This window comes from Dipodomys merriami, unplaced genomic scaffold (assembly GCF_024711535.1).
Source record: "Dipodomys merriami isolate MVZ:Mamm:240054 unplaced genomic scaffold, mDipMer1.0.p SCAF_15, whole genome shotgun sequence".
In the NCBI taxonomy this organism is placed as follows: domain Eukaryota; kingdom Metazoa; phylum Chordata; class Mammalia; order Rodentia; family Heteromyidae; genus Dipodomys; species Dipodomys merriami.
Genome location: NW_027202826.1, coordinates 30,448,342 through 30,520,430, shown reverse-complemented (window position 1 = coordinate 30,520,430; position 72,089 = coordinate 30,448,342). Strand labels below are relative to the sequence as shown.

The following is a 72,089-nucleotide window of genomic DNA, read 5'->3' as shown; positions in this document are numbered from 1 at the left end:
TGTTGCTAAATTTGGACCTCTGTATCTCAAGGTTAGTGACCTGCACATGTAAGCTTCTCCCTCAAGATCATTTTGAAAAACTGGTCACTAATTCTTGATCCCGTAACTTGGCCTATTAACATGTATATACACAACATGACACGAAGGGGAAAAATGCCCACAGTGTTGGGTGTTGTGTGAACATTCTCGAAATGGCTCCATGGTATATTCATCATGGGTCTGAGCTTATATTCATCTCCAGGATGGGTTAGCAGAACTCTGTATGTGTCTGTCATGTTATCACCAAGTGCAAGACCAGAGAAGCTGAGATACACTAGTCTACCTCTGGCTAGTCAGTGATGTGAGTTTCAAGTGGGCAGTACCAAAATTGTGATTTCATGAACAGTAATGCATGCCTATCTTCCTGGCTGAAAATTATTAACATGGCTAATGTCTACACCAACAATGAAAGGACATAAAAAAGACCTAGAGAAAGTGAGAAAAAAATTATTTTTATAAAGCCATTCTTAATCATTGTTACATGATTTTCTTCAATGGTGTTCACAAAGAGCAAAATGTATACATTATAATGGTTCTCTATTGAATACTTTCTTCTACAAGCATAAAGATACTTATAATCTACCTGTATCATCTCAAACCTTATGTACTGTAGCTGAAACTCAGGTGAATTTTCAGAGAGCACAGATGTTTGGGCTGCTTTATTGATGTTAATGATCAAATTTATGGGTAATGATGTAAGAAATGACTTTTTAGGTAATTATAGTGGTGGAATGTATGGGAAGAAAGAAAAACAGATTGAAAGGTGCAGATGGAGGATACTGAGATAAGAGAAGCATCTGCGTATCCACACCAATTTTCCTGTAAAGGTATTGGAGAAGGGCAGGAATGGGGGCATAAGCTGGCTATGCTGGCCTGGCAAATCATGGTTGGACTCCTTTGGGCCTTCACCTTTGGTTAGGAAGGGAATCTTTGATCCTTTCTCTCAAAAAGTTTACAAATTCTATATGATTTTGTCAGCCTTCCTTAAAAAAGGCAGTGCAGGGTGCTTGTTTGGCAAATATATAGCAGCACTTGTTTGTGTTGATAGTTGTATTGCCATGGCGATTTACAGTGATACAGTAAATGAGATCACTCATTAGGCATATTGGGCATGGGTGTTCAGGTGGGAAGATGAGAGGAGCTGAGGTGAGAAGACAAAGTAAACAGAACACACAGACATGTGTCTTTTCATTTCCCACATGCTTGATGTGTGAGGCCCCTCATGGTTCTTGGGTGATTGTGGTGCTGGTGATGCAGTGCTGTGGGCTCACAGTGAAGCTGCCTCCCTGGGTGATGCTGGCTGTGTCCTACCTTTAACACTGAGGTGACCACAAACACGGATTCCTGGTGCAGGTTCACTCGGGCTCCAGACATGAGTTTTTCTTTGAGGGTTCTGAAGGCTTTGACGCTGCCTGACTTTCTCAAGATGCCCTCGGTGAGCTGCCCCTCCTGACTGAGGAAGGAAATCATCTCCTGTGTGGAGGAGAGGAAAGAAAGCCTGGGTCCTCCATATCCACCAGCACAGAGCACCACCTCACACTTCTCTAAGTAAAATGTCTGAGTGTGCAAGGCTCCAGTGCTCAAGCTAGGCAACCTCATTAATAATTATGCTTATTTGTTGAAATATATTTTGTTGTTGTTCTTTTCTTGTAGGGTCAGACTCAGAAACATTGAACCACGCTGCAGTGAGTTGACCATTTTAGCTTTCATCTATGGTAACATATGCATTTTCAGATTTTTCCATTATTTTTCCAAATATGAGAATAGAACAATGGTGATCTTATCTGCTTCTTAAATTTTCTTTTTACAAAGTGAGACCAGGGCATTCTCTGCCCCATCCAAGGGAAAATTCCCATCATGTTGTCGTGATTGCGCAGATGAAGGACATTCATTCATCCAATCCTCAAACACACACTAAAGTAAATTAGGTTTTGTGGTGTGCACATATGCAAGTCCTGGAGCTTTGAACTTTTGGCTTGAGTGCTGTCACTGAACTTTGATGCCCTAAAACTTGAGCTAAATTCCACCTCTGGCTTTTGAGTTGTTTTTTAAGACAAGAGTCTCATGAACATTCCAGTCTGGGCTAGCTTTCCAGCAGAAGTCTCAGATCACACTCAATCTCTGATTTTTGAGAAGCTAGGCTTACAGGTCTAAGTCACTGTTGGATGGTTAATTTATCACAAACAGTGAAAACCTGCAGGCACCAGTGGGCTTTCTGATACTAGGAAAAAACGAAATACTATCTTGTCTAATATATGCAAATTACTAGACTGGGTATTGTCTGTGAAATGTCTGTTTATGCTACTGGAGACATTTGCAAGCTGGAAGAGTAAGCTGGGAGGAAGCATGAAGGAGGGAGACTCAGAACTTCACAGGCACAGAGCCTGGTACTGAAGGACTGCAGCAGGGTATGTGGCTCCTGGTGCACCAGTCCAACACTGAAGAGAATACTTACCTGTTAGGCTTGACTTAGGGAATTGTACATTGTGACATGTTTATATCTTGTAGCAATAGTAACAAAGCATACCCACCCACTGTCTGATGCTTTGCTGAATTGGTCCTGGGCTCCATGAGAACACTCATCTCCCTCCCCTCCACACTCAGGAGGTTCCTCTCCTCAGGAGGGCAGTAGACACCAAACTGGGACCTACCAGAAGAGGGGAGGGTAGTTTGCCATCCTTACAAGCAGCCTCCAGGGAAGCCCAAAAAGCAGTTTTCTCTTTGCAGATGAAGATTTCAGGGGTCTGTTCTCCTTGGCTGTGCTGGACCGCCGCCCAAAAAGCCAGTTGATGAAAGATCTTCCCCTTCCTTCTTTCTTCTGCTCTGACTCTAAAGAAGCAACCGTTTTCAAGGGATCACTTTAATTTCCTAGAACTTGAGCGTGTGTAATTATCCACAGTCTGTAATGACTTAATTCCCTTTACTATGGATAGAGTCTTTGCCCAAATCAGTAAACTGTTGGTTATGGCTAGGAGCCTGAGCACATTCAGTTTATCTTTCTCGTTAGTGTGGCCAGCTCTCTTGCACCTACAAAGTTCCTGAGCTGAAGTAGGGTTGTCAGGTGTATCTTTCCCTTCTGAAAGGGAGAACTACCATTCCAGTTGAGTTTTATAACCATTCACATTGAGAGTCATTCTCCACCTATTTGACTTTCTGAATGTGTTCCTCTGATCACTTCGTGCACCCTACCTGCCAAGTTAAAGACTAGGAGTTGTCTTGTTTTGTGTTTGTGGCTTAATTTTTTAAGATAATTTAATTGTGAAGATGTTGAACAGAGGGGTTACAATAACATTAGTAAGGTAATGAATGCATTTTCTGGTCATATTCTTTATTTTTTTTGGGGGGGGGCGGTTCCGGTCGTGTGCCTGAACTCTGGGCCTGGGCGCTGTCCCTCACCTCTTCAGCTCAAGGCTTGTGCTCTACCACTTGAGCCACAGCGCCACTCCCGGGTTTTGTTTTTTTTTTTTTTTTTTTTTTTTTTTGCTTGTGTAGGGCTGAGGAATCTGACCCAGGGCCTCATAAATGCAAGGCAAGCACTCTACCACTGAGCCACCTTCCCAGTCCTCTTTTGGACATATTCTTTCTATATGTATTTAATTATTGTAAACATACTATACAGAGGTGTTAGTTGCATGAGCAAGGAAGTGAGTCCATTTCTTGTCGAGAATTGTTAACCCCTCATCTGTTGCTCTCCAACTATCCCTTCCCTCCTATAACTCCTTCATTCATCTCTCCTCTAAATTTCATTTCCAACTTATCACCTTGTGAGTATCATTAGTGCAATGGGACAACCTATGTCCTTGTTTCAGTGTTTTATTATTTTCTTACCCCTCCCCAAATTAGATAAATTTATACAAGGTGCAAGGTATCAAAATCAAATGGATTGACCACAGCAGATATACCATAAGGGGAAGAGCATACAAGGGAAACAAAAATCTCATTGTACATTACAAACAACAACAACAACAAAGAAAGACCTCTTTGGTTCCTATCTTGGTGTTCATTTCCCTTAGCATCTTCTTATAGGATCACTATTTATAGAGTTTTGAGTTTCTGCTCATCTGACATTTACTGATTATTGCAAATGAGGGAAACTGGGTTTATCTTACACTGTCTCTGCTCCTTTGTACTAGAGCAGGGACATTCAAATCAAAATCTGGTTTGAACTGCAAAAGTACAAATGTTAGCCTGGCACTGGTTTTTCAAGGCTATAATCCTAGCTACTCAGGAGGCTAAGATCTGAGGATGGTAGCTAAAAGCCAGCCCAGGCAGGAAAGTAGGTGAGACTCTTTTCTCCAATAAACAACCAGAAAACCAGAAGTGGAACTGTTGGACAAGTGGTAGAGTGTTCCCGTTGAGTTGAAGAGCTGAGGGACAGCTCCCAGGCCCCGAGTTCAAGCCCCACAAATGACCAAAAAAAAAAAAAGAATGCAAATGTTTTCCTTAAGGTGATCCTATTCATATACTAATCTTCATTAAGGAAAAAATCTAATTCCAGCTTCCTGTATACATTCAAAGTCCTCCCACAGGCTACATAGTAAACTCCAGAGCCTGGTCCCTGTCATGAGCTTTCTCTTTAGGAGGAGCCCTCTACCTCTGAGCCATAGTTCTGTTTCCAGCTTTTTCATGGACATTTGGAGATGAGACTCTCAGGACTTTCCTTTACACATTGACATTATTTCGAGAAACTCAGGTCACAGACTCCTCAGTAGCTGGAATTACAGCTTGAACCATATGTACCCTGCTTCCATTTACTTAGATGTGTTCTTTATGCATGTCAAACGCTTTAAGACCACAGAGGTCCTCAATTGTACAGAAGATGGAGAACTTTGTAACTACATAGAAGTGAGGTGTGAGCATGGGAATGCCCCTGCAGGATGAGAAAGGACTCACTGTTAGGTTGCTGGCCCTGGGCCGGCTGCCTTGGCTTCAGAATGAACCAGCCTCCTGTGGCTGGATAGCACTGCTCCAGGATAGGATTCTGGGGAGTATGAACCCAGTGTCGCCTTGGTCCTCGTTGCTGGAATGCAGTCTCTCCAAACTGACTCATTTTAATCACATAGGGATTTTCATGCCCTATGGTGAGAATGTGCAGCAGGAAATTTCATCCGAATGGGAGCCCAGATTTTAACAATGAATTTACAATCTGCTTTCTACTTCTTGAACACAAACCCTCTTATTTTAATCAAGAATGCTCAATTTTATTTGTAATTCATAGAACTCATAATCTTATAGACCACCACAATTTGCCCCATGAAAGTCAGGATGTGATTGTGACTCTAACTAAGAATCACTATCCCACAAAACTGTGAAATTTGGGGTATTATGTAATCACTTAATCACAATAAAGAATTTGAAAAAAAAATACCTCAGGTTCATGAGGATGCTACTATTTTTAAAACAGAAAATAAGAAGTGTTGGTAGATTGTGTAAAATATGATACTCATATCTTAGTAGACATGTTACACAGTAGAACTGCTAAGAAAAACAGCAGTTCCTCAAAAGCTCAAAAGAGTTATTCTATAACCCAGCAATATTTACTATGCAAATACTCCAAAGAAGTGAAAGATTCATCATTCTGAAACTGATATAGCAGCATCATTTAAAAGCACATAATATGGCAGAAATCTAGGTTGTCTACAAGCAGATGAATGAATCAAGAAAATGTGTTCATATAATGGACAAGTATTTATCTATAAAAGTGATTGAAGCTCTAGTACTCGCTACAATATGAATAAACTTTAAAACCCCACATGGAGTTGAGCCCCGCCAAAGGGCATAAAGGCAGGGCTGCGGACCTGCTCAGCCTCTTCTATATCCTGTCCTGGGGCTTCTTCATGCCTTCCTAAGGCTGGAACTCAAGGCCTGGCTGCTGTTCCTAAGCATTTTTGATCAAGGTGAGCACTCTACCACATAATCCATAGCTCCATTCTGGCATTGTGATTGCAAACTGAAGGTTAGATCTCACAGATTTTCTTACAGTGAAGTGGCTTGGAGCTACAATCCTCAGATTTCAGCCACCTGAGCAGCTAGGGTTACAGGTGTGAGCCACTCTCTTCTGGCCCTAGTAAACAATGTTTAACACCCCCCCCATAAGACAAGAGATCAGATGCTGAACTTTTTTCTTCTAATAAAAAATGTGAGTAAAATACTTGCTACTAAGACATATGTAGCCATCTAGCATCTACTCAGAGGTCTGTTCTGCTAATTGCAAGTGCTAATGGACCTGAGATTTTAAAAACACTAAAAAAAGAATATATTTACTTTTAGTAATATTAAGATTGGAACTCAAAGAATCAGTATTTGAGATTTAGAAGTCCAATTTGACCCCATTGCCTCCCATTTGACATTTTCTCTGACATTTACCAATGAAGACAAAGGGAGCTTCTTCATGTTCAGAATGGAGCCACAATTGGTAGTCACTCTCAGAGCCCTGGGGGAAAGAAGGACTGAGTGTCACACAAAGCCTCTCAAAGTGCAGACAGGAAGGACACAGTGCCTTACACAGCTGTGCTTCTACAAGGGAAGCATGTGCTGTCTGTACACATGACTTTCCATTAAGGGGTGGACTCTTTGGAGTTTCATTGCTGATGTCAATAACCCTTATCTTACTCCCAGCTTCCAGGAGATTCCTTACATGGTGGATATGTGTTTTCTGACAGAGGATGGAGCCTGTACCCATAGGGTTCACAGTCTCTCACAAGGGACAAGGGAATGAGAAGCACATTCCTGTTCCTCACTGAAAAAATACACTGTAATGCAAGACACCTGTGTGGATTCACCATTCTCCACAACCTTTAGAGGATACTAAGACTCACTTTCTCTTCTCCTTCTGAGCTAAATTTCCTGATGAGAGTGTGAGGCACAACCAAGATTATGCCTGAGGAAAGGCAGACTTAGCAGGTGTAGTTAGCTTAGCAAGCCTCAGGCCTTCAGGAAAGGGCAGATTGAAGCCAGCTGCTTCCTTTCTTTCTATGAGCTCTATTGCAGAGATGTGATGTAGAGACTGTGACCAAGGACATAGGACAAAAGCAGAAAACAATTCTCCTGACAATTGCCTGACCATGCTGGAAATCACGCTTGGAACACCAAAAAAAACAAAAAAAAAAAAAAACTCATGAGAAGGTCTTTTGAATTATGTAAAATAACATGGAGGACCTAAACCAGAAATAAAGTTCACATTGTGTATAGGGTGATAGGTAGCAAAATCGCCTTTTATTCTTAAGTTGAAAGCCTCATATTTTCCTTATCATTTTTCACAGTTTGGAATCTCTAATTCTTTCTCTGTCTGTCTCTCTATGCCTCTTTCATACACACACACACACACACACACACACACAATCACACACACACAGACACACTCACACACACACCCCATGACGATGACGACAATGCACTCAAACACAATCAATTGAAATTGCATTGTTATTAAAAAGACCAATGAACTTTTTTAAGGCACACCTTAGAAACATTTTGGTATTAACTCTTCAAACAAGCATACCTTTGAGACCAAATCACCACCATTCTTTTTTCAGAGAAAGTGATAGGTATCACGTTGAATTTGTAGATAGCCTTGGGAAGTATTGCCATTTTCACGATGTTCATCTTTCCAATCCAGGAGCATGGGAGGTTTTGCCATTTTCTAAGTTCTGTTTGGATTTCCTTTTTCAAGATTTTAAAGTTTTCATCATAGAGGTCCTTCACTTCTTTGATTAAGTTAATTCCTAGGTATTTTATTTTTTGTGGGGCTATTACAAATGGAGTTGCTTTCCTAATTTCAGCCACAATTTTCTCATTGTTGGCATACAGAAAAGCCATTGATTTTGGGGGGTTAATTTTATACCCTGCTACTTTGCCAAAGTTTTTTTTTTTTTTTTTCTCAGTTGTGGGGCTTGAACTCTGGGCCTGGGCGCTGTCCCTCAGCTCTTCAGCTCAAGGCGAGCGCTCTACCACTTGAGCTACAGCGCCACTTACCGTTTTCTGGTGGTTTATTGGAGATAGGAGTCTTTCCTGCCCGGGCTGGCTTTGAACCGCGATCCTCAGATCTCAGCCTCCTGAGTAGCTAGGATTACAGGCGTGAGCCACCAGCGCCCGGCTTTTACTTTGCCAAAGTTTTGAATCAACTTGAGTAATTTGGGAGTGGAGTCTATGGGATTCTTTAAATACAAGATCATGTCATCTGCAGAGAGGAAGAGTTTTATTTCTTCTTTCCCTATTTGGATCCCCTTTATGTCTGCATCTTGTCTTATTGCTGTAGCTAGGCATTCTAATACTAGATTGAAGAGAAATGGAGAGAGTGGACATCCTTGTCTTGTTCCTGAGTTAAGAGGATATATCTTTAGTTTTTCACCATTAAGTATAATGCTGGCTGTAGGTTTGTCATATACAGCCTTTATTGTATTGAGGAATGCTCCTTGGATTCCTAATTTTTCCAGAACCTTCATCATAAAGGGGTGCAACCTCAGGAAAATGTGGTATACATACACAATGGAATTCTATGCCTCCATCAGAAAGAATGACATTTCCCCATTTGTAAGGAAATGGAAAAACTTGGAAAAAATTATATTAAGTGAAGTAAGCCAGGCCCAAAGAAACATAGGTCCCATGGTTTCCCTTATTTTCAATAACTAGTATATGTATGAGTCAAGCAGAAAAGGTCAGATAATGTGATGTTAAGAAAATGAACCCTTCGATACGTATTTTAATGGTTTTTTCTTTCATGCATTTGTTTCTAATGCATTTATAAGATTATCTCTTTGTTACTTTGTTTGTCCCTCCCCCACAGTATAATCCCTGCTTTCACTATATTTGATGTCAGTATAACTTGTGGAGGAGATGGGGAAAAACAAGTCATTTAAGGATACAGGTGGACCTGTTACAACAATGAGAATACAAGTTGTCATGTCGAAAACGAGCTTTACAACATTGGTGGGGTGGGGAGGATTGGGTGGGGGGTTGGGGGGAGGCTGGGAAGGGATGTGAAGGGTAAACAAAGGAGGAGGCTGCAATGCTTGATAAGAAATGTTCGCATTATCTTGCCCATGTAATTGTAACGCCTCTGTACAGTATGTTCACAAAAAATATTAAATTTAATTTTAAAAAAATGCTCAGGGACAGCACCCAGGCCCTGAGTTCAAGTCCTAGATCAATACATAAGCAACATAAAGAAGATTTCCTGTAACTTTTAAATTAATGTTGACTATCTTGTTTATTATTATATATTAATTGTACAAATGGGTCTAACTGAGATATTTCCATAAATACATATAATGTCCATTGATCAATTTTACATCCTCTATTATATTTTCTTAGCAACCCTACCTCTTTTTTAAAAATTCTTTATGGGTTTCATTATTTTATTTTGGTTGTTTCATTTTTAAGATAAGATTTTTTTTAAAAAAACTGCAATTTTAACACATAATTTTTTGTTTGTTTGTTTTGGGGGGGTCCCATCATGGAGCCTCAACTCTGGGATTGGACGCTGTCCCTCAGCTCTTCAGCTCAAGGCTAGCGCTCTACCACTTGAGCCACAGCACCACTTCCGGCTTTTTTCTTTTTGCTTATGTGGTGCTAAGGAATCGAACCCAGGGCCTCATGCATGCAAGGCAAGCACTCTACCACTGAGCCACCTTCCCAGCCCCCTCAACACATAATTTGTTGAAGCAATACTCTGATACAGAATAAGTTCTATAGACTTTTCACATATTTTCCTTTTTGGTATCAATAATTAGGAGACTCTTAAGAGTGGCAAAGTTTCTCACTGAAGCTGAATAATAAGCATAGATTATTACAAAATTTGTGGATGGGCACGCATAATAAGGGGAAGATTCTTGCCCTTGGAGGTAATCTAACATGGACCATGATGCTTGGTGATTTCTTTGTACATGGAGCTTAAACAACAGATTACCAGGCTGAAACTGAAGCTGGATGACTTTATGTTTTCTTCAAAGTTCTCCGGTAATTCACTCTTACTGACAGAATGTGTGTGGATGTAAAGGCATCAGGGACTCCCCACTCCTACAAATTGGAGGGCTCTGTTTGCTTTTTGGTTGTTTTTTTTTTAGTTGTTGTTGTTTGTGCTGGTCCTAGGCTTGAACTCAGAGCCTGGGTACTGTCCCTGATATTTTATATTTTGCTTAGGATTAGCGCTCTACCACTTGAGCCACATCTCCACTCCCAGCTGTTTTTGGTGTTCACTGGAGATAATAGTTTCAAAGACTTTGCTTCCAGAGAAAGCTCCAAACACATATCTCAGCCTTCTGCATAGCTAGAATGTCTGATTTGGGGAAGAGAAAGGGTATAACAAAATGGTGAAATAAGGACACAGGGTGACCCAATGCAACAATAATATTCATAAGACACTATGCTGAAAATGAACTTTACAACTTTGGGGAGGTAGGGGAGAAATGGGGGAGGGAGGAATAGTGGGAGAAAAACTAAGGAGTAGGTAACAATGTTCGACAAGAAATGTACTCATTACCTTACTTATGTAACTGTAGCCCCTCTGTATAGCACCTTCACAACAAAATAAAATACAATAAAATTTTTAAAAAAAGAGAAAGTGATTATACATTTTGAAAGAATGACAAAGAATCAGGTATACAGTAAAATTCAGTGAGAGTACCTAATCTCTGCCTTTCAACCATTGGGACTCATTGTTCCTAATAAAGAGAAAATTAATGCTACACTGCCTAAGTCAATACAGACATGTTTTTTTACCTGGTACATGGAAATTCAACTTTCTGATAGAGTATTATAAAAGCTTACTACAATAGAAATGATAGAATTACTATGCCTAATTCTCACACACTGTGTTTGTAATGGCCTGAAATATAACACTTACATTTAGAACTCTGTCTTAAAAATCATGTCACAAGGACTTTTCCTCCTCAGAAGGAAATCTACATTAAAACTATGCTGTCAATGTACTTCTTTATTTCCTATTGTTCTGAATATTCAATAAAATCCTGACTACTCTGGATTTCCTTGTCTCTCTGAATGAGAAATCATAACATTTTCTCAAGTACTCTGTCAAAATCAATTCTATCAACATTTATAGAGTCCTTTAAATACAAAAGCAAAGAACTATTTCATGTAAAACAGGAGTAATGCCACCTTCAGAGGCTCCTGCCAGTAAAGCTTAAGTTGCTCAGGACTCTGAAACCCACAGCACTGTTCTTCAAAGTTGGCCCAGCCAGGAAAACCCAAGTGACTACATTTGCAATGAACCATTCACAGTGTGCACCACTAGTAAGGAATGTAATAGAACACCAACTGATCAGACACAGCTACTAAGCATGAGGTCCAGGGTTCACACACATCTACTAGCAACACAATCAATTTTTTTTTAAATAGATGAAATTGGGGCAGACACAGAAGCCTCCATGTCCACAGGCTCATTGCAGATGCCGATCGGCACTGTCCAGAGCATTAGGGTAGCACATGCAAAGCCATCCTTACCATTCATATCCATGGGAATGTTTCAGGCATGTCTTCTGTTAAAAGATGCCACTAATTATGTGCTTACATGGACTTTCCAGTAATAATGAGAGGGAGGATGAGCAAGAAGAAAGCAAAAACAAAGTCCAGAGAAATACCTGAAATGATTGTGTTTGAATGCCAGTCCTGGGTCTGGAATGTAGAATGGGAGACTTTCCTTGAAATTTAGTGCTCCAGGCTAGAAGTACACTACTGGGGCCACAGCTCTACTTTTGGCTTTAGGGTGGTTAGTGATGGGCTAGCTTCCTGAGTAGGTAGGATTACAAGTATCAGCAACACCTCCCTGTTCTGAAACTTTCTTAAGCAGAGTCTGAAACTAGTTCATCATAGATAGACTTTGTATATACAACAGAAACATGTGGTGTTAGCAGGCTCAAAATTATATATCAAAAACTTCCTTGTGTTCAATTGCACTTGGCATGAGATTCAGAATGAGATTGTAGGAACCCGAGTACAGACTCATCTCTCATGTCTAGCTGCGTTCAGGTTCTCAAAGTTGAGTCTAGAGTAAAGGAAGAAAATATGACATCATTGTATCATTATCCAAAAATCAATGATAGTAGTGCACCAGTATACATGAGTGAACATAAATGAATCTCTATGCATCCCCATCAGGAAATTGGTTTTTAATTTAAAAAGAGCTTACAGATGACTTACTTTTATTCCAAGGGTCGAGAGTGACTTGCTGATAACATCCTTCACTGTATCTGAGTTTTTTGCTATTACAGTTATTGGCTATAAAGCACATTTGAAAAAAGGCATGTATTAAGAATTCAAACAGTATCATTGTATAGTTATTGCCAATTACTTTCTTAGTCTCTCAACAAATTACATTTCTGGTATTTAAAGGCCACACGTGGGTAGTGCACAAAGCATTGAGTAGCAATGTTTCTGCATTTATTCGTATATCATGAAGCCAGGAGAAAGCATTTCAGACACATGGAAACAAAGTGCACATAGGTCAAAGCTGCATGACAACTGAAGAAACACCAGAGAGTATGGAGAACAAAAGGTACTGAAAAACCATTAAAATACTGAGAGGAGAAAAACATTAAGGCCTAAAATTCAATGAAAATGTCTTTCAAGAAGCAAGGTCAAATAAGGGCCTTGTCAGGTAGGACATGGTACCACAGAGCTGCCCTGGACCCACAAGCATAGATATGGAGCCTTCCCACAGGCTGACTATCAAGCGAGAGACAGATACTCAGCTCTTCAGGAGAAATGACATGCACCTGCAATCTTTACTTCAGGAAACTTAGACCTCAGTAAAGCCCACTTTTATCATGTAGAGCTGACCTAACAGATTGTTCTCTAATCACTTTTGCTATTGGAGTGAGTCAGGCACAGACAAGTCTGTATTTTCCACTGAGAACCATGCAGCCTCCTTTCCCTCCAGCCATGAATATGGAACTTGAAAGAGATCAATCATTTTCAAGACATTTACTAGCATGCATTTACTAATGTTGTGTCCTTCAGCTTTCCCCTCTCAATACTATCTTGTGTATGTATATGGACACATGTGTATTTATATAATGAACATTTACCTATGTACATAAACACACAGTAGTGAAATTTAATAATATAAGTCACTATAGATCTAAACAATGCATTATTCTTCAGGAGTATTCATGTAGGCTGACACTGGTTTAGAACAATTATAGAGGAAAAAATTACATAAAACCTTAGGTTAAATGTTTCTTGCAGAGCTTCTGCAGGGCAAATGACATAGCTGGCAAGATCAATAGAAAGCCCACCGATTGGGAGAAGATCTTTACTAGCCATACAACGGACAAAGGTCTCATATCTAAAATATACTTGGAACTCAAAAAATTAAACCACCCAACAACAAATCCTCAAAGAAACAACTGCCCAATAAATAAGTGGGCGAAAGACTTAAAGAGAAGCTTCTCTGAAGAAGAAAGAAGGATGGCCAATAGACACATGAAGAAATGTTCAACATCCCTAGCCATAAAAGAAATGCAAATCAAAACAACATTGAGATATCACCTCACTCCAGTTAGAACAGCAAAAATCAAGAACTCTAATAACAACAGATGCTGGAGGGGATGTGGACAGAAAGGAACCTTACTTCATTGTTGGTGGGAATGTAAACTTGTTCAACCACTTTGGAAAGCAGTATGGAGGTTCCTCAAAAGACTTCACATAGATCTCCCCTATGATCCAGCAATCCCACTTTTGGGCATTTACCCAAATGTTTACAAACAAGACCACACTAAAGCTACCAGCACAACTATGTTTATTGCAGCATTATTTACCATAGCTAAGATATGGAACCAACCCAGATGCCCCTCAGTAGATGAATGGATCAAGAAAATGTGGTATATATACACAATGGAATTCTATGCCTCCATCAGAAAGAATGACATTTCCCCATTTGTTAGGAAATGGAAAGGTTTGGAAAAAATTATATTAAGTGAAGTAAGCCAGGCCCAAAGAAGCATAGGTCCCATGGTTTCCCTTATTTGCAATATCTAGTATAGGTATGAGTCAAGCGGAAAAGGCCAGATAATGTGATGTTAGGAAAATGAACCCTTAAATATGTATTTTAATGTTTTCGTTTCTTTCATGCATGTGTTTCTAATGCATTTATAAGATTATTTCTTTGTTGCTTTGTATGTCCCTCCCCCACAGTGTAACCCCCGCTTTCACTATATTTGATGTCAGTATATCATGTGGAGGAGATGGGGACAAACAAGTCGTTTAAGGATTCAGGTGGACCTGTTGCAACAATGAGAAGTACAAAATGTCATGTCAAAACCAGCTTTACAATTTCGGTGTGGGGGGGGGAGGGGGGTATAATTGGGTGGGGGGAGGGGGGTAAAATTGGGTGGGGGGAGGGGGGAGGCAGGGAAGGGAAGTGAAGGGTAAACAAAGGAGGAGGCTGCAATGCTTGGTAAGAAATGTATGCATTATCCTGCCCATGTAATTGTAGCCCCTCTGTACAGTATGTTCTCAAATAAAATACAATTTAAAAAAAAAAAAAAAAGAAAATTGGGGCAATAGAATCTGTATTGTCTGTATAATATTTGGTATTGTTCCTCTGTTTATGAATTCCACAAAAACAAATGAAAATAATGATAACCTCTCCAAATATAATTAAAAGAATAACATGAAAATTACTCTAATTTCAGGAAGACTACACTGATTGACTGTTAAAAATGACCTCCAGCCGGGCACCAGTGGCTCCTGTCTGTTATCCTAGCTACTTATGAGGTTGAGATCTAAGGATCAGGGTTCAAAAGTAGCCCAGGTAGGAAAGTCCACGAAACTTATCTCCAGTAAACCACCAAAACACTGGAAGTGGCGCTGTAGCTCAAGTGGTAGAGCACTAGCCTTGACCTGAAGAGCTAGGGACAGGCTCAGAATTCAAGGCCCAAGACCAACAACAACAACATTATAAATATAAATAGATAGATAGATAGATAGATAGATACATACATACATACATACATACATACATACATACATACATATACATATATATATACATATCACATTTTCTTTTTTTAATTTTTTAGTATCAAAATTACATACAGAGGGGTTACAATTACATGGGCAAGGTAATGAGTACATTTCTTATCAAGCATTGTTGCCTACTCCTTTCTTTCCCCTTCCCATCCCTTCCCATCTCCCACTCCATCCCACCCCACCCCCACTCCTGGCCAAAATTGTAAAGTTCGTTTTTTGACATAATGAACTGTACATCTCGTTGAAATGGCTCCATCTGTATCCCTATTTAAAGGCTTGGTTTTGCCCTTTCCCTCCACAAATTATACCAAAATCAAGTACAATGAAAGCAAGGGTTATACCGTGGGGGAGGGACATACAAAGCAACAAAGAAATCATCTTAAGTTAGAAATAATCACAAGAAAGAAAAAAATTTTGAATACTCATTTCACCTAACATCAACTTATCTGACCTTTTCTGCTTGTCTCACACATATACTAGTTACTGAAAATAAGGGAAACCATGGGACCTATGTTTCTTTGAGCTTGGCTTACTTCACTTAATATAATTTTCCAATTATTTCCATTTCCTAACAAATGTGGCAATGCCATTCTTTCTGATGGAGGCATAGAATTCCATTGTGTATGTATGTATACCACATTTTCTTGATCCATTCATCTACGGAGTTGCATGTGGGTTGGCTCCGTATCTTAGCTATGGTAAATAATGCTGCAATAAACATAGTTGTGCTTTAAGCTGGTAGCTTTAAGGAATTCTATGCCTCCATCAGAAAGAATGACATTGCCCCATTTGTTAGGAAATGGAAAGACTTGGAAGAAATTATATTAAGTGAAGTAATCCAGGTCCAAACAAACATAGGTCCCATGGTTTCTTTCCCTTATTTTCAATAACTAGTATATTTCTAAGACAGGCCGAAAAGGTCAAAAGCTATGTACATATGAACATATAAGATGATGCTAAATGAAATGAATCCCTAGGCAGGGACATAAGTGGTTTTTTCTTTCTTATTATTGTTTTTAACATACTTATAATGTACTATGTGATTTTTTTATTTCTTTTGTATATTCTTCCCCCATGATATATCCCATTTTCACTTTATTTGATTATGGTGCTCTGTATCTTATGTATACAATTTTCTAATTTGGAGAGGGGAAGAGATAAAACAAAATGCTTAAAAAGAGATACCCATGAAAAGGTCAGATAATGTGATGTTAGGAAAATGAACCCTTAGATCTGTATTTTAATGTTTTTTTTTCTTTCATGCTTTTTTTCTAATGCATTTATAAGATTATCTCTTTGTTGCTTTGTATGTCCCTCCCCCACAGTATAACCCCTGCTTTCACTATATTTGATGTCAGTATAAGTTGTGGAGGAGATGTGGAAAAACAAGTCATTTAAGGATACCGGTGGACCTGTTGCAACAATGAGAAGTACAAGTTGTCATGTGGAAAAAGAGCTTTACAAAGTTGGTGCGGGGGGGGGGGGGGGAGGCGGTGGGGATTGGGCAGGGGGAGGCTGGGAAGGGATGTGAAGGGTAAACAAAGGAGGAGGCTGCAATGCTTCATAAGAAATGTATGTATTAACCTGCCCATGTAATTGTAACCCCTCTGTACAGTGTGTTCACAAAAAAATAATAATTAAAAAAAAAGAGATACCCATTGTAACAATGAGATGTACAAGACACTATGTTAAAAATGAACTTTACAACTTCTGGGGGGTGGGAGGGAGGAGTTGGAGAGGTGGGGAGGGAAGGGTTGGAAGGGGAAGAACAAAGGAGGAGGTAACCATGCTTCATAGGAATGTACTCATTATGTTAATCATGTAACTGTTATCCCTCTGTACCACTGTTTTTACAATGAAAACCGTATTTTAAAAAAATGACCTTCTTTACAATAAAACTGATAATTTGTGTGTATTAAATATGAATATTTCTTCTAAATTTATACATGTTAACTAAAGTAAGTGAATAAAGTTTCATACTGTAAGGTAAACATGTATTTTATAAATGAAAGTCATGCATGTTGACATGAGAATACAACCTTTTAAATGAGCTTTCTTTTGTGTTTTTTCTTTTGCTTTTGTTAATGTTGGATATGGGGCCTGAATTCATGTCCTGGACTCTGTCTCTGAGATCTTTCTGCTCATGCCTAATGCTCTAGCACTTTAAGCCCGCAGCTATACTTCTGGATTTTGAGGGGTTAGTTGGAGATAAATAATCTCATGGGGACTTTTCTGCCAGGGCTGGCTTCCAACTGCAATCTCAGATCTCAGCCTCCTGAGTACCTAGGATGACAGGAGGTGTGAGCCACCAGGGCTGGCTGCTCGTGCTTTCTTAGTATAAAATCATAAGTAAATAAAATGGACTTAGTTTTTGTAGCTCATGGGGCTAAAACCCAGGATCAGGGCTCTGTACCTGAGCATTGTCATTCAAGTCTAACATCTGCCACTTGAGCCACAGCTCCACTTCAAGCTTTTTTCACTAGTCATTTGGAGGTAAGTGTTTCAAGGTCTTTCCTTCTCACACTACAATCCGCAGATTTTAAGCTTTTGAGTGGCCATGATTACAGGCATGAGCCCCTTTCAGGCAATAGGTATTCTATTTTCCAAAAAGTTTTATGTCAATTTTTAATACAATGATTACAAAATAGAATAATAATATAATAATAATAATAATAAATAATAACCCTAAGAAAGTTTCAGACATGAATATTAGAAATGGATTTTTAAAGACAGGAAGCTATGAAATAATGAGCAGAAAATTAAATTGTTTCAAATGGAAGATAATTGTTAAGAACATCTTGTACTGACACTAAGACTCATTGCTATCATGTTTATATTTGTAAATATGACATAAGTGAATCAAGCTCATCGCTCAGTATCTTCTTTTCCTATTCTTTTCCTCCCCTTGTTCCTAAAAGTTCCCTTACCATTGATAAATTATAAAATCTCCCACCTTTCCCGCCTGAGCAAGTAACTAGAAATTCCTCTTTATTCTACACAACACTTACAAAGTGATTGTTCTTGACCTCATTGATGCAGATCTGCAGAGGAATGCTGTTCTCATCTTCTTTCTCTTTTTCAAGGTTGATATACCTGATTCATTCAACCCAAAGTAGCACAATTATTAGCTGGTAACATATTTTTTTAAATCAGTCTTGTTAATATTTTTCTGATCTGTATTTCCAGGATCCTCAACATATGTTTTCATCAATGTAATAACATTGTTGGAAAATAGAATTTCAAAGAGAAGAGTGTCCAGGAATGTGACATTTGGGAAGGCTTCAGAATAAATGTTTCAAACTTCACCATGTAGATGGGAGAGCTGATGCCTGCTTAGGCAACTGAAAGGAACAGTGGCTTTGAGCTAGCTCAATGGAGCATGGAATATGGATGGCACCAAACCTGGGACTTCCTCCCAGAGTCTGTGTACGGTTGCTCTGTTCTAGTCTCTGACTCTCACACTGGAGCCACAGCTCCACTTCTGGCTTTTAAGTTAAGTGGAAATAAGAGGCTTTCAACTATCCTACACAGACTGGCTTCAGTCCTCTTATCTCAGCCTCCTGAGTAGGATGGGATTACAGGATTAAGCCACATGTGCAGGATGACCTGTATATACTTTCAGAAAATGTTAGCTGAAGTTCATCATTGAAGTGAAGGGAAATTTAGGGTGGATAATCCAAATGTCTTTAAAAATAAAGACTGTGTGATTTAGAATTGCACCCAGGGTAAATAACTTCCATGGAAATGGGGCAGAAAGAATTTAAGACATTGGTTTTCATGTATTCGTTCACAAATGACGTAATAATTAAATATAAACACTTTCTTAATATCTTTGCAGGAAACAGATCCATTTTTCCTTTTGTTCACAAGAACTGCAAATTAAAATGATAGCCAATGTTAAACTATATCTCATATACAAGATCTTTACAAGTCATTAAAGGTAAAAGTACTATCAAGTCATTGGTCTCCAAGCAAACACAGAATTGACGCTGCTCTTAATTGGGGTTTGATGGACTTGGGCTTATAAAGGTGATCTTACTGTGATGTAAGGCAAACTGCTGTAGGAGAGAAATGGATTTCGATGGAATCACTGCCACCAAGTAATGCAAGCCACCTGACCATAGGCCAGTGTACTTTCTATTTCCCCTTTGATAAAACTGATAGAGCTGGGTGTGCTCTTCCAACACTTGAACAATAGTCATTCAGATCAAGATATCCAGAGGAAATATGGCATTTAGATGGCATTTTCTCGATCCAGAAATAAATGTTATGCAGTTGCAAGGAAAAAAAAACAGGGAAAATGAAAAAGATTGGAATGTTTTACTTCCTAAGAGAATTTCCTGAACTCTATTGTTATATTTGAAATTAGAAAACTTACATTACATTAGTAGGAACAAAGCTCAAGGTTACTGAAACAGTCATTAGTAGTGATAGCTGATATGGCTAAGTGATTAATGAAGAATAACGCCTTTGCTATTTCTCTCCAGCTTTCAGGGTACAGTGGTCAGTCTTACTCGAAGGTGGCCTTGAAGTTCTCCAGGGGCCAGCCCAAAAGAAGGGACTTTCTGGAGTGATGACCACCCTTGTCCAAGTTGTCCCCACAGTCAGCCATCCACAGGGCACGCAGTTGGGACCACAGTTTTAATCTTAAAGCATTTCTTATACCTAAAAAGGGCAACAAACACCATCTCTCTTAGTTTACTTCTTAAGTGTGGCATGTTAACACCTACTCTCCCAAACTCTTCTCTTCTGTTTTATAATTTTAAACTCCTGATACAAGATGATCTATCACATTCTCAATCATGTTGTTTTATTTGGGTTTGTGTCATGGCCTTTATATATAGTGTAGCCTGGACCCTACCTCTGGTATCCCCATCTAAGTCTATGTGCTGGGACTACAGGATGGAGAGCATGCCTGGTGGTGACTGCATTCTCAACAGTTACACAACATAGGACCTTCATGAACACGGGAGAAATAAACAAGGAATCTGATCCTTTGAATGCACAATTGACAAAGCACTGTGATCTAAATGCTAAGACTATCTAAATGCCATTTGCTAGTGTAAATCTTTTTGTGCTGGTGTGACAGTGAGCGGTCCATACGTACTTGGCATTAGACACAAGTAATAAGTCAGTGAACAGGAAGAGGTGCTGCTTCTTCCTCTTGCATCCTTTTTGCATCTGCACCGGGGTGTGGATGAGCAGGGTTCTGCAGGGCTTCTCCAGGGACAAAGGTCTGTCCTCCTGACTTTTCTGCTCAGGATGATGGCTCTCCTGCTGCGCAGCAACACCACAGCACAGTCAGTGCTCCAGCATGGGATACAGCTTTATGCCCAACTTTAGTGGTGCACAATGCAACATTTCCTCAACTGACACTTGGGAACTAACATGCAAGGCACTTTGTGGCTCAAAAGCAAGCAGAAAAGTAGGTCATTCTTAAAATGGTTGCAGGCAGATATAGAAACAGAGCCCTAGACCTTCGCCACGTTAAGGGTGGGCAAAGGAATAGGCCAGAAGCTCAGTCTACTGTTAGAGGAGAGCAAGAGAGGGCCTAGTAAGGGAGCAGTGAGCTGGGTGAAATGAAAGAGCAAAGGAGACCTACCAAATTCATTTTTCTTTTTCATTTTTTGATAAGACTAGGGCTGGAACGCTGGGGCTAGTCTCTGTCTATAATTTATTTTGCCCAAGGCTATCACTCTCCACTTATGCCACAGCACCACTTCTGGCTTTCTGTGGGTAGAGTATTGGAGCTCTGAAATTTGTAGACTTTCTAGCCTGGGCTGGCTTTGAACCACAGTCTTCAGATCTAGCATCCTGAGTAGCTAGAATTACAGGCGTGAGTCACTATTGCCAAGCTGACCTAGCAAATTCTATATCTAAACACCCTCAGCATTGAAATGGATCAGGCAGAGGCAAGTCTGTACTTTCCTACAAGGACTATCCAGACTCCATCCTGCCTAAGAGATCAGCAGGATACTCCCTGTTTATTCTTAAAAACACTTACAGAGCCAGCCTTCTGGAAATCATTGGCAAAGGTCTGCAATGGAATGTACTTCTGAAGTTCCTTCTGTTTTTGAATGTTGCTATATCTGAGATATTGGATAATAATGCAAAAAACACAAGGAATTAGCTAGTAGTATGAATTATAGGATATTATTTGACAGAAAAAAGCATGAGATCCAGAATGCAAGCGATATTCCAAGGAAATGACATCTGGGAAGGAGGTCCATTATTTTTAAAAAATTACTCTGGGAAGGGGAGGACCAATAACTTCCTGTGTAGCAATACAAACACAATTGTTTAGAGAAATGTATTTGTATATGTAATTATATAGGTATATGGGTATATATATGTGTGTGTGTTTATATATATGTCTATATGTGTAAGTATGCTTATACATATATATGTATATATTTATACACACACACACACACACACACACACACACACACACTCTTACACATATTGCCAGTTGTGGAGCTTGAAACTTGGGCCTGAATATTGACTCTGAGCTTTTTAGCTCAAGGCCATCAAACTATCACTTGACACATATTTCCACTTTCACTTTATTGGGAATTTCTTGAAGATAAGAGTCTCAACAATCTTTCATGTCTGGGCTAGTTTGAAACTGCAATCCTCAGGTCTCAATCTCCTGAGTAGCCAGGGCAATAGTGTCAGGTCACCTACATATATTGTAGAAAATATTCACTCATGTCAATCAGCTGTAGCCCAGGAGACCTTAGGGCTTAAAACTAAATTTTCTTATGAGTAAAAAGTGCATTATATTTATAAGTGTAGACAGGCCACATAATTTCAGTTAATATGGGGAGAATCGATTGGGGACACTGTTTGCAGACTGGTATTCATTCACTAACAAATAAAAAATAAGTATGAACATTGGAAAATACCTTTGAAGTAAAGAGCACCATTTTTCTTTTAGCTCTGAAGAACTGTGATTTAAAAAGAGAGAAAATATTATACAACACTTCACATTCATGCTATGATTTTAATTCTATCCTTAAAGAGACTGGCAGTCCAGGAGTATCAATGTGAATGTGAGTGGAATAAGAACCTACTCATAACTGGGGTTTGATGGACTCTACCTTTTCCTGGTGATCTGACTGTGATGTGAATTAGACTTTAAGGTGGAAAAGAACTTGGACTGATATGGAGAAACTTATTTTCTAACGTGTGATGCAAGCCACCTGATCATAGGCCAGTCTCACAATGCCTTCCGTCCACAGTGATAAACACCAGACAGAGCAAATATGCTAGTCAACTATGAAAATGTTTTGCAAATTAAACCCTATGGAAGAAATTGGTCATTTTGACAGAATATTTTTAATCCAGCAAGACAGGATAAAATTTGGAAGAAAATTTTCAAATATTGCAAAGTTGCAAGGTTTCATTTCCTCATAGAAATTTCAGGACTGTAATATGCTGTGTTATTTCCTAGGAAGCTTACTTTTTATTACCCATCACACTAAGTCTTTAATGATGAATGCTAAGATTGCTACTTACTGTGCTTTGTACCATCAGCTTCTCTTGTTATATTTCTCTCCTCTGAAGGGATTGAAAGCAAGCATGGACCTCTTACTCACCCCTTATAACTTTTTATAACCTGGCACACATTGGCTTTAGAAACACACTAAAGTTTTACTTTCCAAGTATTTTCTAGGTGTTACAAACCACATCACTAAAAATATTATTGCTTTCATTTGGGGTGAAGTTATACTGTGTATGTGTATGTATTTACATTTGTGAAAACCAGGAATAGAAGTATTGGGGCGTGTGTCAATCCAATATTGTTTCTCTTTATGAACCATCAGATTTTTGCCATGTCTGCATATTTTTTAATTCCTTCATTAATAGCTCCTCTACTGAACAATTCTATGCTGTCCTGTAACATGCTTCATCAAGAGAGAGGCACCCATCTTCGATGGCCCCTAACCTGCCTACATATATACACATAATGTCTATTTCCTGAAGCCATGTTGAAGAATGCTCATAATAGTCATCTGCCAAAGACCAAGGAGGCTGGACAGTGCAGCAGCTTTAGAACTCATACAATTTGTGATGACTTAATTTTAATTGTTACTTAAAGATTAGTTTGTAGGAACCCCTCTTCTATTTCCTAATTTCACCAGCTTCTGTATCCTTTAGTTGCACTAAGCAATAAGAACTGAGAGCCTTCAGACAAATATGCCTTGGAGAAGACCTGCAGAGGTCAACACACACAATTCCAGCTTCCCAACCATTTTCGATCGTTTTTCAAGACAAATTCATCAAAGAATTAATAAGTGGACAATTTTGGAACTATTTTCCTTCTGTGTCTCAAACTTCTGAGAATGTGTGAGGTCTTGGCCATGAGGAAAGTTGAACAGCATGCATTCAGTACAAACAGATGTATAAAACAGCTGGAAATGAGGGGTGCAGTTTGACACAATGGATGAAACAATTTACACCTTCTTGGTGAATCTACAGCTTTAAACCTATCTACATTCTCTGTCTTCATGCAGGCCTAGGTATGTGTGCTAGAAAAACTAACTTGCAGTTTAACAGTAAACCTTCTTTCAGATTACCCATACATCAGATATGACACACTCTACTTACAAAGAAACAATATGCTAGAATGCTACAGAGTAATTGAAGTTCTTTGCTAATGATGATACATGTGTATATACATACATATAAATATATATATATATTTGGAATTAAAAACTTTCTCTATAAGGAATTACAAGGAGTGAAAAATTAATTTTTGAAACATACTTTCAGGATTCTCTAACACTTAGCTGAATGAATTCTATTAATGTGATGTATTATATAGGTAACACCTGGTCTTCCACAGTCAACATCCACTCTCCCCCAAGAAGATTCTGTAAACCCATTCAAAATCACTGGTCACAACCACTTCAATACTGAGCCATTTGAATATATTGGAATCTAAAAGTGTCTGGAGGTGTGTGTATAAAAGGTCATTATGAAGATCAAAAGTTGCAGATCAGCCTAGAAGACAATCAAATTGCAACATTGTTTCTTGTAATAAATTTTAGATGAAAGTAAGTTATATTTTCCATCGTTTCTGGAAACTTTGCGCATGGCTTTCTCATAGCATAACTACAATATTCACAGAGCATAGTTGTCAGTCTTACCAGAAAGTGAGCTTGTATTTCTCCTGGGGCCAACTCAAGACAAAGGATTTTCTGGAACACCCATCACCGTTTGCTGCTCTGTCCCCACATTCAGCCATAGACAGGATATGCAGTGGAATTGTATCTTTTATCTTAAAGCATTTCGTATATCTGAAAAGAGAATTACACACCATCACTCTTACTTTATTACTTCTTTTTAGCAGTGAATGCGTTTGAACTCAGGGTCTCATTACTATATCTGACCTTTGTTTATGAAGGCGAACCCGCTATCACTGGAGTCCTATCCCTGCTTCTGCATTTTTGGAGGGTAAATGTATGTACATCCATGCCAGACTGGATTTGACTCACACTCCTCAAGTTTCAGACTCCTGAGTAGCTGGGATTACAGTTGTGAGTATGCGGTCCTGGGGTTCTTTGGTGGATACTTACATGTTGGGAAGTGTCATTCAGCTAAATTGAAGTAATCTACTTTTGTCAAATTTAAATCAGATAAAAACTGTCACATCATTATTTCTTTGTTTGTTAAATATTTTTTTTTAGATAGGGCCTTTGTATGTTGTCTAGCCTAGGCTCTAACTCTGTATCCTCCTGCCTCAAACCCTTTGTGCTGGGAGAGACGGGGGATGGACCACAAGGCCATGTTGCTTTCTTCAGTCATCACTATGGTCTTGAGAAATCAGCAAGGAATCTAAACTTTTATGAAAAGAAATGAATAAAAATTCTAAGTTGCCTTAAGTTAAGGGTTATATAAAGTCCTTGCTGAGTGAAAAGCATTGCATGCTTTGCAGGAGAGCATGCAGTCCATACGTACTTGGTATTAGACACCAGCAACACATTACTGAAGAGGAAGAGGTGCCGCTTCTTCCTCCTCCAGCCTCTTCTCATTTGCACTGGGCTGTGGATGAGCAGGGTTCTGTCGTTGTCCTCCAGGGACACAGGTGTGTCCTGCTGAGCATCCTCCTCAGGAAGATGGCATTCCTGCTGCACACCAACACCACACACAGTCAGTGTAAACATATGTCCCAGAGTTTTATGCCAAATGGATGGGAACACATTGCCACAGGTGGTCTTCTCAATCCCAACCTGACTGTATTACTGATACCCAGGGGACTTTGTGCTTTGGATTTTAAAGCAAACAAAAAAGCTCTATCACTTTTTAAGATACAAGGAGGACAGATATAGAAACAGATCTTGGACCTTTTCTTCTCTAAGAAATGGAGAAAAGAACAAGGCAGGAAGCTAATGCAACTGTACCAGGAAAGGAAAAGAATCTGGCAAGGGAGCAGTGAGCCAGGAGAAATGTTAGGGCAAGGCTAAGCAGATGACCACAGCAAACTGACCAAACATCACTGCAAACATGAGAAGTGTTTTATAACATAATATGAATATCCACAAAGAAATAATTCCAAAGTAATAAAGTTCATTTTCGACATAACGACTTGTACTTCTTGCCCATGTAATGTACAGTATTTTCACAATAAAAAAAGAAATAATTCCAAATTGCTTTTCTACTAACACACTAACACTGCTTGGATGATTATTCCCACCTAATCAATATCTAATATTGGAGGAAGAGAAAATTGAGAAAGAACATCACAAAATATGTGAAACCATTAAGAATTCCTAAATGTGAGGAAGTGCTTAGGTTTGTTGGCTGCACTCTCTTGTCAGTAGAGCTGTGGCTCTGTAGTAATGGTCACTACATCAATAAATGGACACCTCTGCTCACTGGCTGAGGTTTGGGCAAGTCTCCTGCACACTGTCTCCCATGCCCTTTCTCTCCCATCTCCTCTGAGAATGTGAGGACAACGGGCTTCACCCCAAGCTCTGAACAGTGTCAGCAGGGGCCACTTTTTATGAACAGTGTTGAAGGTCAGAGTCAGTGCACAAGGTCAGGAGAAGGAAGACAGAACACGTTCCAGCGCCGCCCTCTACAGGAACCTCAAGACCAGTATTTTCACAGACTACCTTGTGCAGGGAATCCGCACATGGTGAGTGTGGGGATTGCAGTGAACACTTGTATTTGTCCATTGCATGGCTCTAGACAGCAGACATAGCTGCAAATCCAACAGAGACCGCAGTCAACTGCCTGGAATCTGAGCGCTGGTGGTTCCTCATTCTGTGATGTCATGGATCTAAGGCTCATGCCATAACTGCCAACCTAACATATCCTTGTATTTCCTGATTGGCTCTTTTCAACTTAATAATACAAACACATACACATATATGTTTGTGATTATCAGAACAAATACACCTACTATATACATTTTTGCATTTTCTTTGATATAGCCCTGAATCATAACCCAGAATATTCACTGAAATTTCAGTGCTCTAAATAGGCCTAAGGCCTGGATATTTAACAAAGAAAAAGAAAAGAGGTTTAATTGATAACTTCCAGGCTGAAATATCTTCTTCCTTTCTTATTAGCTCTTTTCAACTTCCTAATCTAATCCAATACATGTTTGCAATTGTTAGAACTGATACACATACTACATATAATTTTGTGTTTCCCTTTAATATAGCCCTGCATCGTAGCTCAGAATATTCATTGAAATTTCAGTGCGCTAAGTATGCCTGGGCCTGGATATTTAACACAGAATAGCTGTTTAATTCAAAATCATGAAGGAAGAATGTCCCAAATCATGGTATTCTGAAACTAGGCCTGTGGTCAGGGGCCTGGACTGGCTCATGTCTCAGAGACCAAGAGCACTGTGGAGAGAGCCTGTGCTGAGCCAGCCTGTGCTAGGCAGAGTGGGCAGGACAGGTGTTGCTCTTGTAATGCAATCCTCTCCAGAGAACTAACCAGAGCTCCAGAGATTTCTCTCATTCAGAGAGCAGCTTCCTTGTCAGTGGATGATATTTCCACATATTCTCCTTCCTAAAGACCCCAAAATCTCTCCCCACTGACTCTGGGACCAAGCTTTTATCAGGAATCCTCTTGGGTGAAACCAAACCCACACCAAAGCAGCAGATCCTCCATGCAGACACAGCAGATGCCAGGGTGATTCCACTGGAGACACACTGGTTATTTCCTCTTCACAGACACACCCACCACCTCTCCACACCTCCCACTATTACAACCCCTAGTCCATGCTCTTCTGATCTATGCTCTATAGTCTTATCTTTTGTAAACTGTTGTATGATCTGGACCATACAAGAGAATTCATTTTTACATTTTTCTTTCATTTTCTTAAGGGAATACTCATACTTATTATTGAAGGCATTTATCAGTTCATTTCTTTGAAGCAATTTAGTAATATCATTTAATACATTATTCCTTCTTTCCTTCCTTCCTTCCTACCTTCCTTCTTTCCTTTCTTTTGCTTACTTTTGTACATTATATATTTCTGTCTGTCTTTTTACTTTCTGTGTTTTTTCCCTTGGCACTCCTCTATTATACTCTGTGTGTTTCTCTTTGCTTCTTTCCTGCTGGCTTTCTTTATTTTCTTTTTACAACTCCTTTGACTTGGACTCATGGCCACAGTGATGTTCATGACCTTCTTTTGCTTAAGGGTAGCACTCTCACCACTTGATCCACAGCTCCACTTCAATCTCTTTTTTTGGGGGGGGAGGCTACTTTTTGTAGATCAGAGCCTCTTAGATTTACAGCCCAGCCCACTTCACATCATGATCCTCAAATCAGGCTCCCTTGACTACTTAAGCTTATATAACTCAGAGAGACACTGCCACAACTAATTTTTAAATTAGCTTTTTCAATGCTGAAAATGGTCTCATTCTGAGGTTTACATGCACTTGTATAATGTACTTTGGTCACATGCTTATTATTCTAAAACTTCTTCTCCACATTTGAGTAGTTTTCTTCATGCAAATTTCATTCATGGATAATTTTCTTCAAGAACAACCAATAGTTAGTTTAACCTTTTGCCCATCCTAGGACTTTTGTGTTGCCTCCACTTTGGCTTCCTGCAAATAAAGCAACTCAAACCATCTTCATCCAGCCAGGTGCAAAGCCCTCATTCCCACTCACCAGGCGCTCACAATCCTGGGACCTATGCTTCCTGTAGGGTGTAGATATTGGAGAAGCTCTGTACTGTGCAGAGTCATGGATAGAGTTACTATGTCTCAAGAAAAGCACATATGCAAACAAAACAACCTTGCTGGATTGGAGAAGTCAAAAGAAGCACCAGAGCTGTGAAAATCCTGAAGAAGTGAGTAGAAGCCAGACATTCAAGTCTCTCAGTTTCTTAAGATTTCAGTAAAGCTGTCAAAACAAAAACCAAAACCATGCAGTCTGTGGTCTCCAGAGACATCTTAGTTTTTACATTTTTTAAATAATAGATTTATTGGACAAATGATTGTAAATGACTGGGATATTTTCATACATGCATACAACCTCCCACAGACCAAGTATCACCTTCCTTTTTAGACACCCACTTTCCATTATATCTTTAACACTTAAGATACATTTTCAAATAAACTCTAGCATCTGCCTATGAGAGAATGTGTGATGATTGTCATTTCGTGTGTGGTACATTTCACTTTACACACTGCTGTGCACCTTACCAGAAATGACAGGGCTTCATTCTTCTAAATTGATCTGTATAGATGGTACAGGAAATTTAGTCTCATGAATTTAAATCAAATTTATAAATGAGGGGAGTAGAGTTTTGGAGAAAAAGAAGCAATGATTTTCAAAAATACCCAAGCAACATATGTATCTGCTGCTGGGAGGTCAAAGAAAGAATAGAGAGTTCTAGTTGTAGAGAATGAGGCAGGAAGATGGGTTTCAGAGTGAAGCCTGGCAATGTAGTTTTCTGACTACACAAGGTGAGGCATGCATTTGGTCTGCATGGTCCCATTGTGACTATGTATTGGCCAATTGGCTGGAGGAGGATCCTGGAATTGATTTGCTTCTGGTTCTGAATATTCCTCAATCCATGGGTAGTGATTTAAAGATAGGTATGTGAGAACCTTGCCTGCAACTGTGAACATATTTCTGAGTTCTTTCTCAGGAGATCTATGGGGAGATAGGTACAAGAAACCAGAGATCGAGAGAGGGAAGAGAAGGAGACAGACACAGGGACCAGAGACACAGAGACAGAGAGAGACAGACAAAGAGACAGTGAGAGAAAAAGAGAGATTCTGTTTTTTTCTTTTTTTTCTTTTGACAATCCTAGTGTTTAAAATCTGGGCCTGGGTTCAGTCCCTGAGCTGCTTTTATCAAAGCTAGTGCTCTACTACTTGAGCCATGGTGATGTTTTTGGGTTTTTGAGTATTATATTAGAGATAAGTGTCTCATGGATTTTCCTGCTGGGGTGGCTTTGAACCATGATCCTCAGATCTCAGCTTCCTGAGTAGGTAGGATTAAAGACATGAGCCACTGGATCCTGGAAAACTATGTCTTTATAAGACTTGGGTAATTTAAACTATACTGCCCAGTTCAATACCCTCAAAGTCAGACAAGTATTTTTTGTAATAAAAATGAATATACAAATATAGAAATGTAGATGAGAGACATAGTTAGATGAGAGACATAGAAATATATTCCGGTAAATATAAAATAGAAATTTAATGTCTTCATTGAAAGCCAGTTGATATATTTACATGTGTGGTATGTCTGTGTGTGTGTGTGTGTGTGTGTGTATGTGTGTGTGTGTGTGTGTGTGTGTGTGTGTGTGTGTGTGTTTGTGCTGGTTCTGAAAGTAGAACTCTGTTGGGTCTTTGTCCGTCCCACAAAAGACAGACCGGGTCTGAGGAAGGTTGCCCCTTCCCCAGCCTCCCTCAGGCCAGGAGATATTCAGACACAGCGGGGAGCCAAATCCACAGACTCCCCCTTTTTTTTGTTTTAATGGCAGACCCACCTCCCAGTTAGTTATCCTTTTCCCTCCTCTATAAAAGTTGTTTTAATAGGATTACATTGGTAAGGATAGCATTGGCTACACAGGGGGTTCCAGGCAAGTCTGGGGGAAGAGGGTGGAGGGAATTAGGGAGATGAGGAGGGAAGGGATTGTAGGGGGAAAAACAAAGGAGGGAGAAACAATGTTTGATAAGAAATGTACTCATTACCTTACTTATGTAACTGTAACCCCTCTGTACATTGTCTTTACAATAAAAAAAATACCAAAAAAGAACAAAGAGACTTAGGGATAGCACCCAGGCCCTGAATTCAAGACCCAGGATTAGCAAAATAAAATGGGGGAGGGAGAAGGGATGAATAGAGAGAGGAATGATGAACAAAACCAGTCATAACATTCAATTAAATATATACATAGGTGAAAATGCAACTAGAAAAATTGAGGGAAGGAGTTGGGAGAGAGGAGGGAGAACAGTGGAAGGGGTAATATTGATCAAGATTTGTTTTAATGGCAGACCTACCTCCCAGTTAGTTATCCTTTTCCCTCCTCTGTAAAAGTTGTTTTAACAGGATTACATTGGTAAGGATAGCATTGGCTATGCAGGGGGTTCGAGGCAAGTCTGGGAGTCGAGATTCGCCAGACTAGGATAGGGAGGGCCCTTGTGCATGATCTAAGAGCCCATCCCAGTTACCTCACATCCCCACCTAGCACAGTAATAAACATCAGTTGGACAAGATCTAAACTGGAAGCATAACAAAAGGTGGTTGTTTAACAATAAGTATGGATTCAATGCCGCTACACAAGCATTTAGCAAAAGAACAATTAAAGCAGGTAACATTAAAATAATTAACTCCTAAAAAATATTAAACAGTCCATAGCATGGGGATCAAAATGAAGGTCAGGCCACCAGGTCGAAGGGACAGCTTCTCTTGTGGTGCTACTGATGATTTCTGCATTGCCAGCGTTGATCACTGCCCAGGTAACCTGTTGAGGTTGATGCAGATTCCATAGGGCCATTCCCAGGATTGGGAGTCAAGGCAGCCAACAGCTGGAGTATTGCCATCTGCAATTGTTAGAGAACAAGAGCTTCTCAAGGGCTGGTTGCCCTTGGGGATGGTTAGTAATTGTCTTTCTAGCTTTTGTCTTTAAAACACAAGCCTTGGCCATGGCCGTTTTTCTTTCCTTGTTGGTTAGCTTATTCTTGAGCATCCTCCTGTATAGAGGAAAGGGGTAAAAACTTAAGGTTCCTGGCAGGGATCCAAATGGGAGCGGACTCCCCTATGGGGAAAACATATCCAAGTCCCCTGCCCATATTAACTAGGGGGTCATGTCCTCTCCATTGTTGTGTCAGGGGGTCCTTCCACCTGACTTTCACTTGGGGCTTAGGGTTTAGTTGTCCCCAGTGCTTCTGAAATCTGGATTCAGTTGCCCCTTTTGAAAAAGTTAAGATGTTAATGGTAAACAAAGCTATCTGTAACTGTATATGGGGGCTAATTCCCCCTTTTTTGTTTTATTGGCTATCAGAATCCAAATTAAAGGGTTTTTGAATGTCCTGAAGGGCCATAATTACGGCCAGCATTTCCTTATATTGTAATTGTAATAACTTCTTGTGACATCCTGTCTTTTAGCAGGGCAAATAAGGGCACAAGACTATCTTTAGGGACAGAAACCCATGACAACAGCCAATTGATTTCCCCTAAAAGACTCTGAAGTTGGGTTAAGGTCAGAGAGGCTGGGATATCCAGCAAAGGCTTAAGGGGGCTGGCCTGTGTCAAGGTAAGGGGGGTCCCGAGCACCTTAAAAGGAGCTACCTTTTGAATTTTGGCGAGAACCTGGGCCAGAAGGCCCTCCAGGCAGCTTGGATCTTGGTGCCCCAGAATTATATCATCCATGTAGGCATAGGCAAGGGAGGTATCTGAACCCATCAAGGCCCTAAAATTGTGGCCAAGTATTGTTGGCAGAAGGCCGGACTATTGGCCATATCCTGTGGCAGCATTGTCCATTCAATCCTCAGATCAGCCTGGGAAAAATTAAGAGAAGGTATAGAGAAAGCAAACTTCTCGGAGTCATCTGGATGCAGAGAGATAGAAAAAAATACAATCTTTAATATCAATCACAACCAAGGTATATTCTGAAGGTATAGCAGGAGTCCAGGGCATACCTCTTAGGGGCGTTCCTACTAGCTCCATCCTTTCATTTACCTTATGTAGGTCTTGGAGCATAGGCAAAGCCCCAGAGGCTTTTTGAATAACAAATACGGGTGTGTTCCAAGGACTTATGGAAGGGCAAATATGCCCAAGGTTTATCTGTTCCTCCACCAGAAGGTGGAGGGCTTCAAGTTTAGGTTTGGTCAATGGCCACGGCTCCACCCAGATTGGGCTTCCTGGCTTCCACCTAATGGGAGGTACTCGGGGGGCAGTGGCCTTTTGGATTGGGGGTGCCCCCGTGCGGGTCCCCTATGTTCTTCTCTGTAATTATGGAAGTTAAAAAAATCCCTCTCCTTAACTCCCTCTGTGCTTCTTCCCCATCCAGGATGTCATCATAGGATGCTCGATGGTCTGTAGTGACCAAGGCATCCATTTGTCTTAGCATGTCTTGCCCTAGTAAATTGGCAGTGAGGTTCTTTGCCACTAAAGGGTGTATCTTTCCTTGTTCTCTATCTGGGCTAGTCCATGTCATAAGGGCAACCGTCTCTTTGGACTGGGAGTTGCCCCCTATCCCCAATATCGGGGGCCCAGGTGCAAGCTTCCAGTCCAAGGGCACTTCCTCCTCCCTGAGTATGGTTCGGTCTGCCCCAGTGTCAATTAAGCAGTGAAACCTCTTTCCGCCTATGAGAATACTCATTTTAGGGCGGAGTCCATCCACCAGGGGGATGGTCCAATGGACCTGGGTCACCCTGCCACGAGGCTGCCTGGGCCTCACAGCAGAGAGGGTTCCTCCTTCAGTTAATGGGGCTGGAGGTTGCCCCTCCCCAAGTTTAAAGACTTCCCATCTAAATCAAACTTGTATCCCTCCATGCCCCTGGGGCAGGGTGTAGGGGGCTGTTTGCCCTCAGTCCTATTGGCAGGAGATTGTTGTAAACAGTCCCTCTTAAAGTGCCCCTCCTCCCCCCATTAAAAACAAGTCCCTCTCCCCGGTAGTCTTGGGGTTCCTTGGCCCTGGGCTACCAGCGCCTGAGTAATAGCCTCAGTCATTGTAGATGCCTGAGCCTGTAAAGCTAAAGCTAGTGATTGGGACTGGTGCTGTTGTGTTCCCACATCCTGGGAGGCCACCACCCATCTGCCCAGGGAACTCTCTCTCAATCCCCCAGCAGGCCATGTGGTGGTCTGTATTCATCCCTTCCCAGACCAGCAGCTTTACAAACTGATCTCGGAGGTTCCCTGAGGGCAGCTTGCAGTGAATGCTCTGTTGGACTCGGTCTATGAAATCAGGTAGAGGCTCTCCCGGTTTTTGCCTCACTCCTGTCATGGGTGACTCAGTGGGCCCATTATCTAGTTTGTACCACGCAACAAGTCCTGCCTGCCTCACCTGGTGACAGTACGGGCCAGGTATTGCGGCCTGTTGGACACCGGTGGAGTAAGGCTTCCCCCGTTCCTGCTAACATGGCATAAGTAATAGATATTGCGGGTTGAGCCTGCCGGTTACTCTCAGCTCCCATTCTGCATTCCTCCTTAAAGAAAGCACACTATTTAATAAACTGAGAACTAGTAAGAATGGCTTTGGCCACATCCATCCAGTCCTTAGGGACACATGGGTGATAGGCAATGTCTTATAATAGGGTCTGGGCCCAGGGAGAGTTCAGGCCATCCTCTGCCACCACCTTGTGGAGCTCTTTAAGATCCTTAGCTTCCATGGATACTATTCCAAGGGCCTGTTAGCCCCTGGTGCCAGGTTGACCGGATATGCTTGGGGAAGCGAATCCTGTGGCCTAGAGTCGGGGCTCTGGAGTGGTCCTTCTTTCCAGAGGAGGTCTCCGAGTAGGTTACTTTCTGGCCCTTGGACCCTCCATGGAAGGTTGGTAGGGGTCTGGGTCTTGCAAGTCCCTCTCGAAGGTCTCGTAGGGCTCCGTACCTCCCCTCCAATTGGGGGAATAGGGAGGGGGCCTAGGACCATCAGTATCAGCTGGGTCAGAAGGGGTATCTTTTACCCTCGTTTTGACTTCCATTGTGCACGTTTCAGTGAGTTCTCGATCAATTTTTCCTTTTTTTCCTTCTCACTTCCCAAGTTCTCCTGTACTCCTTGTATGCCTCATGTTGCCTTCTCCTCCTTCTTCTGTGATATAGCATTACCCATATTTAGGGTTTCACTTACCCCGAGAGACCGCTTAGCCTCGGCCTGTATCTTTTCCTTTCGGGCCCCACGTTGGGCCCCAGATGTTGGGTCTTCTTCCATCACACAAAAGATGGAAGGGGTCCGAGGAAAGGTAAGTGCCGTGCTCGCCCATTCCCCAGCCTCCCTCAGCCCTGGAGATAATCAGACACAGTGGAGAGCCAAATCCAGCAGGTCGAAAACTCATTTATTAACAGAGAGCAGCCCTTTTGAAAGCCAAACAGGGCAGGTGGCATGGCAAGGAGGAAGAGGAACCAATCACTGTCAAGTCACAGCCCATCATGCACCTGAGCCTTCACTGGCTGGTTAGGCACTGATTGGAAGATCAATTGGGCTCTGCCCACTCTACTCTCTCCCAGTGCCATCTTTGCTGCCCATGTGCTCCAAGGAACTCAGGGCTTGAGTCCTCTTGCTAAACACATGTTGCTAAGGACTAGCATTTTGCTGCTTGAGCCACAGCTCTCCTTCCCGGTTTTTAGTGGTGAGATGGAGATGTGTCTCAACCACTTTCCCGCACAGACTGGCTAGGAACAGTATCCCTCGATCTCAGCCTCTTGAGTTGGTAGAATGACAGATATGAGCCACCAGTTCCTGACTTGAGAGATAATTTGCTAAGACAATTCACCTATTTCTAGAATGAAGTAGATACCCATATCAATGACCGTTACTTTGATTTTAGAAATGTTTATTTATAACATCACAAAGCATAACTGATTGATACATATGCAGTGTTATTGCCAGTTTGGTAGTGATTAGTATCAGAAAGGTATTCAGCCTTTCTTCCCACACAACTAGACAATTGGGATCTTTTCACAGTTTGAGGGTCCCGTAGATTTTATTTCATTTTGTAAGAGTTGACAAGATATGTAAGAGAACATAGAAGACAAGAGTCAGTGTTTCCTGCATGTAATTCTGGCTAGTCAGAAGGATGCCATCTGAAGAACATGATTGGAAGTCAGGCTGCTCAGTGTAGACGATGAGAATCTTTATCTCTAGTTGAAAGAGTGTGGTGAGTAGAGTTGTGTGGCATAAAATGGTGAATACTTGCATAGAAGCCAAGGACATCTCTCTGTATGCATTCAATCACTGGAATATAACTAGACAAAATAATTAATACTATGTAAATACAGTTATAACAAATTGACTAGAGAAGGCTCAATAGTCAGGGGTCATATGTGTTGAGTAGAGTTGCAATTTAAAGTAAAAAAATACACTAGGATGCAGTCATGGATTTAAACCGACTATTATGAAAGGATTTCAATATTTTCAACAGATCTTATCCAGACATTACCTTGAGGATAAATGAACACAGAGTTTCCCATAAGGTTGATATTTACAGGGTGACATTTAAATAGCAGCATAAATACTGGTGGGGCAAATATGCTTGTGATCCAAGGACTGGTGCTGAGATCACATGGTATAGAATAGAATATATAATATTGTACATTGTATTATATATACTATATATATCTACCCACAAATACAGTGCATACACACATATTTAGCATGGTCATTCCTCTGCATATGTTTACTAAGGCCTAGTATGCATTAAGAGCACTAGGACATTAAGAATAGATTAGAGGGGCTGGCAAGGTCACTCAGTGGTTGAGTGCTTGCCTTGCATGCATGCGGTCCTGGGCTCCATTCCTCAGAAACATATTTGCAGAAAAAGCCGGAATTGGCACTGTGACTCTGGTGGTAGGGCACTAGCCTTGAGCTGAAAAGCTGAGGGACAGTGCCCAGGCCCAGAGTTCAGGCCCCTCAAGTGACAAAAAAAAAAAAAAAGATTAGATTAAAACACTCATCACATTGGATTATAATGAAAGAGTGTGATGCAGATCAGTCTCATAATGTGTCACTTGATCTCACATTACACATAAAGAAGTGTTTTCTGGCCCCTCTTTGCCCTTTCTGAGTGGTGGGCTGGACCACTCTTGTGCTATAGTGCCAACCAGCTTTCTCAGGTGAACCACTTCGGGAACACACAGGTCTTCCAGGTACTACTGCCACACAGAATGTGACCTGGTGACAGGAGGGCTTCTAAGGGACTAAAGGCCCGGTGGCTGGATGAGGTGCCCTGGATGAGGTACGATTCACATTCTGGTACACACGGCACTGCAGAGACAGTGAGGTTCAGCATACTGTTCAGATTCTGTGCAATTTACAAACTATGTATTGTTTGTGTCTGGAATTCTCCTTTAATGTGTTCAGACAATTGACTGAGCTTCACTGAAAGTGTGCTAAAGAGAACTGCTGATTTGGGGGATAATATCACAGAAAATAAGTGTCTTAACAAAGAGGATCAACTATCTACATTGGGATACAGGGGAAACATGCCAGAAACCACCCCAGAATGCAATGTAGATGGTCTTGAAAGGGAGGAGAAAATCCACAAGTCAGCTGTCAGTTGTAGCCTATAATGTTAATTTGAGCTACTCAGCATACTGAGGTCTGAGCATACTGAGGTGAGGAATCTTTTGAGACTCTTATCTCCAGTTAACTACCAAGAAAGCCAGTTGCCAGGTGCCGGTGGTGGCTCATGCCTGTAATCCTAGCTAATCAGGGGGCTGAGATCTTCCAATCCTGGTTTGAAGCCATCCTGGGAAGGAAAGTCTATGACTCTTATCTCCAATTAGTTGCATCAAAACCTGGAAATGGTGCTGTAAATCAACTGGTAAAGTCCTCACCTGCAGCAAAATTATCCCAGTGATATCCCCCAGCCTCAAAGTTCTAGACCTACTCCTGAAAAATTGGTAAACACAACAAAAAACCCAAAGTGTAGCTGTAGCTCAAGGGGTTGAGCACTTGCTTCAAGCAAAAAATCTCAGACTCACGTAGACTTCAGCCTCCTGAGTAACTGGGATTCTAGGAAAGATACTGACACCCACTTGTTTCTCTTTTCAATTAGCTTAAAACTAATTGGCAAGAGTTTCATTTTGGTTTTCTATACATTCATAGACTGCACACTTTTTTAAATACATTCCCCTATTATTCAGAATCCTTTTCATCCTCACTTTTGGTGAGTTCCTTTCACTACTTTCATGCTCTCAGATAACTTTCTTCAATGACCCAGGGCAGGCTGTTTGATCTTGTGCCCATGGAGGTTTCTGTGTTGCTTCCACTTTGGCTTATTCAAATGAACTGCTCTTTGGATCTTCACACAGCAGGGATGGGAACCTCTCATCCACACTCCCCAGGCCTTTAAGGCTCCCAGAATCCTGGCAAGCATATGCTTCTTGTCAGTGCATAGTGTAGAACACCTGTCTAGCCAGGCCATGGATCCAGTCACCATGTCTTAAAACAAACAAAGAAAATCCTTGCTTGATTGGAGAAATTAAAAGAAGGTAGAAGAGGGGAAACTTTCCCAGAGTGGTAAGTAGAAGACAGAAATTCAAATTCATCAGCCCCTCCAGATTTCATTTAAAGCCTTTCACAACCAAGCTAAATTTGAGGGAGCATGTGGACTGTCACCTGCAGAGTCTCTATCCACGTTCACATTGTTATTATAACATGTTTATTGTATAAAGTAATGGAGTTCACAGGGACATTGCCATAAATCTGACAGCCTGCCATGACCAAATAATACCATTTGGGTATATAACTTCCCTTACACCAGCAGTAACTACATTATATTGACAAAATGTTAACATTGGAGAAGGTCACAGGAAAATACTTGTTTTCCAGAGAGTGGTGAACTACTCTAAAGACTTTCCCAAAGCAATGAGATAAACACCACAAGAACATGAAAGTGCAAAATAAAAATATGTGATAGAAGTCCTGAGGTTCTGAATCTAAGCTCAATTTCTGACATGAATCCTGGGGAAGAAGCTATAATTAGCTACCATAACAAATCAGACCTGGATTTTCTTTTTTTTTTTTGGGTCCGGTCGTGGGGCCTGAACTCTGGGCCTGGGCGCTGTCCCTCAGCTCTTCAGCTCAAGGCTAGCGCTCTACCACTTGAGCCACAGCGCCACTTCCGGCTTTTTTCTTTTTGCTTATGTGGTGCTGAGGAATCGAACCCAGGGCCTCAGGCATGCAAGGCAAGCGCTCTGCCACTGAGCTACCTTCCCAGCCCCTAGACCTGGATTTTCTAAGAAACCTCTATTAAATTTATATAATTGGTAAAATTATTTTTTTTCACAAATTATCTGAAAGGAATCTTCAGATTCTCACATGATCCTGCTTGATTTGAGAGCTGAAAGAAATTAATTGTGAGATTGCACAATTAGATTGCCTTTTGAAAACAGACACCTCTTGCCATGGTTTTGGTCTCCTGACAGGGTAATGAGCTGTGATCACCTTTGGGAAGAGATAGAGGTGGTGACCTGGCCTGCACCATTCCCCTCAGGACAGAATCTTCTGGATTAGCCATGGCCTAAACCATCTCCCAAGCCTGGGCAGCCTCCCTGCTTCTCTTCCCCAAGGGCAGTTCAACTGTTCATTTAAATTGTTCCTGCTTCCTGAAGCCACCTCACATTTCCACAATACCTGAAGTCCCCTAAGAGACAGGAGCGAAGTCTTTGGCAAATATTTTGTGAGCATTTTCAATCAAAAACTGCACCAGGGCAACCTGTAACAAAAAGGAGACATGAACACTTTTCTTGTCTTCTGGCAGTTATGAATCCTCTGATATGTGAATCTTGGAGCAAACACACAGAGGCTTGAGGAATGTTGCGAGAAACTCAGAATTTAAATTAGAAGCGATGTATAAACCACTTTTGTCAAAGACACAATTTTCAACCTATGGATGGTGTTTATAGACCAGAGCTTGAAACACAATGAATGGACTAGAGGCACAGTGAGTCACTTTGCTAAACTGCCAACATCTTTGTAATATCCAAAATTATATATTCCTTATGGCATCATTGTTATACCTCTAAATAGAATGTTTTACTTACTGTTGTATATACTAATGTTGAAAAGAAAATCATTGAATAGAATGAACTGATGAAATTCCCTTCCAAAGTGCCCTGCCTTAAACTCAGGCCAGCTTGTGTGTGGAGCTGTGGGGAAGGAAGAGCCCCTGCAGAGGAGCTCTGTGTCATGCAGCTGCAATCCCTGCTCCACACTGCTGGGCCTCAACCCTGTGGCAGGGTGAGCCTGGCAACTGCCCTGGTCTCATATACCCTCTGTTTATGTGGAGACATTTTAGAATATTTCACTAGTTTCTATTTTGTGTTGTGAATGAGGAATACAGTATATTTATTATATGTTAGGCATCTCTCAAAAATACCTGAAGAACATTTCCCTTCAGTTGGGTGCATTTGGGACGAAAAGTTGCAGACCTTTATTAGTGGGTGGTAATCATAAGGAGTTGAGCTCAGAGAATACTGAAGGATTCTAGTCTGTTCCTCTCATCTCTCTGTCTCACTCTATGGACTAGATCACTACAAGTTATTAGATGATACTCTTTACAAATGGGAATCTGATGACTTATCAACAGGGACCAATATTTCTCTGAATAAAAACAACTGATATTGGGAGCCTAGACATAGGATAGAGATCCTAGCCTTCATGGTTTAATCCCCTTCTTAACAGCAAGTGTCTGGACATGAACAGAGCACTGGGCAGGATCTCCACCTCCATTGTAAAGAGGAAGACACTAGCTTGAAAAACATCCAGGGATCACAGATGCACAATGGCAAGAGCTGAACTTTGCTGGTTGGACTCACTGTCTCCATTGTCATCCTGCTTTCTTCCAAAGCATTTGTCAGCCTAGACTCTTCTATACTGAAAGGAAAGAGAAAGGACCACACTGCTGCTTTCTCCTTGCTGCATATGTTCCTAAACCTCACCAGAGATAGGGTGTACTCCTCTTGCTCCCAAGACCTGCAGTCCATTGTGTCCTTAAATCCTGGACTGTCAGGCATGTCTTTCAAGATCTAACCAGCAACACTGCTTATCAGGATGAAGCTAAGAGAGGTCATTACCTTTCTCATGAGTGGAATATCAAATCCTGCCCTGGGATCAGGGGGTGGTAACATCAAGCTGGTGGCTGTGGACACAGCTAGGTTGTAGGAGGACATCAAGTTTAGGGAGGAATTCTGGTGGATTTGGCTTAACATTCCAAACAGATGTTTCAGCAGCAGTTGGTTGCCTCTGGGCAGCATTTCTAAAAGACTGAACTCAGAAAAACACACTTTCAGGTAAGTAATTACTTGTAGCAGATTCTACATACACAAAGTGCCTTTTCTATATGTTGGACTGAACTAATTGAAAGTATAAAGAGAGCAGTATATACTTTAAGCTACTGCATAAAATCTATCCTTGAGATGACTGCACTACACATTTTCATGGAACACATGTATTTAGAACAATAGAATGATAGTGTCTTATATATTAAATCCTGTATTGGTTCACACTGTACTCAAGAAAAATCTTCCTGAAAAATTAAACACCTAAATTATTTCTGAAATGGCAATTATGGAGTCAGGTTTAGTGATCACATCCCAAAGTACATACTATAATGAGAGACTCATTCCAAGAAAGAATGAATATAAAAAATTTCATTGAAGCGATATAGACTTTGATGTTTATGTTAGTATTTGACCAAGCTGAGATCTTGCCCTCCCTACATGGGTCCAGCAGTATAATCTGCTATCCATCAGTGTTGACTTTCCTTATGTGTACATGGGAAAGAAGCCATGCAAACAATACCATAGGAAAAAACTCATTCATACACAGAGTATAATTGACTGTCTCTGTGAACTTTTGCATGCATGTGACCAAATGAAAATTTTACCCGACTCACAATTATTTCAGCACCTCAAACTCTACTCCATGAGGCTACTTTTCCCTAAGTGTGTAAGAGTCCTATCCAGAGCAGACTCATTTACTGCATCCTACCTCTGGGCCAGAATGATTTTCTCCTCTTCACAGTCTTCATCCATGATCCTAAGCCATGTCTCATACATGCCAGTGTAAAACACACTGCCTTGCACATTGCGAAGAAAATCCTTCCAGAGACAAAAGCAGGATGTTCTGATGGAACAAACTATGTCATACAGTTATAACATACAGGTGGAAGAAATGGATCGACCCCCATCCCTTCTCAATGAGTGAATCTGTGACCTACACTGCCCTCTCTTCACTTCCTACATACACAGGTGCCAGCAGCCTCCCCACCTGAACTGAAAGCACAAAGCAGAGCATGGCAGTGCTGCTGAGGCAGGAAGGATTAGGGACCTGGTGAAGACAACTTAGAAACAGGTATTTGGAAACATGCATGTGCTATATTTGCTTCAAACTGAAAGAAGAGGATCACTTCTTTTCCCAAGGAACAGACTCCGTTTCAAAACAGGCTACACCTCTTCCTGACAGGAATGCACTTTCAATTAAAAAGTACACCCACACATCACAAACCAGAATGGAAAACAAGAGCCAGAAACATCAATAGAACTAAGTGAACAGTCACTAATTTAAGAATCTTCGCAAACACCCACCTTTATTAGGTACTGTGGGAGTGAAGACCCATCTTCCCCTTTCTCTGAAAACTCCTACTTGAGAGGAACAATCTACTCTAAAGGATAATGCTGGGTATGCAGTGGTTCTAATTCCTATTGCTGAGCTGAAATAGGCCCACACATTTCACCTGTTTCTTTGCAGTTTTAATTGAAAATGTAGTGTTTTTTTTAACTAAATATTTCTGTACATATCATATGGGAAGGACTAGGTATACAGTTTGTTAGTTCTGAATTTTGGCTTAAAATTCCCCAACACTCTGGAATGAATGAAATACATCATCTTACACCTGTGAGTACTAGCTGGTTACCTTTCCTTTTACATCCATGAACAGTACCTATATAAGGTTCCTTTCAGCCTGTTGGGTTAAAGCACCCTGCACCAGAATCAACTCCAAATGGATCAAAGACCTCAGAGTCAAACCAGTCAAACCAACCTCATCAACATGCATCAATAAGAATTTAGATTTAGCACCCCTTTATGATGAAGGTTCTGGAAAAATTAGGAATCCAGGGAACATTCCTCAATACAATAAAGGCTGTATATGATAAACCTACAGCCAGCATTATACTTAATGGTGAAAAACTAAAGACATTTCCTCTTAACTCAGGAACGAGACAAGGATGTCCTCTCTCTCCACTTCTCTTCAATTTAGTATTAGAATGCCTAGCTACAGCAATAAGAGAAGATGCAAACATAAATGAGATCCAAATAGGGAAAGATGAAGTAAAACTGTCCCTTTTTGCAGATGACATAATCTTGTATTCAAAGACTCCCACAGACTCCACTCCCAAATTACTCAAGCTGATTCAAAATTTTGGTGAAGTACTAGGCTATAAAATTAATCCTCAAAAATCAATAAGGATACAAGTGGACCCCTTGCAACAATGAGAAGTACACGTTGTCACATGGAAAATGAACTTTACAAGTTTGGTGGGGGAGGGAGGATTAGGTGGGAAGGAGCAGGAGTATGCTGGGAAGGGATGGGAAAGGAAAACAGAGGAGGAGGCTACAATGCTTGATAAGAAATGTTCCCACTATCTTGCCCACGTAATTTTAACCCCTCTGTACAGTATTTTCACAATAAAAAATTTAAACAAAAGAAATAAAAAAACAATGGCTTTTCTGTATGCGAACAATAAGAAAAGCACAGCTGAAATCAGGAAAGTAACTCCATTCCTAATAGTCCTCTCCCAATAAAACACCTAGGAATTAACTTAACCAAAGAAGTGAAGGACCTCTATGATGGAGACTTTAAAAACAAAGCAGAACTTAGAAAGGGGCAAAACCTCCCATGTCCCTGGATTGGAAGGATCAACATCGTGAAAATGGCTATACTTCCCAAACCAATCAACAAATTCAATCCAATACCTAACAACATTTCAACCTCATTCTAGAGGAAATAGAAGAGCCATCCAAAAATTCATATGAACTATAAAAGACCCAGAATAGAAAAACAATCCTCAACAGAAAGAGCAGTGCTGGAGGAATACCAAATTTCAAACTCTACTAAAAAGCCATACTAAAAAAACAGCTTTGTACTGGCACAAGAAGAGACCACAGGACTAATAGAATAGAATTGAAAGGCCAGAAATGAACCCCCAGACCTATAGCCACTTAATCGTTGATAAGGGAGTTAAAAAATAGAATGCAAGAAAGACAGCCTCTCCAGTAAATGGTGCTGGGAAAATTGGTTAATCACTTGTAGAAAACTAAAGCTAGATCCTTATATATCACCCTGCACCAGAATCAACTCCAAATGGATCAAAGACCTCAGAGTCAAACCAGACACTCTGAAAACATTACAGTACGGAATAAGAGAAACCCTTGGTCTCCTTGGCTTAGGCTAAAATTTTCTTAATAGAGACACAGAAACACAACAAATCAAAGAAAGGTTGGGATTTCATGCAAATGGCATTGCATAAAATTACAGAGGTTCTGCATGGCAAAGGACATAGTTAGCATGAGCAATAGAAAGCCCACAGATGGGGAGAAGATCTTCACCATCCATGCAATGGACAAGGGTCTCATATCTAAAATTTAAAATGACCCAACAAACCTACTTTTGGGCATTTACCCAAATGATCACAAACAAGACCATACTAAAACTATCAGCACTACTATGCTTATTGCACCATTATTTACCATAGCTAATATATGGAACCAACCCAGATGCCCCTCAGTAAATGAAAGGATCAAGGAAATGTGGTATATATACACAATGGAATTCTATGCCTCCATCAGAATGAATGACATTCCCCTATTTGGTAGGAAATTGAAATACTTGGAAAAAATACATTAATTGAAGTAAGCCAGGACCAAAGAAACACAGGTCCCACGGTTTCCCTTATTTGCAATAACCAGCATATGACTGAGACAAGCAGAAATGGTCACATACGTTGATGTTAGGCGAAATGAACTCCAAGGGAAGTATTCAAATATTTTTTCTTTCTTGCAAATGTTTCTAATATAGGTATATTTTTTTGTTGCTTTGTATATCCCTCTCCAATGGTACAAGCCCTGTTTTCACTGTATTTGATGTTCGTATACTTTGTGTAGGGCAAAGTAAAATACAAATTGTTTAAATAGGGATACAAATGGACCCATTGCCACAATGAGATGTACAAGATGTTATGTCGAAAGGAACTGTACAACTGTGGCGCAAGGTGTGTGTGTGTGTGTGTGTGTGTGTGTGTGTGTGTTTGGAATTGAGGTGGGAGGGAGATGGTAAGTGATGGGAAGGGGAAACAAAGAAGGGGGCAACAATGCTTGATAAGAAACATACCGATAAATCCTCTGTACAGTATTTTCCAAATTAAAAAATGAATTTAGATGTTGCCAATTTTGGACTTTTGAATCTCAAGTTTAGTGACCTGCACATGTAATCTTCTCCCTCAAGATCATTTTGAACAACTGATCACTAATTCTTGATCCCGTAACTTGGCCTATTAAAATGTATATACACAACATGACACAAAGGGGAAAAATGCCCACAGTGTTGGGTGTTGTGTTAACATTCTCAAAATGGCTCCATGGTACATTCATCATGGTCCTGAGCTTATATTCATCGCCAGGCTGGGTTAGCAGAACTCGGTATGCGTCTGTCATGTTATCACCAGGTACAAGACCAGAGAAGCTGAGATGCACTAGTCTACCTCTGGCTAGTCAGTGATGTGAGTTTCAAGTGGGCAGTAACAAATTGTTATTCCATGCACAGTAATGCATGCCTATCTTCCTGGCTGAAAATTATTAGCATGGCTAATGTCCACACCAACAATGAAAGGATATAAAAAAGACCTAGACCAAGTGAGAAAAAAATTATTTTTATAAAGCCATTCATAATCATTTTCACATGATTTTCTGCAGTGGTGTTCACAAAGAGCAAAATGTATAGATATATTGGTTCTCTATTGAATACTTCCTTCTACAAGCATAAAGATATTTGTAATCTACCCGTTTCATTTCAAACTTTATGTAATGTTGGTGAAACTCAGGTGAATTTTCAGAGAGCACAGCTGTTTGGGATGCTTAATGATCAAATTTAAGGGTAATATGGTAAGAAATGACTTTTTAGGTAACTATAATAGTGGGATGTATGGGAAGCAAGAAAAACAGAAGAAAAAGTGCAGATGGAGGATACTGAGAGAAGAGGAGCGTCTGCATATCCACACCAACTTTCCTGTAAAGGTATTGGAGATGGGCAGGAATGGTGGCATGAACTGGCTATGCTGGCCTGGCAAATCATGATGGGACTCCTTCAGACCTTCACCTTTGGTTATGAATGGAATCTTTGATCCTTTCCCTCAAAAGATTACAAATTCTATATGATTTTGTGCCTTTGTGTAACCTTCCTTAAAGGAGGCAATGCTGGGTGCTTGTTTGACAAATATGTAGCAGGACTTGTTTGTGCTCATAGTTGTATTGTCATGGCGATTTACAGTGATACAGTAAATCAGATCACTCATTAGTCACATTGGGCATGGGCGTTCAGGTGGGAAGATGAGAGGAGCTGAGGTGAGAAGACAAAGTAAACAGACAGAACACACAGACATGTGTCTTTTCATTTCCCACATGCTTGATGTGTGAGGCCCCTCGTGGTTCTTGGGTGATTGTGGTGCTGGTGATGCAGTGCTGTGGGCTCACAGTGAAGCTGCCTCCCTGGGTGATGCTGGCTGTGTCCTACCTTTAACACTGAGGCGACCACAAACACGGATTCCTGGTGCAGGTCCACTCGGGCTCCAGACATGAGTTTTTCTTTGAGGGCTCTGAAGGCATTGATGCTGCCTGACTTTCTGAAGATGCCCTCGGTGAGCCGCCCCTCCTGACTGAGGAAGGAAATCATCTCCTGTGTGGATGAGAGGAAAGAAAGCCTGGGTCCTCCATGCCCACCAGCCCAGAGCACCACCTCACACTTCTCTAAGTAAGATGTCTATGTGTGCAAAGCTCCAGTGCTCAAGCTAGGCGACCTCATTAATAATTTTGTTCAGTTGTTGGAAATATATTCTGTTGTTGTTTTCTTTTATTCTAGGGTCTGACTCAGAAACATTGAACAGTGAATGGATTTGTTTGTGTAATGAACTGACTCCTGCACCTTCTACTTAATGCTTCCAGCTTTGGCTGGCCCAGTCTCCTTCTTACAGACCTGTCCCCTCACATCTTCCCAAGAATGTAGCTTCCTGCGCATTTCTTCTTTTTTAATTTCCCATTTACACCTTCTGTAGTTGGTAGATTCTTCACATCACATTCATACTTAGTCCATTAGGAAGTTTTCCCTGATTGTATTCATCACTGGGGCCTTGCTCTCTTTGGTTCTATTTTGGTGTCCCCTGTTTCAGAGTGGACGACTTGTAGTGTGACCTTGGACACAGTCCCTTCGTAAGCCCTAAGCCCTTTCCTCCCTCAATCCTTTATTTATTCTTTGGGTCCTTCCCTCCATCTTTTCTTTCCTCTTCTCATTTCCTTCCTTCCCTCCTTCCTTCCTTCCGCCATTCACACATATTGCTCCTGTGAAGTTCAAAGGCCCACTAACCAGGCTGCCTTTGTTTCTCCTGACCCAAACATCTTTTATTTTATTTCATTTTATTAGTGTGAAAATACTGTACAGACTGGTTACAATTACATGGGCAAGATAATCAGTAAATTTTATCAAGCATTATAGCCTCCTCCTTTGTTTCCCATTCCCATCCTCCCCCCTCTGAAACCTCATTGCTTCCCCCCTCTCCCGCCCCCCCCTCCCAGCACCAAAGTTTTAAAGTTCGTTTTAGATGTAACAACTTGTACATCTCATTGCTGACCCAAACTTCTAATCCTCTTTTTTCTAGAGATTTTGGAAGAGTAATCAGTGGACATTTCATCCTGGGGTGGCCTGAAATTTTAGTCCTCCAGGTTCCCGTGTCCCAATAACCTGGGTTTATAATAATGTACTGCTTTCGTACAGTAGTATGTCCATTTTTAGATTTTCTATTATTTTTCCAAATGTGAGATTAGAACAAGGGTGATCTTATCTGCCTCCTAAAAATTCTTGATATAAACTAATACCAGGGCATTCTCTGTTGCATCCAAGGGAAAATTCCCATCATGTAGTAGTGATTGTACACATGATAGACATCCATTTATCCAATCCTCACACACACACAATAGTAAATTAGGATTTTGGGTGTGCATGTATGCATGTCCTGAAGCTTTGAACTGATGGCTTGAGTGCTGTCACTAAACTTTCATGCTCAAATCTTTTGGCCTAAAACTTCAGCTGAAGTTCTGCCTCTGGTTTTTCAGTGCTTCATTAAACACAAGAGTCTCATGAACATTCCAGTCTGGGCTAGCTATGGAGCAGAAGTCTCACATGTCACACTCAATCTCACACTTTTGAGGAGCTAGCATTACAGGTGACTCAGTGTTGTCTGGTTAATATACCAGGAAGAAACCGTGAAAAATATCAATGGTTTTTCAATGATACTCTACCTCATTACTTAGATTTTGTTGGTTTCTATCAGAGGTTGAAGTTTCTTTTTCAAACAAATGAAAGCAAAGTAATATCTTTCTTTTCCTTTTTCCATACATCTCCTAAGAGTCACCATTGTAGCCAGTTTGAAGCACACAGTCCATTGGCCTTCAGTACAAACACAATACTGTGTGACCAGCTTCCTCAGAACTTGTCCATCTTCCTCCATAGAATGGGCAGATCTTTTAAACACTATTTGTCCATCCTCCTCTCTGAAAACCAACAACCACCAGTGTGCTTTTCTGTTGCTAGTAAACATTAAAATATGATCTTGTCTAATATATGTAAATACCTAGACTGAGGAATGTCTGAGGAATGTCTATGTATGTGACTGGAGACATTTGCAAGTTGGAAGAATAAAGCTGGAAGGGAGCATGAAGGAGGGAGACTCAGAGCTTCACATGCACAGTGCCTGGTACTACAATTCTCCAACAGGGAATGAGGCTCCTGGTGTACCAGTCCCCCACTGAAGAGAATACTTACCTGATGGGCTTGACTTAGGGAATTGTACATTGTGACATGTTTATACCTGGTAGCAATAGTAACAAAGCACCCCCACCCATTGTCTGATGCTTTGCTGAATTGGACCTGGGGCTCCATGAGAACACTCCTCTCCATCTCCTCCACACTCAGGAGGTTCCTCTCCTCAGGAGGGCAGCAGACACCAAACTGGGACCTACCAGAATAGGGGAGGGTAGATTACCATCCTTACAAGCAGCCTCCAGGGAAGTCCCAAAGAGCAGTCTTGACTTTACACGTGAAGATTTCAGGGGTCTGTTCTCCTTGGCTGTGCTGGACCGCTGAGCAAAAAGCCAGTTGATGAAATATCTTCCCCTTCCTTCTTTCTTCTGCTCTGACTCTAAAGAAGCAACAGTTTTCAAGGGATCACTTTAATTTCCTAGAACCTAAGCTTCTGTGTCAAATTATCCACATTCTCAAATGGCTTAATTCCCCTTACTATTAAGTCTTTACCCAAATCTGTAAACTGTTGGTCATCGCTAGAGGCCTGAGCACATTCAGTTTATCTTTCTGATATTGTGGCCAGCTCTCTTGCACCTACAAAGTTCCTGAGTTGAAATATAATATAAAACTCCAGTGGAGTTTTATAACCATTCACATTGAGAGCCATCCTCTTCCTATTTGAATTTCTGCATGTGTCCCATTGATCACTTCCTGTATCAGGCTATCTCCCCTTATCACACGGCATGCCTGCCAGGTGAAAGACTAGGAGTTTTCTGGACCTTTGTTTGTGGGTTTTTTTAATTCAATATAGTTTGGAAGATGTTATACAGAGGGTTTACAATTACATGAATAAGACAATGAGTACATTTCTTATTTCTCATTCTCTTTATGTATATATATATATATATATATATTCATATACATATAGTATAAAGATATTGTACAAAGGTGTTAGTTCCATTAGCAAGGTATTGAGTCTGTTTCTTGTCAATAATTGTTAACCTCTCCTTTGTTGCTCTCCAACTGTTCCTTCTCTTCCTCACCTGCTCCATTCCTCTCTACCCAACATTATAAATTTTATTTCCAACTAAGTATATTTTGAGTATCATTATTGCAATGGGTCAACCTGTGTTCTTGTTATTTCCATACCTTCCCCAAAGTAGATAAATTTAAAGAAGGTGCACAGTGTCAAATTCAAGCACAGTGACCCCAAGGGATATACCATAGAGGGAAGAACATACAAAGGAAATACAAATCTCATTCTACATTACAAATAACAACAACAAAGAAAGACCTCTTCTGTTCACATCTTGGTGTTCATTTCCCATAATTTCATTTTATTTGGTATGTGTACAGAGTTTTGGGTTTCTGCTCATCTCATAAAATTACCCTACACATATACTAATTATTGGCAATGAGGGAAACTGTGGTTGTCTTACATTGTCTCTGCTCTCTTGTCCCACCTGAGGCGTTCAAAACAATATCCTATTTGCGCTGTAAAAATGAAAATGTTACTCTGGCACTGGTGGCTCATGACTGTAATCCTAGCTACTCAAGAGGTTGCAATCTGAGGTTGGTGGTTCAAAGTCAGCCCCCGCAGGAAAGTTAGTGAGACACTTTTCTCCAAAAAATCACCATAAAACTGGAAGTGGCACTCTGGGGCACGTGGTAGAGTGCTCATCTTGAGTTGAAGACCTGAGGGATAGAGTCCAGTCCCAGAGTTCAAGCCCCACAACTGACCAAAAAAATGCAAACTCTTTCCTTATGGGTGACTCTAGTCACATTCTAGTTTTCACCTAGGGAAAAAACTCTAATTTAAGCTTGCTGTATACATTGAATATTTTCCAGAAACTTTGGAGGATGTTGACATCTTTTCTTCTCTTTATGTCCTCCCACAGGCTACCTGGTGATCTCTGGAGCCTTGTCCCTTAAGTGAGCTTTCTTTTTCAAAGGAGCCCTTTACCTCTGAGACATGGTTCTATTCCAGCTTTTTCATGGACATTTGGAGATAAGACTCTCAGGACTTTCCTTTGCACACTGATTTGACTCTGAGAAAATCAGATTTCAGCCTCCTCCGTAGTTGGAATTACAGCTTGAGCCATAGTTATCCTGCTTCCATTTACTTAAATGTGTTTTTTATGCATGTCAAATGCATTAAGAGAACATAGAGGTCCTCGAATGTACAGAAGATACAGAACTATGTAACCATATAGAAGTGAGAGGACTCACCGTTAAGTTGCTGGCCCTGGGCTGGCTGCCTTGGCTTCAGAATGAACCGGCCTCCTGTGGCTAGAGAGCACTGCTCCAGGATAGGATTCTGGGGAGTGTGAGTCTCATGTGGCCTTGGTCCTCGTGGCTGGAATGCAGTCTCTCCAAACTGACTCTTTTTAATCACATAGGGACTTTCATGCCCTATGGTGAGAAAACGCAGCAGGGACTTTCATTGGAACAGGAGCCCAGATTTTGACAATGAATTTCCAATCTGCTTTCTACTACATGAAAACAAAACCCCTTATTTTAATCAGTAAACCTCAATTATATTTGTAGTTCATGTTTCTTATCTTTATGAGGTGGTACAAAGCAGTTACTACTCAACAAATGAGTTTACGAATACAAGGCATCTTGGCCAATATCATCCAAAAATGTTATATTTCAAGTGAATAAAGGCAACTACCTATTTTTCTCCTCAAACCAAGATTTGCCACATGAGGAAATGAACCTAGGTACACACACACACACACACACACACGCACAGACACACACACACACACACACTCACACACATATAAATCAAGTGTCTGGTCAGTATTTATTGAAAAATGTACAATTTAATTATATAGGATGTATTTACTCTTAGTAATATTAAGCTTAACACTTAAAGAATCAGTATTGGAGATTTAGAAGTCCAACTTTGATGCCATTCCCTCCCATTTGAAATTTTCTTTCATATTTACCAATGAAGACAAAGGGAGCTTCTTTATTTTCAGAATGGAGCCACAACTGGTCGGCACACTCAGAGCCCTGGGGGAGAGAAGGACTGAGTGTCACACAAAGCCTCTCACAGTGGAACCAAGAAGAACACATTGCCTTACACAGCTGTGCTTCTAACAAGGAAAACTCTGCTTTTGACTTTTGGGGGGTTAATGATGGACTGGCTTCCTGAGTAGCTAGGACTGCAGATATCAGCCACACCTTCCTGTCCTGGAACTTTCTTACTCAGAGTATTACACTAGCTCATCATAGATAGACTTTTATATATAACAGAAATATATGGAGTTAGCAGGACAAAATTATATATCAACTTCCTTGTGTGTTCAATTGCACTTGGCATGAGATTAAGAATGAGATTGAAAGAACCCAAGTATAGATTCATCTCATGTCCAGCTGCCTGCAGGTTCACAATCTTGAGGCCAGGAGAAGACCAATGTTAGTAATGCAGTAGTACACACATGAGTGTAAATGCATCTCTTTTCATCTCCATTAGGAAACTGGTTTTTTATGTAAAAAAGACCTTACAGATGACTTACTTTTTTTCCAAGGGTCGAGAGTTTCTTGCTGATATCATCCTTCACTGTATCTGAGTTTTTTGCTAAGACAGTTATTGGCTATAAAACATATGTGAAAAAAGGTACATATTAAGAAAACAGACAGTATCATTGTATAATTATCACCAATTAGTTTCCTGATGAGTCAAGCAAAATGTGATTTCAGGTATTTAAAGGCGACAACTGTATAGTGCACAAAGCCTTGAGTAGAACTGTTTCTTTATTTATTTGTATAACATGAAGCCAGGAGAAAACAACTCAGACACATGGAAACAAACTGCACATAGGTCAAATCTGAATGACAGCTGAAGAGACACCAGAGCATATGGAGAACAAAAGGTACTGGAAAACCATTAATATATTGAGAGGGGAAAATTGTGAAGGCCTAAAATTCAGTGAAATGTCTTTCAAGAGACAAGGTCAAATAGGAACCTTGTCAGGTAGGACATGGTACCACAGAGCTGCCCTGGACCCACAAGCATGAATATGGAGCCTTCCCACAAGCTGATTATCAATCAATAGGCAGATACTCAGCTCTTCAGGAGAAATGACATGCACCTGCAATCTTTACTTCAGGAAACTTAGACCTCAGTAAAGCCCACTTTTATCATGTAGAGCTGAGCTAACAGATTGTTCTCTAAGCATTTTTGCTATTGGAGTAAGTCAGGTACAGACAAGTCTGTGTTATCCACTGAGAACCATGCAGCCTTCTCTCCCTCCAGTGATGACTATGGAACTTGAAACAGATCAATCATTTTCAAGACATTTACTAGCATCCACTTAGTAATGTTGTGTCCTTCTGCTTTCCCCTATCAATACTAACTTGTGTATGTATATGGACTCGTGTACTTATATGATGAACATGTGCCTATGTAAATAAACACACAATACTGAAATTGAGTAAAGAAGAGAGAGTATAGATATAAGGAATACCATTACTCTTCAGAAGTAGTCATGTAGGCTGACAATGTCTTAGAACAACTTATAGAGGAAAAAAATATCTTAAAACTTAGGTTAAATGCTTCTACATAAGAAAATTGAGGTAACAGAATCTGACCTTCTATATAATATTTGGCATTGTTCCATCGTTTAGGAATTCCACAAAAACAAATGGAATTCATGATAACCACTCCAAATATAAATAAAAAATAACATAAGAAGTACTCTTATTCCAGGAAGACTATCCCCACTTACTGATAAAATTGACCTTGTTTACAATAAAACTGTGATAATTTATGTATATTAAATGTGAAAATTTCCTTCAAAATTTATACATGTTAGCTAAAGAAAGTGAATAAAGATTCTTACTATAAGGTAAACATGTATTTAATTAATGAAAGTCATACATGTCCACATGATAAAGCAATTTTTTTAAAGGACATTCTTTTTGTGTTTTTTCTTTTGCTTTTGTTGTTGTGAATGTTGGATATGGGGCCTGAATTCATGCCCTGGAGTCCTTCTCTGACATCTTTTTGCACGTGGCTAGTGCTCTAGCACTTTGAGCCCACAGCTCTACTTCATATACAGGAAGCTATGATACAATGAACAGAAAACTAAATTGTTCCAAGTGGAAGATAATTGTTCAGAACATAGAGTACTGACCTAGACTCATTGCTCTAATCTTTATATTTGTAGATATAAGTAAATCAAGCTCATCTCTCAATTTTGACCTTTCTTAAATTCTTAATTTTCTTCCTCTCATTGTTCTTAAAAGTTTCCTTACCATTGATAATTTATAAAAATCTCCCACCTTTCTAGCGTAAGCATGTAACTATAAATTTCCACTTTATCCTACATAACACTTACAAAGTGATTGTTCTTAACTTCATGGGTGAAGATCAGAAGAGGAATGCTATCCTCATCTTCTTCCTCCTTTGCAAGGTTGATATACCTGATTCATTAAACCCAGAGTAGCACAATTATTAGCTGGTAACTTTTTTTTCAAATCCGTCTTTATTGTTGATATTTTTCAATCTGTATTTCATCGTTTATAAACACTTATGGAGCCATTATAGATTTTAATCAACACAATAGCATTGTTGGGAAATAAGATTTGAAAGAAAAAATTATTCTGGAAGGTGACCTTTGGGAAGGCATCATATTCAGTGTTTCAAACTTCACCATCTAGATGGGAGGGCCGAAGCCTGCCTGGACAACTAAAAGCAACAGTGGCTCTGAGCTAGCTCAATGGAACTCGGGAATATAGATGGGGTCAAACCTGGCCCTTGCACTCAATGTCTGTGTACCGTTTCTCTGCTGCAGGCCATGACACTAACACTGTAGCCACAGCACCACTTCTGGCTCTTTTGACAGTTAAGTGGAGATAAGTGTCTCTTGACTATCTTACGCAGAATGGCTTCAACCTGCAGTCCTTATATCTCAGCATCCTGAGCAGTGGGATAATAGGATTGAGACACTGGTGCCTGATAACCTGTATATATTTTCAGAAAATTTTAGCTCAAGTTCATCAATACAATGAAGGGAGATTTCGGGTGGATGTCCTGAATGTCTTTAAAAATAAAGACTGTTTATGATTTAGAACTGCAGCCATGGCAAAAAATTTCCATAGAAAATGGGGCAGAATGTATTGAAGATATTGGTTTTCAGGTACCCATTCCCTAACAAACTAAAAATTAAATAAAAGCACTTGCTTAATACCTTTGCAGAAAACTGATCCATTTTTCTTTTTGTTCACAAGAACTGCAAAATAAAAGCAGAGACAATATTAAATTACATCTCATATACAATGTCTTTACAGTCATTAAAGGTAAAAGTACTATCAATTCATTGATGTCCAAGCAAATCCAGAACTGATCCTACTCATAATTGGGGTTTGATGGATTCTTGGCCTTATAAGGGGGATCTTACTGTAATGTGAGGCAGACTGCTGTAGAAGAAAAATGGATTGAATGGAATCCCTGCCACTGTGTGATGCAAGCCTCCTGACCATACTTCAATCTCACACTAGGGCTACCTTCCATTTCTCCTTGGATAAAACTGACAGAGCTGGATGTGCTTTTCCAATACTTTACAAAATAATCCTTCAGATCAAGGCACTCAGAAGAAACATGACATTTACATGGAATCAACAGTATGCATTACCAAGGAATAAACAGGGAAAATGAAAAGGGTTTGACAGTTTTACTTCTTTAGAGAATTTCCTGAATTCTACTACATTTTATTAGAACCTAGAGAACTCATTTGACATTACTAGGAACAATGCTGAAGGTTACTGAAAGTCATTAGGAATGATATCTGACATAGCTAAGTGATTAATGAAGGATAACTCTTTTGCTATTTCCCTGCTGCTTTCAGGGTGCAGTGGTCAGTCTTACCCAAAGGTGGCCTTGAAGTTCTCAAGGGGCCAGCCCAAAAGAAGGGACTTTCTGGAGTGATCACCACCCTTGTCCAAATTGACCCCACAGTCAGCCATCCACAGGGCACGCAGTGGGACCACAGTTTTAATCTTGAAGCATTTCTGATACCTAAAAAGGGCAACAAACACCATCTCTCTTAGTTATCTTAGATGTGTCGTGTCAAGAACTAGATACTCTACCATACTATTCTCTCTTGTTTCATAATTTTGAACTCCTCATACAAGATTATCTATCTATCACTTTCTTGATTATGTTGTGTTATGAGTGTTTGAGACCTGGTCTTCATATATAGTGTAGCCTGGACCCTAACTCTAGTTTCTGCCTCAAAAATCTATGTGCTGTGACTAGAGGATCAACAGCATGCCAGGTGGTGTCTTCATTGTTGAAAATATTCCCAACCATTACACAACACAGGAGCTTCATGAACATGGGAGAAATAAACAAAGTATCTGAACTTTGGAATACAAAATTGACAAAGCACCTGTGGATTAAATGCAGATATCTAAATGTCATTTGCTAGTGTGAAGCATTTGTGCTAAGCATGACAGGGAGCAGTCCATACGTACTTGGCATTAGTCACAAGTAATAAGTCAGTGAAGAGGAAGAGATGCTGCTTCTTCCTCTTGCATCCTTTTTGCATCTGCACCGGGCTGTGGATGAGCAGGGTTCTGCAGGGCTTCTCCAGGGACAAAGGTCTGTCCTCCTGACTTTTCTGCTCAGGATGATGGCTCTTCTGCTGCACAGCAACACCACAGCACAGTCAGTGCTCCAGCATGGGATACAGCTTTATGCCCAACTTTCGTGGTGCACAATGCAACATTTCCTCAACTGACACTTGGAAACTAACATGCAAGGCACTTTGTGGCTCAAAAGCAAGCAGAAAAGTAGGTCATTCTGAAAATGGTTGCAGGCAGATATAGAAACAGAGCCTTGGACTTCTTCCACTGAAAGGGATGGGCATAGAAGCAGGCAGGAAGCGTACTCTACTGTTTAAGAAGAGGATGTAAGGAAGCTAGTAAGGAAGCAGCGAGTTAGGTGAAATGAAAGAGCAAAGGAGACCTACAAAATTCTATTATCGTTTTTATTTTTTTTGGATAATATTAGAGTTGAGCTCTGGGTCTGGGCTCTGTCTCTGGTTTCTTTTCCCCAAGTCTACCACTCTCCACCTGAGGCACAACATCACATCAGGACTTTTGTGAGTAGACTACTGGATCTCAGAGTTTCATGGACTTTTTTGCCTGGGCTGGCTTTGAACCACAGTCTTCAGATCTAGCATTCTGAGTAGCTAGAATTACAGGGGTGAGTCACTAGTCCCAAGCTGACCTAGCAAATTCTGTATCTAAACACCCTCAGCTTTGAAATGGATCCGGCAGAGGCAACTCTGTGCTTCCCTACAAGGACTATCCAGACTCCACCCTTCCTAATAGATCAACAGGATATTCCATGTTTATTCTTTTTGTAGGGGGTGTTAAGGAGGGTCCTGTCAGGGTCCAGAACTCTAGGCCTGGGCACTGTCCCTCAGCTCTTCAGCTCAAGGCTAGCACTCTACCTCTTGAGCCACAGCGCCACTTCGGCTTTTTTTCTGGTTATGTGGTGCTGAGTAATCGAACCCAGGGACTCATGCATGCAAGGCAAGCACTCTACCACTGAGCCACCTTCCCAGCACTTCCAGTTTATTCTTAAAAACACTTACAGAGCCAGCCTTCTGGAAATCGTTGGCAAAGTCCTGCAATGGATTACACTTCTGAAGTTCCTTCTGTTTTTGAATGTTGCTATAGTGATAAATTGGATAATAATGAAAAAGAGCACAAGGAATTAGCTAGTTGTTTGAAAATATAGAATATTGTTTGACAGAAAAAAGCATGAGATCCAGAATACAAGTGATAGCCAAGGAAATGACATTTGGAAGCAGATCCATTGTTTTTAAAAATTTACTATGTGAAGAGGAGGAATAATAACTTCCTGTGTTCTACTAGAATCCTAATTTCTTTGAGTAATATATATGCATATATAAGTCCATATGTATGTGTATATATGTTTATACACACACACACACACACACACTCACACACACACACACACACACACACTCATATACATAGTTCCAGTTGCGGACCTTGAATCTTGGACCTGAATATTGACCCTGAGCTTTTTAGCTAAAGGCCATCACACTAATAATTGATCCACACTCCACTTTCAACTTATTGGGAGCTTCTGGAAGATAAGGGCCTCAATAAACTTTCATGCCTGGGCTGGTTTGGAACCACAATCCTCAGGTCTCAATCTCCTGAGTAGCCAGGATGACAGTGCCTAGTCACTTACATATGTCTATCAGTTGAAGCCTAGGAGAACTTAGGGCTTACAACCAAATTTTCTTATGAAATAAAAAGGGCACTCTGTTTATAAATTTACCCGGGACACATAATTTCTATCAATATGGGGTGAATCCATTGGAAACATTTTTTGTAGGGACTTTTATTCATTCACTAACAAATTTTTAAAAAAACTATAAACACTACTAACCTTTGAAGTAAAGAGCAAAATGTTTCTTTTAGCTCTGAAGACCTGTGATTTAAAAGAGAGAAAATATTATGCTACACTTCACATTCATGCTTTGATTTTAAGTCTATCCTGAAAGAGACAGGCAGTCTGGGAGTATCATTGTGAATGTGAGTGGAATAAGAACCGACTCATAACTGGGGTTTGATGGACTCTGCCTTTTCCTGGTGATCTGACTGTGATGTGAATTAGACTTTGGTGTGGAAGAGATCTTGGATTGACATGGAGAAACTTATTTTCTAACGTGTGGTGCAAGCCACCTGACCATAGGTGAGTCTCACCCTAGCAATGCCTTCAGTCCACAATGATAAAACCAGTCAGAGCACATATGCTATTCAACTATGAAAATGGTATGCAAATTCAAACCTATGGAAGAAATTGGTCATTTTGACAGAATATTTTTAATCCAGCTAGACAAGATAAAAATTTGGAAGAAGAATTAAAAATATGGAAAAGTTGCAGTGTTTCATTTCCTTATAGAAATTTTAGAACTACAATGTGCTGTGTTATTTCCTAGGAAGCTTACACTTTATTACCCATCACACTATGTTTTTAATGATGAATGATAAGATTGCTGCTTACTGTTCTCTGTACCATCACCTTTCATTTTTATATTTCTGTCCTGTGAAGGGATTGAAAGCCAGCACTGGAAACATTGCTCACCCCTTATAACTTTTCCTACACCCCTTATAACTTTTCCTATTATGGAATACATCTGTTTTAAAAACACACTGCACTTTTAATTTGTAACTATTTTCGGGGTGTTATAAACCACATCACTATAAACATTATTGCTTTAATTTTTCTATGAAATTATATTCACTCTTTCCCTTTCTCTCTCTCTCTCTCTCTCTCTCTCTCTCTCTCTCTCTCTCTCTCTCTCTCTCTCTCTCTCTCTCTCTCTCTCTCTCTCTCTCTCTCTCTCTCTCTCTCTCTCTCTCTCTCTCTCTCTCTCTCTCTCTCTCTCTCTCTCTCTGTGTGCATGTGTGTGTGTACTTTTGTGAACACCAGGAATAGAATTATTGGGGCATGTATCAATCCAATAACTTTCTCCTTATGAACAAGCAGACTTTTTGAAATGTCTGCATATTTTTTATTTACATCATTAATAGTTCTTCTACTGAACAATTCTAGGCTGTCCTGTAATGTGTTTCATCAGGTGAGAGGCACCCATCTTAGATGACCCCTAACCTGCCTACATGTATATACATAATGTCTATTTCCTGAGGCCATGTTGGCCATCTGCCAAGGACCAAGGACGCTGGACAGTGCAATAGCTTTAGAACTCTTAGAGTTTATGAGGACCTCATTGCCATATTTTAATTTTTCTTTAAAATATAGTTTCTAGGAACACCTCTATTTCCAGATTTTACCAGCTTCCATTAATCTGTATCCTGGAGTTCCCCTGCACAAGAAGAACAGAGAACCTTCACAGAAATATGCCATGGAGAAGACCTCCAGAGATGGACACACAGGTGTCCAGTTTCCCAATCATTTTTTATCATTTTCAAGACATATCAATCGGAGAATTAATAAGCTGACGATTTTGGAGCCATTTTTCTTCTTTATCTCAAACTTCTTAGGATGTGTGAGACCTTGGCTGTGAGGAAAGGTAACCTGGGTGCATGCAGTGTGATCTCATATATAAAACAGGTAGAAATGTGAGGTGCAGTTTGAGACCAAGAATAAAACACTTGACATCTTCCTTGTGAATCCTCCTGTTTCGACGTGTCTAAATGCATTCTATGTCTTCATGCAAGTCTAGGCATGTGTGCTGGGAAAACTGGCCCATACTTTATCAGTAAATCCTGCTTCAGATTTCCCACACACCAAATAGCATGCAGTCTACTTACAAAGAAGTAATATGTCAGTCTGCTACAGAGCAAGCCAAGCACTTTTTATTTAATGATCTATAGCTATTTATGGAATTAAAATCTGTCTCTACAGAGAATTACTGGGAGTGCAAAATAAAGTTTTCAAAAAATACTTTCAGGATTCACTAACACTTGCTGAATGAATTCTATTACTGTGATTCAATACGTAGGTCACACCTGGTCTTCCACAGTCTGAACATCCTCTCTCCCCCAACTGCTCACAACCACTTCAATATTGATCCATTCGAATATATTAGAATCTAAAATTGTCTGGAAGTGTTTGTATTAAAGGTTATTATTAAATTCCAAGGTGAAAGATCAGCCTAGAAAACAATCAAATTACAAACTTTTTCCTTCTAGTAAATTTTAGATGCAAATTAGTTATATCTTCCATTGTTGCTGGAAAATATGTATGTGGCTTTCTGATAGCAGAACTCAAAGTATGCACATGGCATAGCTGTCAGTCTTACCGGAAAGTGACCTTGTATTGCTCCTTGGGCCAACTCAAGACAAAGGACTTTGTGGAACTCCCATCATCGTTTGCTACGTTGTCCCCACATTCCGCCATAGACAGGTTATGCAGTGGAATTGCATCTTTTATCTTAAAGCATTTCTTATATCTGCAAAGAGAATTACACACCATCACTCTTATTTTATTTCTTCTTTTGTAGGGAGTCAATGGGTTTGAACTCAGGGCCTTGTGAAGGACTCTGACTTTGTTTATGAGGCCTAGCACTCTATCACTGGGGTCTTATCCCTACTTCTAGCTTTTGGGAGAGTAATTGTATGGACATCCCTGCCAGACTGGATTTGACTCACATTCCTCAAGTTTCAGCCTCCTGAGTGGCTGGGATTACAGTTGTGAGCATGCTACCATGGGCTGCTTAGGTGTTTTCTTACATGTTAGGAAGTGTCACTCAGCTAAACTGAAATCATTACTCTCCCAAGATCTTCTTATGTTTGGTCATATTTAAATTGGATAAAGATTGTCACATCATTATGGTTTTATTTGCTTTATTTGTTTTAGATAGGGCCTTTGTATATTGTCTAGCCTAGGCTCTAACTCTGTATCCTCCTGCCTCAAACCCTTTGTGCTGGGAGAGACGGGGGATGGACCACAAGGCCATGTTGCTTTCTTCAGTCCTCACTATGGTCTTGAGAAATCAGCAAGGAATCTAAACTTCTATAAAAAGAAATGCATAAAAATTCTAAGTTGTCTTAAGGTAAGGGTTATATAAAGTCCTTGCTGAGTGAAAAGCATTGCGTGCTTTGCAGGAGAGCATGCAGTCCATACGTACTTGGTGTTAGACACCAGCAACACATTACTGAAGAGGAAGAGGTGCCGCTTCTTCCTCCTCCCGCCTCTTCTCATTTGCACTGGGCTGTGGATGAGCAGGGCTCTGTCATTGTCCTCCAGGGACACAGGTGTGTCCTGCTGAGCATCCTCCTCAGGTACATGGCTTTCCTGCTGCACACCAACACCACACACAGTCAGTGTAAACATATGTCCCAGAGTTTTATGCCTAATGGATGGGGACACACAGTGCCACAGGTGGCCCTCTCTATCCTCACCGGACTTTGTCACTGATACCAGGAGGCTTTGTGTTTTAGATTTTAAAGCAGACAGAAAATCTTAATCAGTTTTTAAGATATAAGGAGGACAGATCCTGGAAAGGAGAAGGATCTGGCAAGGAAGCAGTGAGCCAGGAGAAATGTTAGGGCAAGGCTAAGCAGATGACCACAGCAAACTGACCAAACACCACTGCTAAACGTGAGAAGAGCATTTTTATGGCATAATATGAACATCCACAAAGAATTCCAAATTGCTTTTGTTCCACCACGAAAAGTGGCATAACTGCACCTACTTGGAAGGTTATTGCCTCGTTATTTATATCATTATTCAGTATTGGAGCAAGAGAAAGTTGATAATAACCATCACGAAATACGTGACGCCATTTAGAATTCCTAAATGTGAGGAAGTCCTTAGATTTGATGGTGGTACTGTGTCTCTTGTCAGTAGAGCTGTGGCTCTGTAGGTAAGGGTCACTACATCAATAGTGTGGAAACTTCTGCTCACTGGCTCAGGTGTGGGCAGAGCTTCATCCACACCATCTCCCATTAGCCTCACTCCCATCTCCTCTGAGAATATGTGCACACCTGTCTTCACCCCAAGCTGAACAGGGTGAATAGGGGTCACTTTTTGTGAACAGTCAGTGCAAAAGGTCAGGAGAAGGAAGACAGAACACTTTCCAGGGCCCCCTCAAGAAGGAATCTCCAAACAAGTATTTAACAGACTACCTCGTGCAGGGAAGCCACACATGGTGTGTGTGGGGATTGCAGTGAACACTTGTCTTTGTCCATGTCGTGGTTCTGGACAGCAGACCTGACTGCAGCTCCAACAGCGACCGCAGTCAACTGCCTGGAATCTGAGCGTTGGTAGTTCCTCGTTCTGTGATGTCACGGTTCTAAGGCTCATGCCATAACTGCCAGGCGGACATACCCTCTGCCCTCTTTCAGCTCTTTTCAACTCCTTAACCATATATATATATATATATATATATATATATATATATATATATATATATATATATATATATATATATATGTTTGCTATTGTTAAACTACCAGCTTCCTAGTCACTGGATGATCTTTACATGGGTCTCTCTTCAAAAAGACCCCAACATCTCTCCTCACTTTCCCTGGGACCAAGCTTTTATCAGGAATCTTTGTGTATATCCAAATCCAGACCAGCAGAACTTCCATGCAGTCACAGTAGATGCCAGGGAGATTCCCCTGGAGACATACTATTTATTTCCCTTTCCATAGCCAAGCCCACCACCTTCCCACACCTTCCAATAATCCAACACCGAGCCAGTGCTCATGTGATCTATACTCTACAGTTTTCTCTTTTGTAAACTGTTGTATGACCTGGATCATACAAGAGAATTCATTTTAACATTTTCTTTTATTTTCATAAGTGCATATTCATTCTTATTATTGAAGGTATTTATCAGTTCATTTCTTTGTAGCAATTTAGTAATGTCCTTTAATACATTTTGCTTCTTCCTTTCTTCCTGCTTTCCTTCCTTTCTTTCTGTCCTTCCTTTGTTTTTCGTTCTTTCTTTCTTTCTTTCTTTCTTTCATTCTTTCTTTCGTTCCTTCTTGCTTGCTTGCTTGCTTGCTTGCTTGCTTGCTTGCTTGCTTGCTTGCTGGCTGGCTGGCTGGCTGGCTTGCTGCCTTGCTTGCTTTCTTGCTGTCTTGCTTGCTTTCTTGCTTTCTTTCTTCCGTTCTCTGTGTCTTTTTTCTTTCTGTATTTTTTTTTACATTTCCCTGTCTCTCTTCTGTCTGTTTCTCTCTGTATATTTCTCTTTCTTTCTTTCCTGCTGCCTTTCTTTCTCTCTTTCCTTTTCACAAGTCCTTTGACTTGAACTCCTGGCCATGGGGATTTTCACGATATCACTCTGATCACTTAAGCCACAGCTCCACTTCCTGCTCTTTTTTCTTGGTAGTTATTAGCAATCAGAGTCTCTTGGATTTCCCTGCCCAGCCAACTTCAAATCTGGTCCTAGTTAAGCTTATGTAAGTCAGACAGACACTGCCCCATTCGATTAGCTTTATCAGTACTGAAAGTGGTCTCATTTTAGTGTTTGCACATTCATATAATTCACTTTGGTCCCATGCTTTGTTATTCTAAAGCCTCTTCTCCACATTTCAGTAGGTTTCCTCTTCCTATGCTCATCATGTGGATAATTTTCTTCAAGGACACACAACAGTTGCTTTAACCTTGTGCCCATTGTAAGAATTTGTGTTGCCTCCACTTTGACTTCCTGCAAATAAAGCTGCTCTAACATCTGCATCCAGCCAGGTGTGAAGCCCTTGTTCCCACGCACAAGGCATGGATAGGCCCTCACAATCCCTGGGATTTATGCTTCTTGTCAGGTTTAGATGCTGGAGAAGCTCTGTCCTGCGCAGTCGTGGATTCAGTTACCATGTCTCAAGACAAGCAAAAAAGCAGACAAAACAACTTGGTTGGAATGGAGACGTCAAAGGAAAGCACAAGAGCTGTGAAACTCCTGAAGAAGTGAGGAGAAGCCAGGCTTATTCAAGTCTCTTAGTTTCTTAAGATTTCATGAAAGCCTTTGAAAACCAAAACCATAACCAAAACATTGAGGTTACATAGAGAATGTAATCTCCTGAGACTACTTAGTTTTTACATTTTTATAGTAATACATATATTGTGCAAATGAATGGAAATGACTGGGATATTTCCATACATGCATAGAGGCTCCCACAGACTGAATAGCACCTTCCTTGTTGGATACCGACTTTCTCCAATATCTGAAGACATGAGCCACGGGAGCCTGGGAAATTATGTCTTTTTAAGACTTGGGTAATTGAAAGCATACTGCCCAGATCAATAATCTCAAAGTCTGTAGAGTAACTATTTTTTGGAATAAAAATGAATATAAGCATATACAAATGTTGATGTTCACATAGGTAAATGAGATACATGGAAATATATTCCATAAATATAAAATAATAATTTAACTTCAGCATTGAAAGCTAATTGAGATGCTTGTGTGTGTGTGTGTGTATTTGTGTGTGTGTGTGTGTGTGTGTGTTTGTGTGTGTGCATTCTTTGAAAGTAGAACCCAGAGCTCTGGTGGTATTCCTAAACTGATTTTGATAAAGGCTAGCTTTTGCTGCTTGATCCATAGCTCTACTGCTTAGTGGAAAGTTGCAGATGTGTCTCAAGGATATTCCTGCACAAGCTGGCTAGGAACAGTAACCCTCAGATTTCAGCCTCTTGAGTCGGTAGAATGACAGACATGAGCCACCAGTTCTGCACTTGAGAGACAACTTGTTAAGACAATTCACCTATGAACATTTGCTTTCTGGAATGAAATAGATTCCCTCATCAAGAACCATTACTTTGATTATAGAAATGTTTATTTATTACATCACTAAGTATAACTGATTGATGCATATGCACTGTTATTGGCAGTTTGGTAATGATTAGTATCAGAAAGATTATCTGCCTTTTCTGCCCTCACAACTGGACAATTGGACCCTTGCAGAGTTTGAAGGTCCCAAGGATTTTCTTATTTCACTTTGTAATTTTTGATAAGATGTTTAAGAGAATATGGAAGCCAAGAGCCAGTGTTTCCTTCATGAAATTCTAGCTAGTCCAGAGAATGAGATCTGAAGAACATGATTGGAAGACAGGCTGCTCTGCAAAGGCCATGAGATTCTCTGTCTCTGGTTTGACAGTGGCATAAAATGGTGAATACTTGCAGAGAAGCCGAGGACATCTCTCTGCATATATTCAAACATGGGAATATAACTGGACATAATACTTCATAGTAACCACTCTGTGAGCCCCATGCAAACACAGTTAAAATAAATTGACTGGAGAATGCTCCATAGTCAAGAGTCATATGTATTGAGTAAAGATGCAATTTAAATTTTAAAAATATACCAACAGAACTATGTTTATTGCAGCATTATTTACTATAGCTAAGATATGGAACCAACCCAGATACCCCTCAGTAGATGAATGGAGCAAGAAAACGTGGTATATATACACAATAGAATTCTATGCGTCCATCAGAAAGAATGACATTGCCACATTTGTTAGGAAATGGAAAGACTTGGAAAAAATTGTAGTAAGTAAAGTAAGCCAAGCCCAAAGAATCATAGGTCCCATGGTTTCCCTCATTTGCAATAGTTATTATATGTATGATTCAAGCAGAAAAGGTCAGATAACGTGATGTTAGGAAAATGAACCCAGAGATATATATTTAAATGTTTTTTTTCTTTCATGCATTTGTTTCTAATGCATTTATATGATTATTTCTTAGTTGCTTTGTATGTCCCTCCCCAACAGTATAACCCCAACTTTCACTGTATAAGATGTCGGTATAATTTGTGGAGCGGATGGGGAAAAACAAGTCGTTTTAATAAGGATACCGGTGGACCCATTGCAACAATGAGAAGTACACGTTTTCATGTCGAAAACGAACTTTAAAACTTTGGTGTGGGGGGAAGGGGAGGAAGGGTCGGGGAGGAGTCTTGGAAAGGAAGGGAAGGGGAAACAAAGGAGGAGGCTACAATGCTTGATAATAAATGTAATCATTATCTTGCCCATGTAATTGTAACCCTTCTGTACACTTTTTCACAATAAAAATAAAAAAAAAATAAAAAACTACACTAGGATGGATTCATGGATGTAAACTGACAGATAGGAAGGGCTTCCTTCATTTTAATAGATCTTTTCCAGACATTACCTTGACTATAACTGAATGCTGAGTTTCCCTTAAAGATGTATTTACTGTGTGACATTTAAATGCCAGCATAAATCCTACTGTTGCAAGTATGCTTATGAGCAAAGTCTTGGTGCAGAGCTCACATGGTATAGAATAGAATATATAACATTGTACATTCTATTATATAAATTATATAGACCCACCCACAAATAGAGTGCATATGCACATAGTTAGCATGGTCGTTCCTATGCACACCTTTACTAAAGCTTACTGTACATTCAGAGCCCTAGGACATTAAGAATAGATAAGAGCACTCATCATATTGTATCCTAATGAAAGTGTGTGATGGAGATCAGACTCATAATGTCTCACTTGCTCTCACCTTCCACATAAAGGAGAGCTTTCTGGCCCCTCTTTGCCCTTTCTGTAGTGCTGTAGTGCCATCGTCTCCTCACGTGAAGCAGGTCAGGAACACAGACCCTTCGAGAAACTGCCAAACAGTATGTAACCTAGTGACAGGAGGGCTTCTAAGGGAATAAAGGCTGGGTGGCTGGATGAGGTGCCCTGGATGAGATACGATTCACATTCTGGTACACACAGCACTGCAGAGAAATTGAGGTTCAGCACACTGCTCAGATTCTGTGCAATTTACCAACTATGCATTGTTTGTTTCTGGAATTCTCCTTTAATGTGTTCAGACATTTGACTGAGGTTCACTGAAAGTGTGCTAAATAGAACTGCTGATTTGGGAGATAATATCACAGAAAATATGTGTCTTAACAAAGAGGGTGGAATGAGTCTCACCTAACCAAATCACCTATCTACATTGGTATACAGAGGAAACATGCCAGAAACCACACCAGAATGCAATGGAGATGGTCTTGAAAGGGAGGAGAAAATCCACAAATCAGCTGAATGCAGGTGGTTGAAGCTTATAATGTTAATTTCAACTACTCAGCTCACTGAGGTCTGAGCATCTTGACATCAAGCCAGCCTGGGTGAGGAAGATTTTGAGACTTTTATCTCTGGTGAACAACCAAGAAAGCCAGTTGCCAGGTGCCGGTGGTGGCTCATGCCTGTAATCCTAGCTACTCAAGGGGCTGAGATCTGAGGATCCAGATTTGAAGCCAGCCTTGGCAGGAAAGTGTTTGAGACTCTTATCTCCAATTAGTTGCATCAAACCCTGGAAATGGTGCTATGAATCAACTGGTAAAGTCCTAGCCTTCAGCAAAATTATCCAGTGACAACTCCCCACCTCCGAGTTCTAGACCTATTCCTTAAAAAACAAAAAAGAAAATCACAACAAAAAAACTTAAAGTGTAGCTGTGGCTCAAGGGGTAGAGCACTTGCTTCAAGCAATAAATGTCAGAGCCAGGCCCTGAGTTGAAGACAAGACATCTATCCATACACACACAATCCAGAAATCCACTGAAGGCTTTGGCAGGATCAGCAAATTTGTCTATAGATCCTTTCCTAGGGAGACAATGCATTTCATGAGTGAAATGTTACATTGTTGTTTTAATAGAGTACACATTTAATGTGTGATTCAAAGATACCTTCCTCCAAGCATCTCTACACGTGCCCAGAATTCACAGAGTTCCTTTCTGTGCAGGTTATCTTTTTTTCTTTTTCCCATAAGGCCTCCCAACATCTAAAGGATAAGGATATACTTGTTTGACTAAAGTAAAAAGTTTGCTTTGTCACTTCCCTTGTTTGTTTGTTGACACACTAGCTTTGGGGCACCGATTTTCATAGATTTAACTCCAGGCAAATAGTTAGCAGGACTCTGATATAAAAACAAGATGAACCAGAAAGGTTTTAGCTGCTGTGCATTAAGGGAGCTGCCCTTCTCAGGTGTGGAAAGGGAAAACTCTTGTCTCTGACACCTTTTTGGATTTTATAACAAGGCTTCATCAAACTGTGTGAAAAAATACACCAAAAGGTCAGAATCACATTAATACAGAGTTTATGAACGATTGTCAGTAGGTCATATGCCCTTGTGTATTTGTCAATAGTTTAGTTCTAATAGATTCTGTACAGTTATTCAGTGGAGGTGAGGCTTTCGCTCTTGACCAGGAGTGTGAGTGTGTTGAGTGCAGTCACTGGTGACAACTTGAGTATGGATTGGGGGACTCTCCTCTGGACCTTGACTGTGCCATGTCCACACATCCCCTTCCTTCCTGATTAGCTCCTTTCTGTTCAAAATCTCTTTGAGATAGCTGTAGATAAGTTTGCTATTGTAAAATATAATACCTTAACTACTTACATTTTTCTATTGCTCTTTAATGCAGCCCTAAAGAGTGCAACACTGCATCATAACCCAGTGTATTCATTTGAATTGCAAGTCTACAATAATGCCAAAGGCTGGCATTTAATAAAGAATTTTATTTAATAGTAATGAAGACTGAATGCCCAAGTCAGACTTTCCTGAAACTTTGCTGGAGTTCAGGGCCACCCCTATCTTCGGTGATAGCTCAAGGACCAAGAGCACCCTTGAGAGAGCCTATGCTGAGCTAAGAAGCTGACAGACTGAATAGTGTAGCGGTTGTCATTAGTACAATCCTCTCAGGAGAACTAAACACACCTGTTGAACTTTAGTCCTTCAGTGAGCAGCACCCTAGTTATTTACTGACTTTTTCCAGAGATTCAACTCCTTTAAGACCCCAACATCTCTAAACACTGCCTTCTGGAACCAAGTTTTCTATAAGGAGTCCTCAGGTATAAGTTCTCAGATTGTATCACTTGGTATTATCTGATAATGCAATGTTTATTGCTCTCTTTCTCTCACTTTGTACTTTTGCCAGTCATTTGACTTGAACACAGTGCCAGTGCACTTTCCCTAAGCTTAATTTGCTCAAGGCTAGCACTCTCACCACTTGAGCCACAGCTGCACTTCTAGCTTTGTGTAGTTGTTGTTTTTGTTGTTGTTTATTGAAGCTCATAGTCTCTGCCAGAAATCCTTGGCCAGTTGTGCCTTAAACCATCACACTTAGACTTTAGCCTCCTGAGTAGATGGAATTCTAGGAGAGATACTGACACCCACTTATTTCTCTTTTCAATTAGCTAGAAACTAATTGGCAAGTTTTCCATACATTCATAGAATACACTCTTTTTAATTACATTCCCCTATTATTCAGACCTCTTTTCATCCACACTTTTAGCAAGTTCCTTTCATTATTTACATGCTCTCAGATAATTTTCTTCAATGACCCAGGACAGGCTGTTTGACCTTGTGCCCATGGAGGATTCTGTGTTGCTTCCACTTTGGGTTATTACAAATGAACTGCTCTTGGGATCTTCACACAGCAGGGATGGGAACCTCTCATCCACACTCCCCAGGCCTTTAAGCCTCTCAGAATCCTTACAAGCATATGCTTCTTGTCAGGTGCATAGTGTAGAACACCTGTCTAGCCAGGCCATGGATCCAGTCACCATGCCTAAAAACAAACAAAACAAAACCTTTGTTTGATTGGAGAAATTAAATGAAGGTAGAAAAGGGGCAACTTTCCCAGAGTGGTAAGTAGAAGACAGAGATTCAAATTCATCAGCCCCTCCAGCCTTCATTAAAGCCTCCCAGACCCAAGCTAAATTTGAGAGTATGTGGATTGTCACATGTCTCTATCCACTTCCACATTGTTATTACAACATGTTTATTGTACAAAGTAATGGAGTTCACAGGGACATTTCCATAACGCAGACAGCCGCCCTGACCATATAATACCGACCATTTGGGCATCTAACTTCCATTCCACCAGTAGTAACAAAATGTTAACATTGGAGAAGGTAACAGGAAAATACTTGTTTTCCAGAGAGTGGTGAACTGTGTCTCACCTAAATCAAATATCTACATCAGGAAAGGGAGAACATGAGTCAGATACACTGGTAGGATTCATTGTAGATGCTCTTAAAAGGGATCTAAAAAATTCCAGAACTCTACTGAGCCAAGGTGGCTTAAGCCTAAATTTCTAGCTACTCAGCATGTTGACATCTCAGCATCAAGGTAAGAAGCCATCCGGGGTGTGGAAGACTTGGAGACTCTTATCTCCAGTTAGCTATGAAAAAATCTGAAATTGTAGCTGTGGCTTAAGTGGTATACTGCTGTCCTTCAGTGATAAAGCTCAGAGACAGGAATAGTGTTCAAGCCCGAGGACATGAACCCACTAGCACACGCAGTCTCTCTTTTTTCTCTTTTTTTCTCCCCCCCCCCTCTCTCTCTCTCTCTGTCCTTCTCACACACACACACACACACACACACACACACATTCACACAAACACACACACACACATGAACATACAAAATTAACAAATCCACTGAAGATTTCTGAAGGATGAGAAAACATTAAAAAAATTGTAGACCAACACACACACACACACACACACACACACACACACACACACATACACACATACACACAAACACACACACGGGAATCCAAAGAATATTTTCAAAAGATGAGCAAATTGATAAAATAGAGGCACAGTTGTGCTATGTGCAAGATCATTAGTGAACTTCTACCAAAAGGAGCACGATGACCTGTAATTTAAATCACACAGGGTTTGGTCTGGAAGTGTTTCTCAATGACTTATTTATTTTCATAAATGTTGGAATGTCCCCAAAACACCCTAAAGCATTTCATTATTTGAATAGGGAAAGTTGTAATAAGATACAAGATAATGCATGAATGGAATACAATAAACTATTTGCTTTGTAATTTTTGAAAGTATGTTTACATTTCCCTTATATTTGCTTTAATGGAGGCAGGTTTTCACAATATTGGGTCCAGGAAAACAACAGGCCACACTGTGATACGTAAATAAAGATTCAGCCGCTGTGCTGTAAATGAGCTGCCTGATACAGGTGTGGAAATATAAAACTTTTGTTTCTGAAATTTCTTTTGCTTCTTCAATCATGTTTCATCAAATCATGTGAAATAAGTCTACCAAAACTGGAGACTTACTGTACTATGGAATTCAAAACTGATGCTAGGAGATAATGAATATTCTCTCGTTTATTTTTCAAAAGTACAGTTCTAATTTGATTCTATATTTTTAATCAGTGGAAGTCAGACTTTCCTTGTTGACGGGAGCATGTCTGTGTTGAGCACATACACTGGTGAGAATGTGGAGCAGGGGGAGAAGAGATGACCCTCTGGACCTTGTCTGTGAACACTTGTGTCCGTGAGATGATCTGTTTCCTGTCTCATACAAAACAGTTGGTGTGTGAGGATCTTCCAAGGATATATGTCACTCAGATCCAGTGTTCCTCCTTGTGATGTGCATTACCACCTTGGATGAAGATAATTTCCTGACCGCTGGTATGATGTAAACTTCATTTAATTTCAGATCTTTGCGTGTTTTTAGTCTGTGATGGCTTCTTCCTTTTATAATGATTTAGAAGAATGAAACATATGAATAGCATGTCTCATAGTTTTATGTCATTCCGGGTGAGGGTGTGTGTATGTGTGTGTGTGTGTGTGTCTGTGTGTGTCTGTGTGTGTGTGTGTGTGTGTGTGTGTGTGAACACATGCATATTGAGCTTCGGCTCACGGTGTAGCACTGGTTACTGCCCTTAATAGGCGATGGAGGAATCATGGCCTTAACTCCCAGGACTGGCTTGTAAGGCTAAACCTCAGATCTCAGCCTCTCCATTAACTGTGATTATAGGCATGAGCCCCATTGCCAGGCTTCTTTTCAGTCTTTACCACTAATTTCTCCCCTAACTCTTCATATTGTGATTGGATCCCAGTTACTCAGGCAAATGAATATTTTTAAAGAATAAGCAGCTACAAGGGCTTTCTCCAACCCTTTTCTGTTGAGACATCTATTCCTGACGACATTGTCTCACCTCTTTAAGGGATAAGTTGGAGTAGGCAAGGTTTCCTTTAGGGAAACATATCTGCCCTATTCCACAAATAGCTTCTACTCTGCGATGATCTCCCTCAGCCCTTCTAGGAAATACAACTTTGGGAAAGCTGTCCTGAAGAATGGAGAACTCAAGACTGATGGGAAGAAATATAACGTATGTAGTAGTGATGCTGCTTGCATATGTATTTTCAGGACTTTTCATCTACTGGAACAACCCAGCATAATAACCATCATTATCGTGTCTTTTGACATTAGAGTTTGTCTTGGATGCCCCTGCCCAGTCTTTACCTACACTGACTCCTGGCTTGGATGTGGGACCCTTGAGTGTGGTCAGAGTGACAGGAAGAGAACA

The 72,089-nt window shown here is 40.4% G+C and overlaps 1 protein-coding gene across 2 annotated transcripts; it reads right to left on the bottom strand.

The window, feature by feature from the left end:
- Positions 1-35,011: 35,011 nt before the first annotated feature.
- Positions 35,012-61,988, bottom strand: LOC138827019 (rho GTPase-activating protein 20-like). Of its 2 annotated transcripts, none has more exons than XM_070022524.1 (18): positions 61,905-61,988; positions 60,905-61,074; positions 60,077-60,226; positions 57,697-57,738; positions 56,867-56,945; positions 55,740-55,909; positions 55,132-55,281; positions 54,455-54,496; positions 53,603-53,687; positions 51,779-51,856; positions 51,206-51,272; positions 50,481-50,663; positions 48,470-48,648; positions 45,972-46,133; positions 41,174-41,283; positions 40,258-40,447; positions 38,816-38,897; positions 35,012-35,424 (listed from the first exon to the last, which is right to left on the bottom strand). In XM_070022524.1, the coding sequence occupies exons 1-17, from the start codon at positions 61,965-61,967 to the stop codon at positions 38,826-38,828; spliced, it is 1,992 nt and encodes a 663-aa protein (XP_069878625.1). In that variant the 5' UTR covers positions 61,968-61,988; the 3' UTR covers positions 35,012-35,424; positions 38,816-38,825. The 2 variants fall into 2 exon arrangements, with proteins under 2 accessions (XP_069878625.1, XP_069878626.1); XM_070022525.1 differs by having other exon boundaries at positions 60,905-61,071.
- Between the last annotated feature and the right edge of the window lie 10,101 nt (positions 61,989-72,089).

Bases quoted from the DNA above. Each gene is read 5' to 3' on its own strand.
- LOC138827019 (XM_070022524.1), bottom strand. From the start codon at position 61,967: ATGGACAAAGACAAGTGTTCACTGCAATCCCCACACACACCATGTGTG. The intron at 46,134-48,469 runs GTAGGTCCCAGT...TCATCCACACAG, and splicing joins ATCTACCCTCCCCTATTCTG to GAGATGATTTCCTTCCTCAG. The intron at 40,448-41,173 runs GTAGGATGCAGT...TTCTGAGTTCAG, and splicing joins AAAATCATTCTGGCCCAGAG to TCTTTTAGAAATGCTGCCCA.